Source organism: Crocuta crocuta, unplaced genomic scaffold (genome assembly GCF_008692635.1).
Source record: "Crocuta crocuta isolate KB4526 unplaced genomic scaffold, BGI_CrCroc_1.0 scaffold38, whole genome shotgun sequence".
NCBI lineage: Eukaryota > Metazoa > Chordata > Mammalia > Carnivora > Hyaenidae > Crocuta > Crocuta crocuta.
Window position 1 is genome coordinate 4,364,644 of NW_027532605.1, and position 72,089 is coordinate 4,436,732.

A 72,089-nucleotide genomic window follows, 5' to 3' on the forward strand; every position below is an offset into this window, starting at 1 on the left:
TCATGTCCTGTTTGTTTTGTTACTATGTGCATGTTTTATATTGATTAATATATATATTTAAAATTAAGTGACTTCTAACAACTGTTAAAAGCAAAGAAGGAAACTCATTTTTCATCCACTAAGTGTCATGGGATTAAGCACAGGTCATTAGAAATGGATTTTCCTTTCTCTTTCAGCAAGTGTTTAAAAATAGATACCATTTCATTGTCTTCTCTTGGCTGTAATGAATGGTGGGGTCCCAAGAACAAGCTCGTGAAGGTAAGTGCTGGAAATGAAAGATAGCTTGTACAGTTCATTTGAACAAAATCATGCTTTCATTTCCCCATTGTTTATCTGTGCTTAGCCAGCAGTATGTAGGAAACTGGAGCTAACATTTACTGAATGCTTATTTTGTATAAAGCACTTTGCATATGATAAGTCACTTAACACACTCAGCAAGCTTATGGTATTGACATTAATTTTCACATCTGATAGTTGAGGAAATTGAATATGAGACAAATAGGGAAGCTTGTTAATGCAACCCACAGGGTAGGTGAAGAGCTAGATTTCCAGCCTAGGTCTGTCTGACTCCTAAAGCTGTGCTCTTTCCTCCTCAAACCTTGGTTTTTCCAATTCGGACTTTTTTAGAAAAAGGCTAGATTTCAGTAAAATTCCATTGTAAGTTAGACTTCTTATTATAAGTCAATGTTTTCTTGGATGTAAATTTCTGTAAGTGGCCTATTTTTCTAGGTACCTAGGACATTTAGCTAATGTGGTAAATATTTCAACATCAAATTGATAATAAAAGTACACATCTATTATTTCCTAACATTTGGATCAAAAGAACTTGCAAAGTTTTATTTTCAAGCTCAACCAGTGGTATCCCATCTAGTCCCTATGCGGTCTATTGAAATATTCTTTAATGATAGTTTATCCTTGGACAACTCTTTTGGTCCATTTTATGACCAATTTTGCATACATGATTTCTTGTGTTGCTATTTTCTGCTGGAATGAGGCAATGGTCCTCCCATGAAGCTACTAAGTTATCAAAAAGAGATATGCTCTGGTACCAAGTTAGATGCACATAAATTTGGGGGAAATCATGGTAATAAGAACACAAAAATAAAGTAGCTCCTATTTTGTTTACATATTAGGTGCCCCATGCTGTGCACGCATCACCTCATGTAATCCTCTGCATGTCTGTGTGGCAGATACTGTGATCAATAGTCTACAAATGGAAACTATAACCCAGAGAGTTTTAAGAAACGTGTTCAAACTTGTCACAAACCAAGGAACTGATAGCATAGGGACTTGAACAGTAGGTTTAGGAGTACGCTTATCATATTTCTGAAGTTGCCTGATGTATAAGTACTTTTACACATTCTGTCATGCTATCCTTGGGAGACAAGATGGGCAGTTGAATAGTAAAATTAGATGCTGTGATTGATCTGAAGTGGATTTGGATTTGCCTCTACCAATGCCACTGGAGGGAAGTCCCAAGTGATATACATGCTCTATCTTGTTTCGTTCCGTGTTGTTCTTGAAGAACATCTAGAGATGTTCTTGCCATGCTGTTGCTGCCGCTGATTATCATTATTATGTTAGAATATACAAAACCAAAAAGAGGAGAGGGACAATAAGTGAGAATGAGAATCTTAAACAAGTTTTTAACAAGTTATAGCAAGATGAAATTAAATAAGGATAAAATTATAATCATGCTTTTGTCTGAAAAGTTATCCATTCAAATACAGAGGAGAAAAGATGCAGCTTTGTAAGAACTCATGCAAAAATTTGGTCATCTTATCAGTTTCAAGGCTTCATTAACCATCTTTACAATGATCGTTCTCAAATACTTGTCTCCAGTCTGGACCTCTACATGGCTCCAGTCCTGCATATCCAAAAGCTCTATCAATTCCTCTTTTTGGTGTTAACATGTGCAAAAGACTCCTCAGACACAGCATATCTAAGATTGAACTCTTAAGCCATCCCCTCCAAGCCAGGCCCTTTTCCAATATGCCAAAATCAGTGAGTATTACCACCACCTGTTATGTTGGGAAATCAGGCATCATTGTTGATACTTCTTTCTCCTTCATCCTCTCCTCCCCATCTTTAATTCCTCTCCAGACCCTGTCCATTTTAACTCCTTGAATCTCAGAATTTATCACTCCATCATTACCTTATTGTCCATGGAACTATCATTTCTTGCCTATAGTGTGCTGTGGTCCATCTGGTCTCAGTGTTTCTACTCTAGCCCTCTTCATCCCATTTAACATACCAGCATGAGTGATATTTGCATTACAAAAATGGGATCAGGTCATACACACATCTACCCCCAAGATTAAGTTCCTCTAATGCCTTTTTATTTCTCTCCAACACAGATAGAAATCATGCCCCTGTATGCATCCTCAATCTCATCTCAGCAATCTCCTGCTTGCTCTCTGTACTTCAGTCATACAGGTTGTCTTTTGGTTCCTTGATCACACTGTAGAGTCTCCTGCCATAAAGCCTTTGCATACTTTCTTCCTTCTGTCTGAAATATTCTTTCCTCCTCCTCATTGGTCAATGCCTACTCATCCTTCAGATCCCCCTTTTCAGGTGGCATTTAGAAAATTCTCCCTACTCTCTAGATTGAGATTCTTTTGTTACATGTTCTTATAGGAACATGTTCTGTCCCTGCCCTTTGGAGCTCTTCTCTCAGTTTATAATTCATTCATTGGTTTACACAACACATACTTATTGAGTGTTTATTATGTACCAGCCTCTGTTCTAAATGCTGGGGGTATAGTGATGAATAAAACAGTTCCCTCCTAAGGATCTTCCTTTGGTGGTGGAGGAGATATAAAATAATCAAGCCAACAATAAAATATAAAGTGTGTCCTTTGGTGAAAATGCTACAGAGAAATAAGCATCAGACAAAGAGGATTGGAAGGGCCTGTGTGTGCACAAATATATACTATTACAAGTAGGGAAAACCTGATGAGGTAACATTTAAACTAGATGAGAGAGTGAGCCTTGCATATGCCAGGTAGAGAGAGAAGTAAGGGCAGAGTCCTGCTATAAAAGTATGTTTGCCATGTCTAAAGAACAACAGGAAGGAAGGCCAGTATACTTGAAGCAGATTAATAGGAATGAAAATAGCAGGAGATGATGACGGAGAGAGGGGTCAGGTAAGGAAGGAGCTAAAAGGTTGATGTAAGAACTTTGACTTTCAGTCTGAGTAAGTGGGAAATAATTATGAAATTTAAGCAAAGGATGTGATCTGACATATGTTTTTAAAGAATTTCATGAGCTGCTGTGTGGGGAATAAACTGCGTGGGGATAGGGGTTGAGGGAAGGTGGAAGAAGGGATATCAGTTAGAAACTTGTCTGTACTGACTCAGGCAAGATATGATGGTGGCTTAGTCAGGTTAGGTAGTAACAGTAGAAGTAGGGGAAATGGTCAGATTTGGGATATTTTAGAAAGAAAGCCAACATAATATGTGGATAGATCGTGCATGCATTACAGAAGAAAGAAAAAAAATCCTAGATTACATAAAGGTTTGTGGTATAAGTAACTAGAAGGATGGAGTCATCATTTGCTGAGATGGGCAAGTCCGTGAGAGAAGCAGATCTGAGGGGAAAGATCCGGAGTCTGTCTGGGCATATTAACTTTAAGATGCCTATGACATATTCAAGTACAGTTAGAGAATAGGTAGTCAGATTTATGAATCAAGAGGTTGGGAAGGAAGTCTGGGTAAGGTGACTAACCATCATGGTTTGCCTGGGACTGAGGAGGTTCGTGGAACATGGAATTTCTGGTTCTAAAACCAAAAAATCCTGGGGCAAACTGGGGTGAGTCTTTTTTGGCATATAGATGATTCCACTTACATAAGGTATCTAAAAGAGTCAAATTTATAGAATCATAGATTGAAATGGTGGTTGCCAGAGGTGGGCAAAAGGAGAAATGAGGAGCTGCTAATCAACAGGTGAAAGGTTTCAGCAAAGCAAACGAATTAAGTTCTAGAGATCTGCTTTACAACATTGTACCTATAATCAACAATACTGTGTTTTGCACTTAACAATGGATCTCACTTTAGGTGTTCTTACCACAATAAAATAAATAAATAAATAAAAATTTAAAAAGAAATTCATACTAATTTCCCCTTAATGCCTTTCCAAGTTTACGCTTCAGCTAATTTTACCACCAGTACCCAGGAACTAAAGCCCCAAATCTGGTGTCCATTTTCCATTACTTCTACCTAGGCCTCATTCTACACATTTAATTAGTTTACTAATCTAAAATATTTCTCAGATATACCTCCTCTACTCCATTCCCATTGCCATTTCTTCAGTTTAGTTTCCTGACATCACACATGAACCAATATAGTAACTTTCTTAGTAGAAATTCTACTTGACTCTCCATCCCCTGTAAGCCTGTCTCCACACTGTTGACAATGACCTTTTCTAAAGTTGAAATCTAGTTATTCACTTCCTGGATTAATACTTTTCAAAAGGTATCTATTACCTTCAGAATAAAGTTAAAATCTCTTATTCCAAGGGTCCCTGGGTGGCTCAACTGGTTAAGCGTCCAACTTTGGCTCAGGTCATGATCTTGCGGTCCGTGAGTTCAAGCCCCGCATTGGGCTCTGTGCTGACAGCTCAGAGCCTTGAGCCTGCTTCAGATTCTGTGTCTCCCTCTCTCTCTCTGCCCCTCCCCCACCCCTACTTACACTCTGTCTCTCTCTCTTTCCAAAAGAAATAAACATTAAAAAAAACAACCTCTATGGCATATAAAATCCTTCATAATTTAGCCCCTCCTCCTTTCCTGGCTTCATCTCCCCAGTCCTACTCCATTCCATTACACCCTCATTGCATCAATAGCAAACCATTAGCAGATACCCAGATTTGCCAGGCTCTTTCATACCTCCCTGTGTTTGTCATGTTGTTATATCTACCGTTATTTTATTCTCTGTGGCAAAGTCCTGTTCCTCTACCTTGACCTAACTAAAAATGGCTCTTATTCATGAATGTTTTCTTGATCTGTCTATTGGTAAAATGAGACCTCTTAATCCATGCTTACTGTTTTCATAGCACTTGTTACAATGACTAGTTTTCATGTCTACTCCCCATTAGACTGAGCCTATCTGAGGGCAGGATCTATCTCTTATTATTTTTGTGCCTCATGTACCTAACAGAGCACGTGACCCATTGCAGGTATTCTGTGAATAGTTGCAACATGAGTGAAACTCATCTATATTTCCTAATTTCTTCTCATCAGAATTTCTTAAACAGAAAAAAGGAGGGACAATATAGACAGATTCATTTTTGTCCTCACCTAGCCTGTGATATGAGGGTTTAAAGGACTGTAGAATACAAAGATGAAGAGAGATGGTATGCAATATGCCTTTGGCAAATAAAAATATTTGTGAGGCTCAAGATTAAAAGGATGTGGAGAGCTTAGTTTGGCCTTTGTTTTTTGCCTGGCTGTTTCAACAGGAAGTATGTAAGTTACTAAATACCCAAGAGGAGAAGTTAGCAGATTACAAGGAAGGAAAGAAGAGGCACTGAAACATGGTTCAACATCCTCATGTGCACCCTGCTTCTGGCTTGTTCTGTCAGGGTCCCTGTTTTCCTCATTAGATAGCTGAAGTGTACTGAGTCATGTGAGATTATAGAACCCGTTCCTTGGCCACTTCACACAAACCTCTACACTTTCTTCCTTAAAGTCCGTGCAGTTAAAGAAAAGTGCTTACTCTTCCTGTTTTACTATTCACATTGGAATGAACTCAAAAATAATTTTCTGGTGACAGCTGTTAATAATTACAGAGAAAGCATTTTATGGCTGCGCAGCCAGAGCGTGTTTTATGTCTCAGACAATGACATGTTAGTTAACAGCTTCTTTCCCCACTTTACCCATTTTAATTTTCTTACCTTCAGTTGCATTTTTTTCTATGACAGTCACCACACCTAACCCACTGACCTATCACATGTTCATTTCTTGTTAGCTAAATGCTCCACCAAGTTCAATTCAGACTCTGATCTTTGGTCTCTGAGCTGTTGATTAGTCTGTCATTAGTTGTCTAGGACTTAGTAGGTCAGTCTGAAATTCAGAAGATAGACAGTTGTCTATAACGTTGTCTATTGTCCCCTCCAGTTTCTCTGGGGTGTCTTGAAAATAAGTTATCTGGGTATATGTCATGAAATATACTCAAATTGTGCCTATGGTGGTCTGTTCTATATTCTTGTTTGAAGGAATAAAGAAAACAAATATTTAGTTGTTTCCTTCATGTCAGGCAATATGTTAAGCATGTCCACATATACTAACTTACTGAAGCTTCATAAAAAAGGCATTATTATCAGATTGGACCAATACAGAACACAGTACAGATACAGAAACACAACTGAGGGTTAAGAACCTGGCCTTGCTGCTGTTAAAACCCATGCCTCTGACAACACATGTATCAAGCTGTAAGCTCATGGTGATTTTCCAGAAGGGAGGAAACGGCTTGAGATGCGACCACCTCACCTTACCCCTTGTCCTTTTCTTAATTCTCAGTCTTCAGTTTGTGGCCACCAGAGTATGGCATCTCTAATGACACTTTGGCATTTGATAAACTGTGTCTGCCCTTTTACTCTTTGGTTGCTTCAGCCTTTAACTCCTGGAAGAGAAGAATGTTCAATAGTGTCATAGTATCAAAACACAGAACCCAGATTCACTCTCGGCTCTGCTGCTTCTTCAAGGCATGAACTTTAATAAGTTCACAATCTCCCTGGGACTCAGTTTCCTTATATGTAGAATGAGTAGATTGAATTAGATGGTTTAAGGCTACTTCCTCCTCTGTTAATAAATTTATTTTCTGAAAATAATTTTTAACCCAAATTGAGAGTTCATGAAATTTTCATATTAGGATGTAGAAATTATTTAAGCTTTCATTAAGAAAATTAAAAATACAAACTTTCATTGAGGAAACAGAGGCTCCAGAAGTTTATGTAACTTATCCAAAGTCATGGAACTAACAGGTGATTGATCTTAGATTTGAACCAAGATAGTTACTGGAATATATGGTAAAACCTTAAGACATACACCAAGTTCCTCATGAGTGTGATGTGTCTTCTCCAAACTTAACTCTTCTGCTCCAATTTTGTATTCTAGTAGCTGAAGTGTCTATAGCTTCTCCACAGGCAGGTGTACACAGGGTTTCAATGTGTTCCAGCAATCTGGGCCTTTGTTTACATTCATAAGTTCCTTCTATGGTATCTCTGTACTTCCTTTTACCACCCAGATGGCTCCTACTGTTCCTTCACAGCTTAGTTCAAATTTTCCAGTTGGGGTAAATGGTCTTCCTCCTTTATCCCATAGCACATTGTGCATGTTTTCATCATCAAATGTACTGCATTTTCTTAAATGTATATGCTTTGTTCTGTCTTCTCCGTTAAATCATTAGCTGTTGGCAAGAATGTACCTTTTTCTATTCATATTTGTGTCCCAGGTTCTATCATGTTCTAAAGAAATATTATTTGAACCAAACTGAATGAAATGATGCCAAACATGGGGCTTTACCCTTGTATTTCTCAAGATATTTTCTGAATATGATTATATTCACATGATCATTTCACAGATAGAGAAATGCAGGCTAAAAATTCTGCCCATGATCCCTCTTCTGGGAAAAGTTATATATGCACATTTCCCTAATGCCTTACTTGCCTTTCACAGTTAAGTTCTCTTCAACCCACGATGCCACTCCAGCTGTTCTGGCTTACATCTCCATCGTGGCCATATTGCAAAATCTAACATAGGCTCCAGTCCTCCCCATACTTGCATTCCTTGAGTGATCGCTTTCTCCATTTAAAATTCCCTCTTTCCTTGGCTTCTCTAATATACAACATAATGTAGTACACACTCTAGTATTCTTTCCATGCCACGTGGCTAACCCTCTCATTCCCCGTTGGTAGTGCCTCCTCCTGTACTTAGCAGTTGGAGTTCCTCAAAATCAGTCTTGGATCCTTGTTTCTTTCTTGGATCTTGTTTCTTCTCCTATGATGTCTCATCTACTTCCACAATGTATAAAAAAGTACTACATATACACAAGCAACTAGGAGATTGGTTTCTCCAACACAGATTTCCCTTCTGAGCTACAAAATCATATATACACTTATTTGCTGTCCCCTCTTGGTCACCTCCCATGCATCTTGATTTAAACATATCCAAATCCAAGCTCATTTTCTTATCCTTCAAACATACTCTTTATCTAGTGTTCTCAGTCTCTCATCCTCCATCTTCCCAATTGTTTATGACAGAAATGGAGATGTACCCTTGACTATTGTATTTTTTGTAAGCATGTGTCAGTGCCACCTTGTAGGTGAATCTTAAATCTTTACATTTCTCAATCTTGAATCTGCCACTCTTCTGGCTCAACTGCCACTATCTCTTGGCTGAACTACAGCAATAGCCTCCCAACTGGGCCTGTCTCCCACCCACTCCTGCCATCATCTTGTTTTGTTCATTTCCTCCAATCTTTTCTATTTGTAAATCACTAGAGTGTTCTTTGCAAAATGAAATTTTAATCATGTTATATCCCTCCTTTACACTTTAGAATGTTCCCCATTTCTCTTACGGTAAAACAGAAAATTCTAACATGGCCTATAACATCCCTGCATGGTCAGCTCTCACTTTTCCATTTCTCCAAACTCTTCCCATTTGGACTCTAATCACAAGCATAACTATATCATTATTTGTTTGCTCCTTTTTCATTTTTCTTTTTAAAATATCTTTCCCCCTAAAATGTCCAAGCCTGTTCTATTGATCCCTGAATCATAGAAACCTAAGACAGTACCTGGTGCCCAAAAGATAGTCAATAAATATTTGTTGAATAAGTGAATGAATCAATTAATTAATAGTATTCTTTTGGTACCTAAAAATAGGTCGTCGGGCTACCTGGGTGGCTCAGTCGGTTAAACATCTGACTTTGGCTCAGGTCACAATCCTGCAGTTCGTGGGTTTGAGCCCCACATCCAGCTCTGTTCTGATAGCTCTGGAACGTGCTTGAGATTCTGTGTCTCCCTCTCTCTCTGCTCCTCCCACACTCGTTCGTGCTCACGCACACACACGTTCTCTCTCTCTCTCTCTCAAAAATAATAAATAAACATTAAAAAAATAGGTCATCCTTCAGGGCTCCCTTTCTGGACAATCTTCCCAAGTCAAGCATTCTTAAGAATTTTTATTTTAAGAATTAGATACAGACATATTATATTTCATATTTTTAACTTTTCTATCATTTATTTATTAGTGTATAACATTCAACTATATGCCAAACACAGGCTAATAGAAGTAAAAGTATAGTAAGTACAGTCAGCAGAAAAGGCTGGTAAGTACATAGGAAACTGTTCTTTAATGTTTTAGAACAAAATTTACCAGTTTGAGTATCAGTGTGCTTGGGATGTCTTTCCGAGATTTGAAAGATGATTGCTGTGCCTACTGCTTGGAAGGAGGTGAGCCTGCCCAAGTTTTTCTTTTTTTTAGATTTTTAAAAATCCTTATTTATTTATTTTATTGTTTTTTTTTTTTATATTTATTTTTGAGAGAGAGAGAGACAGAGCATGAGCAGGGGAGGGGCAGAGAGAGAGGAAGACACAGAATCTGAAGCAGGCTCCAGGTTCTGAGCTGTCAGAACAGAGCCTGACGTGGGACTCGAGCTCACAAACTGTGAGATCATGACCTGAGCTGAAGTCGAACGTTTAACCTACTGAATCACCCAGGTGCCCCAAATCTTTACTTATTTTTGAGAGAAACAGAGTGCGAGTGGGGGAGGGGCAGAGAGAGAGAGGGGGAGACAGAATCCGAAGCAGGCTCCAGGCTCTGAGCTGTCAACACAGAACCTGACTTGGGGCTCCAACTCACTGTCCACCTGAGCAGAAGTCAAGATGCTTAACAGACTGAGCCGCCCAGAAGCCCCACCCAATTTTTTCTGCTGTGTCATGATTTTGGACTACAATGATTTTTCAGTGGCTCTGCTGAATGTTAGTCCATTTTTATTGTGATGACTCTAAGAAACTAGTCAAATACTTTTAGGAAAGCATTGTTATTTTTGGTTATTGTCTTCAGCTTGGCTATCTTGGCTGTCTCCTACAGATATTTTGTTATACTGTAAGTCCCAGTTTAATATTGTAAGGAATTTGACCTATATTTTTGTGAAGCCAGTTATTTCCTCATGCCTGAAGCAGTATAAGTTGATAGAACTCAGCTCAAGAAAGAGTGAAAGATAACCAATATTAGTCATGACTAAGTTCCTTCTTGGTCATTACTTAGCTAACCTACCACGGAGCTTTCTTCATTAGGTAACCCTAAGCAGGAGACAGCACGAATGCCTCATATGACTGTGACTCAGCATTTTCAGTGACTCAGCATTTTCAGTGAGCAAGCACCACTGCACTATTGAAAGAAAGTGATTGGCCAGGGTTGTCATGATGGGTAGGAGAGTATCAGGACATATATATATATATGTATGTATGTATATTAGAGACAGCAGGCACAAGTGAGCAAGGGGCAGAGAGGGAGAAAGAAGAGAAAGAGAGAGGGAGAGAGAAGCAGGGCTCACCCAAAGCAGGACTTGAACTCATGAATTGTGAGATTAAGGCCTGAGCCAAAGTCAGAGGCTTAACTGACTGAGCCACTCAGGTACCCATCAGGGCATATATATTTAACTAAAAGTGAAATATGTCAAAATTTTTAGACATTTGGAACCACTTCGTTCTAAACTGTTTAGAACCAAATTCATAGAATTTGGTTGTTATTTGTACACTGTTGTTTGTTTCCATTCCAGAGATATATACCAGTACCCTGGTGCCAAATTATTACTGAGGAGCCAGCAAATGGCAGGCATGAATAAACATCTAGGGTCACATGTGCAGCTATAATTTTCTTTTAATTGCTAAATCTTTCACATGCAGGAAATCAGTACAGTTTGCTTCTGAATATATGAAAACTTATGATTTTAGCACAGCATTAATGTTTTATTACACTAAGAAGTTTGCTCTCCTGGGCTTCCATAAACATTGTGGGTTTTTGTAGGTTGAACAAAATATGTAGCATTAAAGTACTGCAAATTCCTAGACTAAAATCTAAGGCAAAGTTCAAATTGTTTACTCTTTTTGTCTTGGCAGACTGTGTGTGTTTCTACTTAACCACAATGTTGATCCTTTCCAGGTCTCTCCTTTAAATGCTGCTTTATTAAAATCTTTGTATAAATCTGAGTTGAACTGTTAGAAGGTTTTCTGGGAGGAAAATTAAGAGACTGGACTACGCTAACTTTTGAAAAACATTTTCCAGAATCACCAGTTAATATTACTTAATCAGGAAAAAGCCTTGATAACTAAAATATTGAGTTACTGAGATAGTCTACTTGACTATGTCTTCTAGATAAACTTCTAAGTATTGTAGTTCTCCGAGCTTAAGCCTGCATTATTGAAATCTTGGTAAAATAAACATTTGCCCTTTTCTGTATTGCGTGGGTAGTGGAGAGCTGACACAGTGGAATCTTTAATTCACGCCTGAACTCCTGAAATCAGCCCTAGCCAACAAACACTTCTGACCCAGGCTGTACGGTTGTGTGCATGTGTATAATGTAGACCTTGGGTGACACATGTCCCCAGATTGTGCTTTCTGCATAGCTCAGCCTGACATTAGAACTCCAGGTGCACTAAACCACATGCAATAAAAAGAAAAACCATGGTTCTGGTTGTTTTTTGTTTTGTTTTGTTTTTACATTTCCCGGTGTCTATTTTGGCAACATCTCCAGTGGGAAAAGCACTGCTTGCAAGGTCAGCCCAGGAGCCATTGCCACAAATCTTCTTCCCTTTCTTCCTTTTGGGGCATTCATGCCAAAAAGGCTCAGGATAAAATAGGTTTTCAGAATTTAGTGTGTTTTTTTCCCCTTGGTCAAGGAATGGGAATTTAGAAGAGAGAGACCGCTAAATGAGACCATAACTGTGGCAAGTGCTGAGTGTGCTCCTGGGCACCAGGAGGGGGTCTGAGGAGCAGAAGAAGAGAGGGTGGTTGAAATGAGAGAGGAGGCTGGGTGAGTTCCAGAGTTCTCCAAGGTTAAGAACTTTCTCCAAGGTTGAGGGAAAGGAGGAGAAATGGTACAGGGAAAAAACATTTAAAAAGAAAAGGAATTGCTGGAAAGTTACCTGATACACTGTGTCACCCTTAAGATAAAGATACAGTTGTCAGAAATGAAGCAGAAGGCTGTGGAGAGACAGCAAGGAACAGCTGAAGCTCAGAGGCGGAGTGTTGATGAAAGAGGGTTAACAGACAACCAGGAAGGATATCAGTGATCTTGCAGTGGTTCCCGGGGCACCAAGACTTGGTAATAATGAGCCAGAGGCAGGAGAGGACCCATATCCCATACTTAAGAAAAAGGTTATAAAATTACCAATACAGAGTGCATACAAAAGTAAATATTTAGAATGAAAAGGCAAATTACAACAAATAACAATAAGTTAATTATTTTTGTTACTTGCTCTTTGACAAAACATATGAACAAGAGAACTGATTGCCAAGGCTCCTGTTTAAGCTTGGAAAGAGCCTTTAAAAGAGAAAGGCATAAGGCTTCAAGCTTCATTAGTCTCATGGCCATAAGGACACAAATGCCACTGAAGTAAATACAACACAGCATTGCATTTCAAATAGTATCTCAGAGGAGATACGTGGAAGATGATGGATGCCTATGCAATACCAGCTTCAAAATGTTCAGAATGTACTCAGAACACCTCTGACTTCTTATAACTTATAATTTAAAAAATTGTAACGCTTATTTATTTTTGAGAGATAGGGCATGAGCAGGGGAGAGGAAGAAAGAGAGGGAGACACGGAATCCACAGCAGACTCCAGGCTCTGAGCTGTCAGCACAGAGCCTGACACAGAGGCTCTAATTGACAAACTATAAGATCATGACCTGAGCTGAAGTCGGACGCTTAACCAACTGAGCCACCCGAGTGCACCATAATTTTTTATAAAATTTAAATAAGACCATGGATATGAAGATGTTTTAAAAACTTGTAAATTTCTTCCCCAACTTAGGTATTTATTTTCTTACTTCCTGAAAATCCTATTATATCTCATTTATCAAATTTATCTAGGACATCAGTTAGCCTGTTTATTTTTACCTGCACAAGCTCCTTAGAATATTGTTTTATAATTACTCTACAGTAGTACCTCTCGGTTTTTCTAAAACATTGTTCTTTCAGCTTCTATGTTTTATATTTGAGAAAATAACACTGTTTTAGTCACCATTTAAAAATGATTTATGCTTTCATCTTTCCAGACTCAAGTTCTAATCTTTGCTATCATTTTATTTTGGTAAGTCCTTAATTCCTTTGATAATTTACAGTTCTCATCTTTGTGCTTTCTCAAGACTAATCCTTGTGTTTTTTAAAGTGCCTGGCCAGAAGCGAAACATATGTGGAACAGAAAAAAGTGTCACAGCTTTATAAATCATTCGTGTGTGTGTGTGTGTGTGTGTGTGTGTGCACTTTCCAATCCAATTCTCCTGCTGTATATGCATAGCATTGGATTGATTGCTGGAAATAATTGGCAGATTTGTTTCAGTTTGGTATCTCTTTTAGATTCCCTTAAGTAGCAGTCAGTGGGATCATAGGAGAAATTTGATCAGGATAATCCAGGATGCAGAGGAAGTTTCAAATAGTGGGCAAAGGTACTCCACGTAAAGGGAGAATTGATGAACAAAGCATATAGAAATTAAGAAAGGGGACTGTAGTCTGAAAGAAGCGTTTGAGAGACCACTGCATGGCAAGTATGGCCACGGAACAGGGAGCAGTGGTTAACTGACAAGATAAGAGGTTATGGTCCTAGAGGACTAGCAGGAAGTCGCGGCTGCTCTAGGTTGTTATAATGGAGGTGGAGCTGTACCTTGTAATTAGATCAAAGGTTTCTCATTTGATGAGTGGCCAGTGTGGGATGGAGTAGGAGGCCAGCACGATCAAATAGAAAGAACCTGTGTGGTAGAGATTAGAGAAGTAGTTCCCAGCCCTCTCAGTACAATCACCTCAAGACTTTTAATACATGCCTATGCCCTGGTGTCATAAGCCAATTGCATTAGAATGTGCAAGTGGACGTAGGCATTGGCACGTTTTGAAAAATTATCAGGTGACTCTGGCATGCATTCAGAATTAAGAACTATGGGTTGGGCACTGTTTCTAAACTGGAGAAGGTTTCATAATCCTGCTGATACAGGTAGCCTTACTCCTTACCAATTAAATTAGAACTTTTGGGAGTGAGATCTAGGCATCATCAGTTTTTATTATTTTTTATTTTCTTAAAATATTTTTTATTTATTTCTAGGAGAGAGAGAGAGAAAGAGAGAGAGAGAGAGAGACAGCGTGAGCAGGGGAGGGTCAGAGAGAGAGGGAGATACAGACTCTGAAATAGGCTCCAGGCTCTGAGCTGGCAGTCAGCACAGAGCCTGACGTGGGGCTGGAACCCACGAACCGGGAGATCATAACCTAAGCGAAAGTCAGACGCTTAACCGACTAAGCCACCCATGCGCCCCTAGGCATCATCAGTTTTTAAAATGCCTTAGGTGGTTCCAATGCACAACCAAATTTAAGAACTGTTGGGCTAGAGGGATTGGATCCTGTGATCTACTGTGGATTCACTGTGGATACAGTGAAATTATGTTGTGTGATAGCCTTTGTGTATTAAAATTATACTTGCTGCCTTTAAGGCACAGAAAAGAATCTAAATACTGCTGTTTGTCTTTGTTCTGATTCTTCAGTGCACCCTTCTAATTTAATGGAATTAGAATAACAAAAATTTGAAAATTAGCAGAGACCTTAGAGAAGTAACCCAGATCCTTTTTTTTCTACATGAGGAGTAAGAGGCCAAGGAAGGGTAATAAAATTGTTCAAGATCACTTGTGTAGTTAATAACAGGGTGGGATCCTCTGACTCAAATATTTTTCAATCTTCTTCCACAATGCTGGCTACATTACAGCACTTAGTTCTGAGATGCCAAGTGCTAGAAGGAATATGATTTAATTTATACAATCTAGAAAGTAGATGAAAAAGGTTAATGTGAACCTGTCCACAAAACTTTGGAACACTAGAAGGAAAAGCTACCCTGGAAGCATAAAAAAATTATTTTAAAACAAGTAAATTAAATTAGGTTTAAAAAAACGTAACCCCCAACATGGCTTTTCTAAAGTTACTGATCATGAGAATCCTTCAAGCTATAGACACAGTTATTGGATAGCCACTCTGTTTATTTAGGAAAGCTAGAATTTGGAGGTACTTTAGACTTGGAACCCAAGTACTTGGGTTCCCTAAAGTTATATGCTAAACTATAAAAATAAAAAGTTTCACAATCAGTACCTAGACCCTCCATCACGTAGCCTTCATGTGTTTCCATATCCTCTGAGTTAGTCCAATTCCTGAACTAATCCTAACCTTGGAAAAATCAGAACAGAAGCAAATCTCTTTGGGGGATAAAGTTAACTGCATCGGATTATATTCTGTTTGTTAAACGTGCACCTTCCTTGTGAGTTTGTGGACTTAAGTTCTAGTTTACAAGCCTTGCAAAAAATACAGTGGGCACCCCCCCCCGCCCCCCACTTCCCTCAGGTGATATCCTTTGGTTGGTGCTCTATCACCAGCTTTCCTGGCCGATATCTTTGTCACTGGCTATGGTGAAAACACTGGAGCATGCTGGTCAAGCCTAAAAGTGACTTGAAGAAAGGAAAGTGAATGCATTACATCACAGAACTGGGATTCAGAAAAGTCTCCATGGACTGAAACGAATGGCCAAAGTCTAAGCAGATACAATTCAGTGGGGAGAGAAGAACACAAGTCTCTATACTTGGACACATTACACGGTACAGAAGGGAATAGTGCTCTTTCCTTTAAAGCACTTGAAGGGCTATTATTGAAGGGTTTCTAAGCCTAAGGCCCATAGACTATCATACACCTTAGACATTCTGCAATGCCCCAGAAATTGGCAGCCATAGTTTCTGGGAATGGGGTCTGTAATGTTGATTAAATGCTCAAAATAAGAAAAAAACAGATTAGACCTAAAAGTTTTAATTGGAAAAAATAAAAAGGAAGCTACAAACAGATTTTATCTCCACGTGGGAAAGAAATTTCTCTGTTAAAGCTGTCCAAAGACAGAATGAGCTACCATGGGAAGTTTCAAATTTCCAGAACATTTGGCAAGAATATCATAGAGAGGATTTAAGCAACAGAAGGTTAGTTGGAATGTGTTGTTATGTTTCTTTAACACAAAACTGTGTACATGAAGAGAATGCCTGATTACAACTAACACGAAGGCTGGCGGAGTCAGGAAGCCTCAGGAGCATTGATGCCCTGGACCACAAAGGCTATGGCAGGAACTGTGGGTAATGGGGCTGCCTTCTCTAGGCAGATGCTGGGTCACAGATTGTTCCAGCAAAAGGCATCCTGATGTTTTTGTTTCCCTCTGAGGGAGGACTTACTCTACAATGGGTTCATTTATGGTGTCTGATAGACAAAATACAAACTGTTACTATGGGGAAGTAGATTGAGAAATAAAGTGTGAAGGTATAGTGGTTCTGAGCATGGACTGTAAAATTAGGCTGACTGAATTACCCTTCTCCCTGTTTACTAGCTGTGTATGACTTTGCAGAAGTTATATAGGCGCTCTGTGCTTCCTTTCCTCGTATGTACAGTAAAAACAACAGTAGTAGCTACAACCTACATGTAGGTCGGAGAATCAAATAAACATAAAAGTCATATAAAGAAATAAAAATGGTGATCAAGGGGCACCTGGGTTGCCCAGTTGGTTAAACATCTGACTCTTGATTTCTGCTCAGGTCATGATCTCACAGTTTATGAGTTCAATCTCCACGGCTGCGAGCTAAGCATGCAGCCTGCTAGAGATTCTCTCTCTCTCTCTCTCTCTCTCTCTCTCTTTCTCTTTCTCTCTGTCTCTCAAAATAAATGAATAAACACTTAAAAATGGCAATCAAAATTGTCAGCTCTACTGTTGTTTTTTTTCTAGTTACTAGTTGAAGATAGCTGAATTTATTTATTTACTGTGTGATGTAAGGAAAACTCCTTACCTCTCTGGCTTCATGTTTCCCACCTATAAAATAGTGACTACCTTTATATTAGACAAAGACAATATCTCATTTAATATTGCCCTTAAGAACTAAAAGAGTAAAAGTACCCTGGAAGGTCTGACTAAGGTAGCAGAGTACAACAATAATTTTAAAAACGTATGTTTGTCTTAGAATATTAATTCTTAATTTGGAGGCAATGCTTTAGATTAGGTTTTGAAATCACCAGCAAGATAGACTGATCTAGCTTTATTTGAGCCTTGACCATGTAGGAGTCTACTGCCTCTAGAACTCAACGCAGAACTTTTAATTTAGAATATCTGAGAGAGGATTTTTTTTTTTTTTATCTGTAGATTTCAAGTGCTTCATAGCAATTCCTGATTTGGCTCCCAGCCAGAGCTGGGATTCCCAGACCTAGCCAGGAGCTCTGTCTCCCCAGCAGTCAGAACCCTGGACGCTTCCTAACATGACTGACTTTTTACTGCTGGAATGTTTTTGCAACAGGGAGTGCCTATTGCAAAATTGGCTAGGGAGATTCATCATGCTTTTTAGTCTATTTATAAAGTGGTTTGTGTGTGTTTGTTTTAAAGTGAGCCCCTGTATGTATTTATGTGTAAGGCTGTATAACCTTTCATTAATAACTGATGAAGCTTAATGTAAAGGGTGATAGGTTTTTGCTTTTAAATTTAGCTGTAAATGCTAAATGAGTAGAGGAGTAAACACACATCAGTATAGCCTCTTTGTTTTAGACTCTACTACTTCGCGGTTTGTGGTAATTGACTGGACTTACGTGTACACTTGCTAAGTCAGTCATCTTCTTTATAACATAACTTAATAGCATATTTGAACTTTTAAAGATTTAGAAGAATAGCTCTGAAGCAGCTACTGAAATGCTCATTATAAATTACTCTTATCTATTCATCACATCTTTTCTGAGAGGAATTAGAGACTTGAGAAATTGACAAGACCAACCTTCAACTGAGTTCTTGGCATTCTTTGAAAAAATGATTTTATCAAGTTTTTACCTTCAGCCTAAGCTTCTGGTTTTGTTTTTTTTCCCCCCTTTCTTTCTTCACCTGCCTATTCTCCTTGGCTGCTCTTTCAGTTTATTACTCATGCGAAGTATATGACAGCTAGTTTACACTGTTGCAGATATCAGATTTTCCTCAAGCAGTTTAACTTCTTTTGGGGTGTATTAGAATCTGCTTTCTATGTACTGGGTTAAAGGTAAAAGAATCAAGAAGGAAATAGTCCCTCATATGCCTTTCCTTCATTACAAGGAAACCCTTCTGTGACAGCCCTCCCAGATCACACCAGTCTGGAGCTATACAAGAAAGAACCTCTTAGTCCTGAACCCATCCCCTTCTCTCTGAACCCACAAGCTCACTGAACCTCTGCTCCCTCTGGTATATCTTCCATTTCTTCTCAATAGGGCTCCACCGTTTGAAATTTTGCTGCATGAACTTTTTGTTTCTCGAAGCTAACAAACTATTTGGAGACCATTTCTCATCTTGTGGTCAAGAACAGAGGCTCTGTGACTTCAGTCAAATCCTTAGATACAAATTTTTTAATGTTGAAACAGTTTGAATTTAGGACCAAAGTCCAGTCTTCAGATAACTATAAAGTCAGGGAGAATGAGCCCTCCCCTTCTCTTGCATACCTGAATATCTAGCCATATTGGCTCTCTAGTGTTCCCTGATCACATCCCCATGCCTTTGCCTGCCCTGGAAGGCCTCTCCCTCCCTCACAGATGTGAGGGATCTGGCGCCACATGTGAGGGGTCTTCAAGGCCTTTTTCTTTAGGATGCAGCTCAGCTTTACTCCCCCTAGAAAACAGTCCTGTTTGCTGTCCTCACTGCACTGTGGTAGATCCTCCCCTCACCATCACCTACTTGTATTCTCATATAGTCATCTTGCTTCATGCAGATGAGATCCCCGCCCCCCCCACATAAGCTCCTGGAGAGCAGAGAGCATTTCTGGATTATAGCATCTAACACAGTGCATGGCTAGAGATACCATGTCTTCAATATAAATTTGTAGCATGAATACATTTGTGGCATGACTGAGAGCATTATAAGCATCAGACCATTCTATAAAAAATAAACAGATCCCAGAAATTATAAAGGTAGAGAGGTCATTGTCGGTTAATTACACTGAAATAAAAGGGAAAGTTAAGATTAAAGTAAGGACAACATACAATTTTATATAACGTTTCTGTATGTCAATAAATAACTTAGATTACCTAGTCAGAATTAATACAAAATATAAAGAGTGAAAAATATTTTTTAAGCAAATAGACAAAATATCTCATATTAGGCTTTAAAAATATGATCTGGTAGAGATTTGTCTTCTTTCTCACTCCAGCTATGTGACAAGAATTGTCATGGCTTCTGAAAACAAAAAGTTTCCTTCTGAAACACTACCCCTAATGTGAAACAAAAGAAAGCATTATATTTTTTCTTTTTTAAATTGTAATTAATTAATTAAATTTATTTATTGTTTAATTTGCATCCAAGTTAGTTAGCATACAGTGCAACGATGATTTCAGGAGTAGATTCCTTAATGCCCCTTACCCAGGTAGCCCATCCCCCCTCCCTCAGCCCCTCCAGCAACCCTCTGTTTGTTCTCTGTATTTAAGAGTCTGTTATGATTTGTCCCCCTCCCTGTTTTTATATTATTTTTGCTTCCCTTTCCTTATGTTTTGTATCTTAAAGTCCTCATATGAGTGAAGTCATATATTTGTCTTTCTCTGACTAATTTTACTTCGTATAATACCCTCTAGTTCCATCCACATATTTGCAAATGGCAAGATTTAATTCTTTTTGATTGCTGAATAATACTCCATTGTATATATACATACCACATCTTCTTTATCCATTCATCCATCATTGGACATTTGGGCTCTTTCCATACTTTGGCGATTGTTGATAGCGATGCTATAAACATTGGGGCTCATGTGTCCCTTAGAAATAGCACACCTGTATCTCTTGGGTAAATACCTAGTAGTGCAATTGCTGGGTCATAGGGTAGTTCTATTTTTAATTTTTTCAGGAACCTTCATGCTGTTTTCCAGAGTGGCTGCACCAGTTTGCATTCCCACCAGCAGTGCAAAAGAGATCCTCCTTCTCCGCATCCTCACCAACATCTGTTGTTCCGTGAGTTGTTAATTTTAGGCCTTAGGACAGGTGTGAGGTAGTATCTTATTGTGGTTTTGATTTGTATTTCTCTGATGATGAGTGATGTTGAGCATTTTTGTCATGTGTCTGTTGGCCATCTGGATGTCTGCTTTGGAGAAGTGTCTGTTTCATGTCTTCTGCCCATTTCTTCACTGGATTTGTTTTTTGGGTGTTGAGTTTGATAAGTTCTTTACAGATTTTGGATAGTAACCATTTATCTGATATGTCATTTGCAAATATCTTCTCCCATTCTGCCAATTGCCGTTTAGTTTTGCTGATTGTTCCCTTCGTCATGCAGAAGCTTTTGATTTTGATGAGGTCCCAATAGTTCCTTTTTGCTTTTGTGATAGTGCAGAATCCCTGCTTGGGATTCTCTCTCTCCCTCTTTCTCTGTCCCCACCCCCACCCCATCTCACTTTCTCTCTCTTTCTTAAAAATAAATAAATAAATCTTTTTAAAAAGTTAAATGTGTATGAGTAGGGGGAGCATACTTGAAAACCTAACTTTTCATTTCATTCACAAATGTAAGCTTATGTAAAAATGATTTTTAGTCCATATATAGAGATAGATAGGAGTGCTAGAGTATGGAATTTTAATTCCAAAGAACATTTTCAAAAATTATATGTTCCAAGTAGTCACTCCATCAAATCACAAAGTGCTTCCTTGTCGTCAGCATTCCGGTCACAGGATTCCTTGCCCTGCAGTCCTCAGGAGAGCATGCAGACTTGAGCCTGGCTTCATACCCTGGCGCTGACGTCAAACAAAGTGGAATAAAAAGAAAATATTCTCCACTCATGTGTGTTTGGATTTGAAGATGACACATAACATCTTTTTCAGCTGTGACTTTTATAAATGGTGTAACATGGGTAGGGTTTGAGGAAAGACAGGGAAGGAGAAATAAAGGAAAACTGAAGGATGTACATCCTCTGGGACGAAGAAGCAGTAGATGAAGTGCAGAGAGGGTAATGACACAGGGAAGGCCTTACTTTGCCTCACAACTTAAGGACTGCACTGGGTTTTGAAACTACTGCTATATGTTGAGGTTAGCTGATATTGCCGCCTCTCAATGTGGCCAATTTGCACTTCTCATCTTCAACATTCTCTTAAGACTGATTTGAAGAGTCATGGTGGGCAGGGAACTTGCTGGCCCTGAGTTCTGTTAGGAAAACTGTGGAATTTATGGTGAGTCCCACCCTCCCTCTGGGCACTTAATGCTTTCAGGTGACTCTTGCTTTTAGTTTCCTTTCTTTTTCCCCACCGGGATGGCCCCAAATATTGTCAGATTTTCTGCGACACTTTATCCGATACATCTTTTCTTTATAAGTGTGTGACTGTATCTCTTAAGTTATGGATAAAATTGATCTAATTTATTTCCTTTCCCTATCCTTCAGCATCGGTAACTTCACCCACCACTCCCTTCTCTCATCCTATCTCCCTAAGGAAATCCATCCCTTCCCCCTTGAGGACTTTGTTCAGCTACTGGAGGCCTCACATTCTACACTTTATCTCTTCCCTCAAGCCAAAAGAGACTAAAAGAATCTTCCCTTGGCTCTGCCTCCAACCCAAACCTGTGCTTTATCTCTCTTTATCCTTTTGACACAAAATTCGTGTAAGATCTATATTGTCTATATTTGCTCTCCTTAACTTCCAGGTTTCTTCTTTGCAAATTGACTTCTATCTCCACAACTCCTTAGCAAATGCATTGGTTAGGATTACTAGCAACTTGGTAGTTGAGAAATCCAGAACCTGGTTGTTGTTGTTGTTGTTGTTGTTTTTTCAGTTTTCATCTTCCTCGACTTCTTTACAACAACTACACTATTGACCATGTTTTTTCTTAGTTTTCTTACTGATTTTACTGTTCTTTTCTTGGTTTCTCTCATTCTTTCTACTTCTTCATAGTACGTGTTTTTAATCACCCAGGATTCACCCGGGATTTACTTGTCATTCTTTCTTCTCCACGTTCTCTCCTTGAGTTAGTCATTCCATGCATTCCCATGGTGTCAACAGTTATCAGTGCTCCATCAGCTACCAAAATCAAATCTATTTCTCCCACATCAACCCCTCTTTTGTGCTCCATTTATGTATCACCGACAGCAGCTTTGTCATATATATGACTCCGGGGAATTTACAGAAGTTTCTGTACTTTCAGTTTTTTTCATGTGTAAAATGTTTCTGTAAGATTACAAAACATAGCATTTCTTATCATGTTTTGGGAATGATAGAGGCCAATGGAATTTTTTTTATTACTAATAAATGTTTTTTTGAACAGTAAAGGTGAAAAGCAACTTGCGTGGATATGCTGGGGGTGGTTGTGGAGGACGCTAATAGAGGTCAAGCAGGGGAAGCACCACATTTTGTTTCAGGATGAACGAATGCTGTGGAATAAATACACAGTGTGACTATGCCCGTGACAAACATGAAGATATCTCAAAGATGAGAAAGCAGAACTAGTCCTAAAGTAAGCAGTTTAAAATGCTGAGTTTTGTTCTATTTAAATATCAGGAACAGAAGACATTATCTTGTATTTTCTGTTGGTGAATTAGGGTTTTCCTTAAACACATTTAGAAGTATTAACCAAGTAACAGATTGTATATTATCTATCATCTAAATAGTGTAAATCAAACTGTTTTGAAGAAATACTTTTCTCAGTAATTTGTTACACTGAACAAGTATTGTAAAAACGTACTTATTCGTCAGTTTAACAACTCTTTTCTGCTAATCGCTCTGTGTCAGGCATAGTGGTTATTTTAAGATTATTTTATGATACAAATGCTTGCCTCAAGAAACTTAAAAAGGAAGTTATAAAACTAGATAATACACATGACAGACACGTGCAACAGGTAAGAAGAATCATTTTGCTCAAAGCAATCAGCAGAATAACCCATGACTGGGGCTTGTTTCCTGTGGTCAAGTGGGCTCCAGCAACTCAGGAATGTTGATGACTTACCTGCCCCATCTCTCTCTGGGTCAATGTCCTAACATAATCAATGGCTCATCTCAAGATAAAGTCTACCCTATTTTCTTCCTCCTCACCATTAACACTTCTTCTTTCTATGCCTTGTTCCCATGGACTGATCTTGCGACTTCACCAAACCATATCCACTCCCTGCACCCACTTTTATTATACTGCTGTTGAGTTAGGCACATTCTAAAATCTTATAACTCTTTGGACAGTTTTAAGATCTGTAGTTTGAATGTTCTGATCTCAGGTCTCAGGACAGTCTTTGACAAGCTGAAGATGTTGAAGACAATTAAAGTATTTGCTTGAGTCGTTGCCTTGATTAATAACAAAACCATGTGAAAGGTAATCTGGGATTTTGAAGTTAGAGGTTAAAAAGGATTATTATTTCTTTCATTCTTAAAATGTTTAAGAATGAAACGATATATCTTCAAATGTTTGATTAACTGACTCATTAATTAGATATGATAAACTCAAGATCAAACTAAGAGAAAACAATTAGTATTTTACTTTTTAACAGGTTTTGAACCTTCTGGAGTAGTTGAAACTCGTTTGATTTAGAAATCTTATAAAAAATGAATCAATGCTCCTTCAATTTGGGCAAGACTTACTGCTGGTATTTGTTCCCATGAACAAACATCCTCTTGTGAAGGAAAGGCCAATGTTTCCTTCCTTTCCAAGAGAACTGATTACAGTGACTGTTTCTATTTTAGTAAGATATATAAACACATTTGAATGACAGCAAAAAGCAAAACATAGCACGGGTGGTGATTCAGCAAAAATGAGGATGGCCCTGGTCAGCGAAAACAGTTGAGACTTTTCTCATTAGTGCCATTTCCACTAACTCTCAAAAACATCGCTTTTACAGTTGACCTAAGAAAAAAATTAGATCGTTTATGAAAATCCCCTCAATTTCAAGCTGATGGTAGAATCATAACAAATATGACTCATAAGGAGGACATTTCCTGGGAATGAGATAATAATTCAGCATTTGGTCAGATATTGCCTTTCAGATAACATTCTCTGCCAAGTTTGAGGTTTCTGTGTTTTGGACTCTAAACTGTCAAAGTCAACGTTTTCATACAAAAGAATAAAGAATGGAATGACTTTTCAAATATATTTCATTTGAAGCCTGCATGCTTAGTCTGTGACTATGGCAATGTATTTGCTGTCTGAGAATTGTTTTTAATTTCAGAAAATTAATTTAATAAAAACTAAGGCAACTTCATTTTACTTCTCACTCTCAAAACAGGTAAAATCCACCTGTAACACTGATACAGGGAGACAGGGTCAGGCAATGCTGGCAGAATAGGCTTTCCGTGTTCACAAGAGTAAATATGCCCATAGTGTAACCAATCTAAGAAGTGAGACACTTTGCCAGGAGGATTTATTGGAAAGTTATAGCCTGATTGTTCATTCATTCAACAAATATGCATTGACCATTTACATGTTGACACAGCTTCTGCCCTCACAAAGCTTTCAGGGTTTGTGAAAGTTGCAGAGATCATCAAGTAAACAGGTGTAACCAGGATAACATTTTGAAAATGCTAAACAGATGTAACTTTAATTCCCATTAAATCATGATACTCTGAAGTTCCCTACCATGTATGCATACAGGTGGACCATACAATCCAAACTTGGGCTAAGGAGGTATTGTTATAAGGATGAATAAGGGCTAGGGGCTAAATAACATTAGGCAAAAGCACAAATAAGTGTGAAATCCTGGATCTCAGTGAGAGCATTTGAGGAACTAAAAGAAGTTTAGCATGGCTGGAGAGAGGAAAGAAATGGCAAAAGAAAAGGGTGGTGAGCAGGAGCTAGATCATACAATGCCTAATAAACCCTATTACTATATATTTGGTGTATTTGAAGAATTGAAAAAAGGCTATTGTGGCTGGACCATCTAAGTGGAATATTTAAAATCATCAGTATAAGTGGTATGCAATTTGAACATTCGAATTTAATGAATTCAACGAGTTTCAGGAGGTGTGAAATAGCCAAGGATGTTCGTCCCTATGATCCAATTTGAAGGAATGCCTTGTGTGAGCAGGAAAAATGAAAAAGAATTTGGGTGTTTGGTCAAGTTGCCTGTATATTTGAATCGGATACAGGGAAGTGATGGATTCTGCACAGCATTACTTGGGTGGACAGTCTCAAATATTCTGAGGGCTCATTTGTGATACAAGTAGGCTTATGTTCTGGCTCAGGAAAGATCAGGAGAAAGTCTGTGAAGCATCTCTGAGTACTCTCCTCCCTTCCCTTCCCAGGGACAGCTTCCCTAGAGGAATAGGAATTAGCATTCATAAAAGGTTTTGAATATGGCCCCTGAAAGAGCTATAAAGCCCCAAAATGAGGTTGATGGGAGAGTGAGACAGGCTTACACAAAGTAGTTACTATTTAACTATAGGAGTCAGAGGCATCCAGAGAGCTAGTCTATAATATATGTCTAAAAATGAGTGTTTATTTTTAGGAAGCTGAATCACTTATGGTTCCAAAAGTCAAGCAGAAATCCAGGAATAAGATGAAGAGGAGCAAAAAGCTCATGAGTGAAGGAATCTAGGTCTGGATTTTTTGTACTGAGCAGAGTAATGATGCTTAGGCTCTCCTTTGTTGGGCAGCAGCTATATTTGTACGAATAAGTCAACCTCATTTAAGACACAGGGTCATGCTAGACCTGTATAGAAATGTAGGTCACTGCTGACAAGATGGTCACCATTGATTGGAACCATCACCTGCAAGAGCACTCAGTAAGGAAAGTTAATGGTAAATCAGTAAACTTACAAAGATCCACTACCTCAGATTGTTGACCTGGAATTGTTGACTTTGGAATTGTTGAACTACTGTCAAAAGAAACCAAGGGAAACCACAGTGGAGAATCCCAAGATGGAAATGTCTCTTGGAAAGGTCATTAGAGGATCACACTGGGAGGCCACATAGCTCTGTGGCCTCCATCCTAGTTTCTCTGAAATTCCAATAGAAGATATATTTTTTATATAAAAGAAGGGAATAGAGATGGGGAATTGGGAAAAAGAAAACTCTTGATAGGGGCTTACACCAGCTAGTATAGAATTATAACCTATCCTTGGATTCCTGGTAGAAGGTAAGGGAAAGAATGACTATATAAAGCCAAGAAATGTGTGATGAATGCCCTTTGTCACTGGTTTTTGGTTTGCAAACTGGCAGGTCAGAATTAAGATTTCTTCCATGGTGACCTGCTGAACTTTTGTATCCTCATCAGTTTTTTATTAATACGTCACTTTTTAGTGAACCTAGCTTTTACTTGAGCAGAAAGTACATATGTTTAGGAGTCATTTCTTTTATTTAGGGCCCAAAACTATTTGGGAGAATCTCTGGTAGGATGTTTTTTTCCTAAGGTCTACTATATGAGCTATACTTGGTGATTTGAGTTTAGACCCAAAGAACCAATTTCTTTTTTTTTCTTAATTTTATTTATTTATTTTGAAAGAGAGAGAGAGAGGTTGAGAGAGAAGAAGCAGAGAAGGGGCAGAGAGAGAGAATCCCAAACAGGCTCTACACTGTCAGCATAGAGTCTAATGTGGGGCTTGATCCTATGAACGGTGAGATCATGACCTGAGCCAAAATCAAGAGTCATACACCCAACCGACTGAGCCACTCAGGTGCCCCCCAATTTCTTTTAAACCAAAGACATCTATGTTGTTAAAGCAACATCTATGTTGTTGTTAAAATAGGGAACTAAACATCCCTGAGTCTTAAGCTTTAAGTAAATGGAAACACAAACACATTAAGTAATCTTTCATGTGTCCTTTTTTCCTTTTGCTAGGTCTATTTCCTTCAAGTATATTTTTTTTTCCTTTGGAAAAAGAATCAAAATAAACAGTAGTTAAAATAATATTTTAAAAATGAATTTATTATTAAATTGTTAAAATTAAATGAATTTAAGTTGGTTAAAATCTTCAGTAAAATTTTTTTAAATACAGTTTTTAAGACAAATTATATTGAAATAGAATAGAGGGAAGGAGAAAACATCTATATCTAGTTTCAAAGTAGTAAATGAGCAGAAAACTTACGTCTGAGTTTTTTGGTAGTAAAGGCAAAATTAAATCATGGTGGGTTGTATATATTTTATTATCTAGTGTAAGAAATTATATACCTTTGTATCTAAAAGAACATTTTCTTGTTCTCTACACTCTAAGAGCAATTTATCACAAAAATAATTACACATGAGGTAGTTGATGATATGGTAGGCAACACATTTAATTCATAGTTTAAGAAATGCAGAAGCAGTCTTCATATGGCTATTTCTTACAATAATCCTTTCTAAAACAGAAGGCAAAAAGTTAAGTCAAACTGGTGAAAGTATGTCTATGCTAGGGTAAATGAGTAATGGGATTTTTATGTGAATGATTGCTGCAGTGGTAAACTGTTGAGAAGCTGGGGTGATGAGTTCCTCTCTCATGATTCAAATGTCCCAGATGAACCTGTGAGAAGAGGAGCAGAGGAGAGAATTCAAAACAAAGCGTGCTTCTGAAATCTTAGGATTCTGACTTCTAAATTGACAGAAGTTCCCCATGGAGTTACTACTTACGTAGGAAACAAAGTCAAAGTTCTGTTAAGCAAGTTAAAGAGCCTTTTGCAAAGTCCTGCCCAGGTGGAAGTTCTTGCTTACATTTTCATAGAAGTGGATTGCCATGAAAATAAGGTTTGGGGGAAATTAATGGTGTAGTTTTCACATAGTAAATTGGCTACTGGCATGTTATTTGAAAAGAATATAAACTGTTCATTGGCTAACTGAATAAAAAACTGCTTTAACTATCACTTTCCAGCTCATGTGTTCAATGTTCTATTGAGACAGCTGTCTTAACCTCAGTGTGGCAACATATTGGCTTATTAATGATCATTATTTTCATCACCATTTTGCATAGAGGAGTCTTTCTCACAAAGAAAAGAAACCCACGGTGGTAAAGACTATGGCAAGAAAACTTGCTTTGTATTCTTTTTCGCTTGAAATTTTTTACTGAGATAGTTACAGGAGTCACATGCAGAGAGATCCTGTTTTTACATTTCCCAGCTTCTCTCAGTGGTAACATTTTGCAAACTATACTATATCAGCACAACCAGGATATGGACATGAATACAATCCACTAATCTTATTCAGATGTCTCCAGTTTTACTTGTGCTCGTGTGTGTTTCATTCTATACGATTTTACCACATATAGGTTCCTGCATCACCTTAGTCAAGATACTGAACAATTCCATCCCACAAGGATCCTTCCTGTTGCCATTTTATAACCATATTCTTGTCTCAACCCCTTGCATCTCTCACTGCCACCCAAGCCTCTGACAACTACCAATCTGCCCTTTATTCTTAAAATTCGTCATTTCAAAATGATGCATATTATGTAACCTTCGGGGTTGGCGGGGTTTTTTGTTTGTTTGTTTTGTTTTGTTTTCCCACTCAGCTTAATTCTCTAAAGATCATTCCAAGCTGTTGGAAAATCAAATTTGTTTCTTTTTATTGTTAAGTAGGACCCATGGTAAGGATATACTAGATTGTTTAACCTTTGATCTGTTGAAGGACATCTGGACCGTTTCAAGTTTTTGGCTATTACAATAAAGCTGCTATGAAAGTCCAGTACAGCTTTTGGTGTGGACAGAGGTTTTAATTTCTCTGGGATAAATGCCCAAGAGTGCATCTGCTGGGTTGAATAGCAATTGCATGTTTAGTTGTATAAGAAACCATCAAGCTGTTTTTTAGAGTGGCTGTATCTTCTTACTTCCTACCAGCAATGTATGTGTGATCTCGTCTTTGCACATCTTCTCCAGCATTTGCTATTGTTACCCTTTTTGTTTCAGCCATTCTGCTGGGTATATAGTGATATTTCATTGTCATTTTGAATTGCATTTAAATTGCTAATGACGTTTGATATCTTTTCATGTGCTTATTTACCATCCATATACCTTCTTTAGTGAATTGTCTGTTCATGCCTTCTGTTCTCCACTCCCCCCTTTTTTTAGAGAGAGAGAAAGAGAGAGTGCCAGTCAGGGAGAGGTGTAGAGGGGAGAGAGAGAATCAAGCAGGCTTCGTGCTCAGCACAGAGCCTGACGCGGGACTCAATTCCATCACTCCAGCGTCATGGCCTGAGCCAAAATCAAGAGTCAGTCATTCAACAGACTAAGTCACCCAGGTGCCCCCACCCTGTTTTGTATTTTAAAATATACAACTTTCTAACTTCGGTTGTGGATTTTTAAAAATTGATACAGACATTGATATCATGCACAGACCTTCCTTGACCTACAATAGGGTTACATTCTGATAAACCTATCCTAATTTGAAAATATCATATCAAAATGCACTTAATATACCTACCTACTGAACATCATAGCCTCGTCTAGCCCACATTAAATGTGCTTGGAACACTTACATTAGCCTACAGGTCGGCCAAGTCATCTCACATAAAGCTTACTTGATAATACAGTGTTGAATATCCATGTAATGTATTGGATACTGACAGAATGACTGTCCAGGTACAGAAAGCTTGTAAACGCATGGACTGTTGCCGTCATGACTGAGAGGCTGACCCGGAGCTATGACTTACAGCGCTTCCCAGCATCATGAAAGAGTATTGTACCACACATCACGAGCTGGGAAACTATCCAATTCAAAATTTGAAGCATCATTTCTATTGAATACTATCACTTTTGCACCATTGTAAATAAGTAAAGTCAGCTTGTACCACTGTAAGTCGGGAAATGTCTGTAGACATTTTTTTCATTGTTTCATTCCAAGAATCAGGGAAATGGCTTCCAGAACCCTCTTAAAATTTTTATAAATCCATAAAATATTTGTGACCGTTAGGGAATCTGATTGTTTCAGTTAACTAGCTAATAAATTAGGTCAGGTAATGGAAAATAAACTTACAATTTTAAAAATTACAGCTGAGTTGTAGGAATCCTACACTCCCCTTTAACAGCTAGTTTCAGCTAGAAGGAAACTTCCAAGAAGAGATATCAGGGTCTATAAGATGTTGAACCTTTGTTGAGGAACTGGGCTCAGCAAGGCCTGCAAGACAGGCACAACGGCCAAACCTTGACATGTGGTTTATTATCAGTGAGTCAGTAGAGAACTGACAGGGTGGCAAGAGGGGCTGCAATCTCATGTTGGTCAGCCACCGCACAGGCTAACATAGACACCAGTGACAGGGTGCTTGCTGGAAGTCTCTACAGTGAGAGGGGAATGAGTAGTAATGACTGGGATAGAGAAAGCATTGGTACCTGCCTAGGGCCCAGTATAGAAGGGAAAGTTTCCAAGCCAGTGAAGACAGAGATGGGTGAGATGGACCTACAAGAGATGTTAAGAGCAAACAAAATACAGCATTGCATGGTTGTTTGGGGAAAGAGGGAAAGAAGTCTTTGAATGAGAAGGAAGCCCCAGGCCTAAGGGGAGAAATAGTACGTCTTGTTTTTCCTTTCCTTCCAGGCCCACAGCACTGAGAGTAGATTTTAGAAACTATAAAACCTATGGTGTGGGCCTTGTTGGTAATGGATAGTGAGTGACTGAATAACCTGCTTATTTATTTATTATTTAAGTTTTGGAGTCTACATGTATTAGTCCAATTTCCATTCTCTTCAAACACTCTCTAAGACTATAGTCTGGATAGAACAATACCGCCTCCAAATTACAGAAAGAAATTCTAGACCAAGACTAAAGGATTAACACTTACAATTTGAACAATGAATAAAATAACCCCAATATTTCCCTTTCCATTCCCTGTTACCATGATCTTTTACTCGTAATTTCCACAACCAAAAAAATTATTTTAAAGTTTTATTTATTTAAGTAATCTCTATACCCCATATGGGGCTTGAACTCACAACCCCAAGATCAAGAGTCACATGTTCTTCCAGCTGAGCCAGCTGGACACCCTTCGCAACCAAATTTCCTAAACAAGTTATCCCCGTTTCTTTATTCCCTCTCACTCTTTGACCTGGCTTTTGTCCCCTTCTCTCCTCCAATATAGTTCTTGCTGATGACCTCTATGCCATTAAATCCATCAGCATTTTTTCAGTTTCGTCTCCCTTGACCACAAGGCAGAATTCTTTTTCTGTGACTCCCAATGCACTCTGATTTTCTTACCCCTCCTTTTAGACTTACCCCTCTCTAATGAGATCATAAAGGCTGGAGCCCCTCAAGACTTATTCCTAAACCCTTTCTCTCAGTCTACACTCATAGACATGTGATATCACCTATACCTCTTTTGAAGCTATCAGAGTCTCTCCACTGAATCAAACTTACCGTCATTAATTCTTGTCCCCTGTCCCCCTATTCACTCTCTACGGTGTTATTTAAAAAAAAATCTTGTCACTTCTCTGCTCTTAGATAAAGACTGGCTCCTGTGTGCTTCTCCTCAGGCTCTGTCAACACATCCTCCTTTCAGTTCTTTCTGTCTCAGGGTCTTTGCTAAGGCAGTTTCCTCTGCCTGAAATACTTCTGCCTCCCCTCCACTCCAACTTCACCTAGTTATTGACTAGATGTTCTACCCAAATGTTACTTCCTCAGAAAAGCTTCCTAACAGCACCGAAATAGATCAAGTCTATCTCTCACGTGCTCCAGAGACCCCCGAACTCTCCTTTTAAAGGCTTTTCACTGTTTTTATGTATTTGAGTGATTATTTGAGTAATTTGTGCCTCTCTTACTAGACTCTAAGCTCCAGAAAAGGAGGTACCTTGACTATTAGTCCTCTCTGTATCTCCAGAACCCAGTATAGGGAATGAATGAAGAGATCAACTAGTCATAATTGTTCAAGAGCCTGAAAAGTATCTCCTTGGCCCCTGGGTCTCCAGGGAGCAGGTCTTCCACAGTCAGAGGGCATGAGGATCTTGAAATAGGTGCACTGGCCCCAGATGTAAGTATGGATTGGAGGTGTCTCATGCTTGATATTACCAAGTTCAATTTCTGGTGATCTTTCCTGACTATTTGAATAATTCCTAAAAGACTTGCTCATCCAGAAAAATTGTCTCCGTTTTTATTTTTAAAATGTCCTAAATAACATTTTTAGAAGATTTTATAATTATAAAGAATATATATTTTCCTATGTCATTTGAATCCCCAAACACCCTCTGGAAGAATGAATTATTCTTAACTGACAGATGTGGAAAATGAGGCTTAGACGGATTAATGATTAACCCAAATTCTCTTAGCTAATAAGGGACTAAGCAGGGACTTCATTCCAGATTTTGCAATGCCAAGTTCTGTCTTTTCCCACTGCTAGATAATTGCGCATGGCTTCTTTTTACTTGGACAAGTCTGAATTTGACTTTTAGGGTTAATAACAATAACCCAAGAATGATGTAGCTTGCATCGCAACTACATATATAGTACATACAACATATATTATGGCACTTACACATCTATTTCTCCTAATCTGTATTAGTTTTTCTTTTACTATAAGGGGGACATTTGACTTATGTAGTTGTCTTTGTCAAATGGCCATGTTCTCCTTCCTTCCTCCCTTCCTTTTTTCTCCCCTCCTTCTCCCTCCCTCCTGGCTTTCTCTCTTTCTCTTTTTCTTTCTCTCTCTTTCTTTCTTTCCTTCTTTCTTTCAATGACAGTACTTGGAAAGTTGTTCATTGGGTTTACAAAGTAATAGGATAAACCCTCAAATCAATGGAAAGATGATTTGTTATTCATCTGTTTGAATCTACTTTTTCATGATATTATCAAGCCATATTTATACCATTTCAGATAAAATCCAAAATATAAAACAATTATTAGATAGAGAAGTTTTTTATAACACCTGGTTAGGCATCCTAAAGTGGGGCAAAACCTTATATTTTTCCAGCAAAAATAGGAAGTGCACATAATAATAACTTAGTTTTGCAATTACAGCCAGGTCCTTTATTGCTGGTCATTTAGTTGCACAAAACTTTGGATGTCTATTTCTGAATTCAAGATTTGTTAGTCCTGAATAGCAGCTTAGTTGCTACTGAAAAACAGAAAAGTAATCGCAGTGTAGAAATTCTGACTCTTTAACTTGGGCTAATTTAGATTTTTATCAAATGTCTTCCCCTAAGGCAAGCTTCATGGTGGCAGTTAAAGTCTAATTCTTGCCTCCACAAATATTTATTTGAAGATCACCATAAATTTAGGTCATGGTTCTAGGGTCACTATGTTAATGGGATTAACACAGTCACTGTAGGGTCTCAGTAAAAAAAAAAAGAAAAAGAAAAAAAAAGGAAAGGCAGGCACTTGTGCAGACACCATAGATTGTAAGAGTCACCAGGAATTTGAAAACAACCTCCTTCCTCTTTCACGAAAGAAAAGAAAACCAGCGGGAGGCTATGGCCCTGAGGACTCCTAAATACCAGGCCACATCAACTCTCTCTGAAAGCAGAGGGGTTAATAAAAACAAACTAACAAACAAATGCCTCCCTGTTCATGGAGGAGAAACACATTAAATTAAAGCACATTAAATCCAAGCACATTAATATAAAAACATTTTGATTCCAGAAAAATTAACTGGGAAAAAGTACATCTTAGGATAGAGGAAGTCTGATAGCTAATTCTGTGTGGCCAATTATTTTCTCATTTACATTCCTCAGCCTGGGTCATTGGAGAAAGGCACTTTCAAAGTATTTCAGTTCAGGGAACTTTAGGACTGTGAGCTTCAAAACTGCTTGCAAAACAGCCCATAATAGTGCAACTAAACGTATTTTAAAAATGGAGATTTTACATGGTAGGTAAATACTGGCAACTAGATATTTCTTTTTTTTTAATGTTTATTTATTTTGAGAGAAAGAGATTGAGAGAGCAGGGGAGGGGCAGAGAGAGAGAGAGAGAGAGAGAGAATCCAAACAGGCTCCACCCCATCGGCTCAGAGCCAGGTGTGGGGCTCAATCCCATGAACCGTGAGATCATGACCTGAGCTGAAATCGAGTCGGAGGCTTAACTGACTGAGCCACCCAAGCACCCCTACATATTTCTTTTTTTAAAAAAAAAATCATCAAACATTTTATTTTTTAATTGAGGTTCTTTCTGCATGAATAGAAAGAATACGAAGCAAACATTTTTGTATTTTTATATGAATTTCTGAAAATTTGAAACATTTACTTCAAGAAACTAAAATAAGCAATACGTTTCTCTCCATATTAAGTAATGTGATTTCAGGGGCACCTGGGTGGCTCAGTCGGTTAAGCATCCGACTCAACTCAGGTCATGACCTCATGCTTTGTGGGTTTGAGAGCCCCGCATCGGGCTCTGTGCTGACAGCTAGCTCAGAGCATGGAGCCTGCTTCACATTCTGTATCTCCCCCTCTCTCTGACCCTCCCCTGCTCACACTGCCTCTCTCTCTCTCAGAAATAAATAAAACATTAAAAAAAAATAAAGCAACGTGATTTCAGACAGATGACTTGAAAATAGACTCATGAAATGTTGAAGAGAGATTAATTCACTTACACTGAAATGGCATCTATAAAATCTATAACATCTTTAATCATAGGAAAATGTACCGTAACAGATTATACGGGCTTTATTTGCAAGGCCCAAGAAAGTTATTTCCTAATTACATCCTGAGTATAGTGGAATGTGTTACTGAAAAGAGAACCTGGTGAACTCACGCTGAGGACTGACCCCTTCAGCTGTCAGTGGAGCATCTAGTGCAGATTATATGACAGGTGTTGCCTCATAAAGAAGTTTAAATGTTTTGAAATAACTGTGATGAAAGTTCTTCTCTAGTCTAAAAATAGGATGAAGTGTTGTATTACTAAGAAAACTCAATAGTCTAAAATTTAGGAAGTTTTTGTGAATATCTCCTGTTGATAAAAAAATTATAAGAAAGTAAGTGTGATAAGTTTAATTCAGAATCATTCTAGAAAAAGTTTCAGTCTTTTTTTCTGTAAATTTCTTCTCAATTACTTCTTGCCTAAAATCACCTTGCTCCATAGTCAGTGATTTAGAGAAATCATTCCTTTTTACGGGACCTCTAAAAATATATTCTCTTGTATGTACAGGATAGTTTGTAAACAGAATTTACATTAGAGGGAGTCCTTCTTTGTTAAAGCCCCCATCTATAATCTGTAGTGTATGTACACTGAATGATGAAGATAACAAGTTAGATTTCTTTTTGCTACTGATAAAGTATTAAAAACTCAAACTTGTTCAAACAAATGGCTTGTTGCTTTTGTAATTTGCCTCCTAATGGAAAAAATGGTCAAATATTAAACACATAGCTTCAACTGGGTCAAGGATAGTTGAACTTTTTTTTTAACCAACTCTACAATTGGTCAGCTTCTCATTGTTGGATCCATTTTTAGATACGCAGAAATAGATTCTTACTTTGAGGGAAACCACATGGTTGAATTGGAAGTTTCCAGTTACATCTCCAGAGAAGATACCAGTGTGTGACTTTACATGAAATACTGTCACATGTAAACATAATTGATTCTGTTTGATGGCAATCTGAGTTCCTCCCTGGAAGAAAGAGGCACAGACATGTACAGTAATATTTAAGAAGTATATAGTACTTTTTATCTCAGAATAAGGCTGGAGGATTTCAGCTTGAGGCTTCTGTGAGGAGACTCTTTCAATGAAAACAAAATGGCCTTCAGAAACCTTAATTAATCCCTTTTGTGCCTTTTACGTTTTTCCAACAAAGAACTCAAACTTGGTACTTCTACAGATGCATATATGTTAGCTATAGGAGTGACACAATGTGTCCTGATTTCAACTAAGAAAAATGTCCTTAAATACTATAATGTTAATACTCTTTCCTTTCCTCATAGAATTTACCATCCATTACAACACCTCACTCTCAACAGGGTTGATACATTTTCTCAGAACATTTTCTGTATTACATGACCACAGTTAATGACGCATTAGTCAATTCACATTATCTGTACAAATGTTTTATGAGAATTGTGGATATTCTAGCAGGTAAGTAATCAGAAAGGCGGCCCTTTGGCTTCCCTCAAATATCAAAGGCAGACCTTGCCTCTTGGACTGAGAAACTTTTTAGTGAGTCAGAAGAACAGGTAATTATATTTAATCTTACGTAAACCAGCCACGAGGAAACATTTGCTACTTATTCCATAATCCATTCTACCTACTTCCCTATCCCTCTCCATATTCTATCTATACAGCAAACTCATCTGAGAAAACACTGCCAGCAGTATCTGCCTTCTGTTCACATGAGAAACATTTGTCTTTGTGCAGTGAATATATCCATTTATAAGATGACAGACTAATACTCTGAAAAAAACTGTGTGTTAATGAGCCATTGTCCACACAATAAATACTGTTGTCTTTTCCTTACAAATAGGATGTGATTGCTTCATTGACACGGAACCAGGAATTTATTTCCCATTAGTGATGATGGATTTTCACAGATTCACCCACACTTGCCTCATTGCTGGTGATCTTATAAAGCCATTTGAGAGGCAGCTGACAAGAAGCTAGGAATGTAAGTCAGACTGGAGTCTTTAATCTTGTCCAGATATTTTCTTACTTATGAGGTGATATAAACTGGTAAAACAGCAGCCACATCATTATTGCTTTTAGGAATCATAATCATTTACAGTGAACCAGAACAACCAGAACTTAGATCAGTAGGAACTGATCACTCTCCCCACTAAGAGCTCCTAGCTTACCTTTGCTATCCTCTCCATCTTCAATTTCTCCCCACACTCTTTTACTTCCACCTTGAGAATGCTAGGTTTCTTCTTTCTGTTGCCCTAATGCTACCTAGATACCTGTTCAGCATATCCTTTGAATAAAAGGATACTGTGGGAGTGGCTGTGCTTTGTAGCAGCCTCACTTTGTTTCAGCCTCTTGCATGACTAAACCAGACACTGCCTGAGCTAACTGCTCCCACTTCAATTTAGCCATATTTTCATTCTTTCATTCGCTTGAGATCTGCAACACACTATTTTTTTTTTTTTTTCAGAATAATGCATGTCTACTGAACATAAAACAAGAGGACTCTTAGTACCAGGGGTATTTCAAATATGGTGAGTGAACCTTGAGACCAATGTCCAACAATCCTTTTTGACTATATAGCAGTGGCCATGATTCCTATCGAAGTTGAGAGAACTTCTGTTGCTGGTGTCCCACATTAGGACCATCTCAGCATTTTCCAAGTCATGCCTATTCAATGAAATGGGGGTATAATTGAAAAAGGACCACGAGCATCATGGTTCAGGTAAGTTACAGATTCAAAAGTTTTGGTGGTCTGGCATGGAAGCCCAACCATCATTTTCTAATCTGACAAGAACACATTTTCCCATTGAAACAGTCAGTTTAACACTCAACCTAATGCTTTTAAGTTATAAACAAACAGGAACACATGCACAACAAACAGAGGAGGTCAGAATAAGCCCAATACATGAACAGACAGAATTTATACTGTGTACAAGTATACATTTATTTTAGGGATTAGGAGTGAGGATATGCATCTATGGGTTAAGAGAGTTGACCATGATATAGTGATTCCAGACATACTTTTGAGGAGAATCATAAGAGGTGTCTTTTGAGAGAAGGTGATTGAGCAATAATTCAGAAAAGCTGAACAAACTAATTCAGGGAGGATCACTTTCCAATGCCACAGTGTCCAAAGGCTTGGGTTCATCCTGAAAAAAACAGTCATTTTATTTCCCTTAAGTGCCCAGCCAAAATGCCATGGGTATTCCAGTTCTGTAACCTGAACTTTCCCTGAAAAGATATTCTAATGATACAGCTAAGAAGATTTGGTTATTGCTTCTTGCTTTTCTAGAGAAAAGCTACTTCAGGAAGTAAAGTCACAATAGAGAAACGATTCACCCATAGTCTTTTATTGGTGCAAAAACTATTCTAGTGAATTTTATTCCCAATCCTGGCTACAGAACCAAGAAGTTAGGGTTGGACCACAGTGCCCTCTAGCCTGCATGCCTGTATAACCAGAGGTGGGGCTTTCCAGGGTTCTGTGGGAAACCATTGGGCTTTGTTAGCAGGAGATTTTCTTCATACAATGCATTTTCTTATCATTTGTTTATGTAACTTATAGACTTCAAAAGTGTTGCTCCCTCTTCAAGTGTTAAAGGACACTGTTACTCATTTTAGGGAAATGAATAACACCACACCCAAGGCCTCCTTTACTCCACTTATCTAACATTCCTCAGAGTTTAAATTTTTAAAATCTGACTTTCAAGTATTTTGTTCCCACTAAGGAAAGAAGTTTATAGCAAAACATCCTCATATATATATATATATATATGAAGAAGTCACTGAGTATTTTAGACTCATATATTTGGAAAAGTAAATGGACATGTATATAATATAAGGTGGAACCCTACTGCATTTCTCTAAACCATGGTTTGAGCTACAAAAAAGGCTGTTTTGTATGGTTTACCTTAATATTAAAAAAGGCTAATTAAGAAACCAGGGAGAGAACTGGGATCTGGGAGACATATGAGAGGCAGAATTATTTTTTTTTACATATATTCTTTGAAATCCAAGGATCTTTTCACACCATATTCAAAAAATAAAAACACTTTAAGAGGAGAAAAAAGAAAGCTATGTGGTCATAAATTTTCCTCACCTGACTCACTTTCACCTCTTCCCACATTCCTCCCCATACCCTGATTCCCTTCTTTGCCAGAGTTGCTTATTAAACAGATTATCTATTATTTTCAGAGTTCTGGCAAATCATTTTTAGAAATATGTTTTAAGGAAATTTATCATTTGATTACATCACTATATGTGTGTAAGGATTTTTATTGTTTTAGGATAGTGGAAAATTTTAAGAACATAGGTGGGAGATTGTATAAATAAAATATGATGCATTCATTTATTAGAATACTTATGTGGGTACTGTTTTTAAATTTACTTTTAGTAGGCGTTGTAACTTTTTTGGGAGGGGATAGCTGGATTTGACGTACTGGGTAAAAGGCACTGTTATAAATGGGCCTTCAGTAATGTAATGGGTGAGGTATGTGTGCAGGGAGGAAGCAGTTTATTGCTGTATGATCAGGTCTCAGTCTCTTAGCGAGCCTATGCTTCTGGACTGTAAAAGGCACAAGTGTCTCTTCGTTTTTCTTTCTCCCCCTTTAGGTGGGACAAGAGGGCTAGAATGGACTGGTGTTGAATATTTCCCTTCCCCCACATGGAAGACCAAGTGCTGAACTAGATTGGATATTTCCCTTCCCGAGGTGAATTAGGCTCTAATAACACTCCATCCAGCAGGCGAGGCTCTGGTTAAGTAGTTTCTCCTGAGGGCAGGCCTTATTAAGAACAGACTGCTCTGGTTTCTTTCAAAATGGATCCCTTTTCCTTCCCAGCCAGAAGCTGGCGGGGATTTTTCTCCTTGCTGCTGGAACTTGCTCAAGCTCCTGGAGGTAAATTTTACAAAATGTAGAGGTCCACTAGGATTGAATCCCCCAGAGTTCTTAACTCTCCTAATTGGATACCCTAAGCCTCCAGCAAGTCATCAAGTGCAGTTCAAGTTTTCTGACCCTGGAACCCAGATGATTTTCTGACTCTGGTTCCTGAGGTGGTTTCCACAAAGTGAGTTTCTGCTCTGGTAAGTCATGACTCCCTGTGTTTGCCTATCAGTCTTTCCAATCCTGGAGACATAGATTTGTCCATTGACCTCTCCTCCCTTATGAATCCAGGAAGAGGTTTTTTTTTTTTTAGTGTGTTTAGCTTTTCACTTATTGTTGTTTTACTTGTTGCTAAGCTCTTTATTTTTTTATTTTTTAATTTTTTTACAAATAATTTATTGTCAATTTTGCTAAGCTCTTTAAATGCAGAACAATAAACGGCTTGAAATGAGTTTTTCCTAATGAACATTAAAAGATGTTGTAAGGAGACACTGAGGTTCTTCCTAATGAACATTAAAAGATGTTATAAGAGAAATAGAAGAAGTCTGTAGGGCAAAAGGAGAGCAGAGGAAGGAAACCAGGGGAGGAGTAGGAAAGGAAAGTAAAATACCAGGAGCCATGAAAACGGTGGTGCAAAGTGTAAGGTCAGTGTGTCTGAGGAATGACTGCTGGGAGGTGCCAACACTCATTGGATCAGAGACCTTGCCAGCCGGAAGACTGCCTAGAGTCCCCATGAAGGAGAACTTCACATTGCCTGCACTCAGGACCTGTGCCCGTCCATCGTCTAATCTGCACTCTGGGAGAACTGTCCTGCCTCTGTACCACGTTCTCACCAGCTGGTTATCCAGCCTGACACCGCTCAGTCCTGCCACCAAGCTTTGCTTTCTCCTTTTGCTCGGCTGCCCAATGTAGGTATCTCTTTGCAATGCCGTAGGGCATTGATTAGCCCAAGGGGACCTGTTAGTGTGGTAGTGGTGGTATGGGAGGGATGGGGCTGACTAATTATGTTTGGGGACCCTAAGCTTGAGCAATAGAGAGTAGACCCCACTGTTCTGTCTGAATACATAAAAAAGATCTGAAAGGAAATACACCGAAGTAGTACAGAATATTTTGACCTCTCTGTTGGGCAATTTTCCCCAATATTGTTATACGAGATTGTTTTGACTTTGTTTCTAAATATCAGCACTTTAATGGCCATCTATAACCTTGACTGTGTTTTAAAAAAAAAGAGAGACAACAGGCCCAAAAGGAAGTCACGTGTACTCAGGCCCACGTCAGCAAACCAAGACTTAATATCTAATTTAATTGCAATCTCAGCCTCTCCAGGGAATATGATCTTTACCCTTTAAGGTGGAACTACCTGATCAGTGCTAGTTAGGTAATCTGCAAGACAGACCCCTGCCTTTCACCAGAAGGAAGGCAATCTTGCCTGAAACAATTTACTTTTTATTAGAAACTTTCTTTTTAGCCCTCTGCCTATAGAAGTCTTTCATTTTGTTCAGCTCCTCAGAGCTCTTTTCTACTTACTAGGTGGGATGCTTCCCCACTCATGAATTGGTGAATAAGGCCACTTAGATTTTCAAATTTACTCAGTTGAATTTTGATTTTTAACAATTGATATTCAGAGTTAAAATATACCAACTTTCCATGTTTATTTCTATTTTGCTAAAATGATTTTCTTTGGGGAAATCATTTTCTTTTGTGTGTAAATTCTTTAATGAACATTTTAATGAAGGCACATAGTATTTGGCCTTTATTAGGGTGCATTATTACTGCCAAATCCAATTTTCCCAGGTCACATTTGCAAATCTAATTTTTTCAAGGAGCTGGAACTCTATGATTTCTAATCAAATTTTTATTGTGTATAGTTTTAGCAATTTATTTCTCCCAAAGAATGCCAACATTTTTCTGAGTTAACAGTGCAGTTATACTTCAGCTGTTTTCCTAACTATTATAATAAAGAAGGGTCCATGCCACTTGGAGACACAGAAGAAGGCAGGTGCTCAAAAGCAGGGAGATTCGATGGTGGGCAGTTGAAAGAATATTCTCTAAAAGCTTCTATTTTCCCACGTGATGTATGAGGCAAGGTAAGCAGCTAAAAGTGAAAGAGGAGAAAGACATGAGTAAGTTTTGGGAGAGAGGAGAATGTGTGATGTAGTCATTTGGAAAGAGGAGAAGCTGTCTTATTAAGCAAATATAGTAGGATTGCTGGTTAGTGTTAAGTGCTCTTTTGAGATCTGTGGTCATGGATTTTAAGTGAGACCAGATGTGCATGTTTCTCTCACTATCTGCAGCTGCTTGAATTCAGAAACATGGCAGACAGTTGAGTTTCACCTGAGTTGGAGTTTGGCAAGGCGTTGGTGGCTAAGGGAGAAAGCATTGCTCCATAACTATTTTATCTCTGCCACATCACCAAACTTTTACTCACTGATTACTTCCTTTGGTATAAAATATGTTTCAGTATCTACCATCCTTACACAACAACAGTCAATACAAAACAAAATACTAACCACACCTTTCTTTCACTGCACTCTTCTTAAAAGAGCTATTTCCATTTCCTCACTTTATATTTTCTCTTAGCCCGTTCCACTGCAGCCTCTCTCCATGAATCCAGGGACACTGACACTGTCATTGTGCTGCATTAATTGTCAATATTTCGTTCTTACTTGAAACTGCCTTCTTCTCTTGGATACCTTGATATCACACATCCCTCTTTTCCATCCTCACCCCCATTTCATGGACTGCTGCTTTGGGGTCTCTTCTGTGAAAGCATTAAATGTTAGAGATCATGTTGCTGGGAATAACTCTTTCTTGTCTATTATTTTCCCCTAGGGAATCTTCTTTACTAACAAGTATTTAAGTATTCTTTATATGCCAGTGACTTCCATAAACAGATTTTCCAATTTTGAAAAATCCTTGCATTCCTATATCCACCAATGATTATAATGTAGTGTTATTTTTTGGTGCACTGATAGTGCAATTTGCTAATGCTTTATATTTACCAGGGAGGTTAACCTATAACATTTTTTTTTTGCATTTGAATTCAACTCAGTTTTTCAAAATAAGCTGTATTTTAAAAGCTATTCTATATTCCAACTAAAACTATTTTAGTAGAACTTTCCTTTCTAGAAACACTAACAAAGGAAGCCAGGCATTTTGTAAAGTGTAGTCCTGAACAAGCCACAGTAAAAAGTAAACGTTTACTTAACTTTCACTTCCTCAAAACAGAGGCCACTTTCTGTTCCTCAGATTTGGAAACAAGGTCAAAAATAGCCCCTAAGCAACTTCGAGCAAGGGGGTTGCTAAAACAAAACTCAGTCCGTTGAATATGGACACTTCATAAAAGAATTTGGGGGAAACTAACCAAAGGGTCCCAGTTCAAGCTGTAATAACTAAGATAAAGGTGAAGTGGTTCCTCCCAAGCAGCAATGCTGTCGGAGCCTGGTCCAGACGGTTGCTCCCGTCTGCTGTCCTCCCCAAGCAAAGTCTGATACTTCTGCTCCAGGGGAGGCCTTTTGTTTTAGAGGTTTGGTGTCCAGGGAGCTGTTTGTGTGAATTATGTGAGGGCAGACTCCATGTGAGTATGTTAAGGGTTGGAGTCAAAAGTATTTTTCTCATGTGGCTGGGCAGAACCCAGGTGTCCATTGGGCCATTTCCGGCTTGTCCTCCCTCGCTACACATCTGTAGGCCTAGGACCAGGGACCTCTGCTATGTTGTCATAATCACACCTAATGCCTGTCCTCATTTATGATTCATGTTCCGTGCCTGACAACAGTCCCTGCATTTCACAAATAATACGTACACATAAACTAATCCAGTGTTACCAGGCATATGGTCACAAAATACTAATAATCTTCTGCAGACCAAGCAGGTGTTTTTAACCATAACTGGTCATGCATCAAATTCACAGCCAGAATCAAAAACATCTGCACAATACAAATAAAATACCCTCCCCCCCCACACACATACTTCTTACAGGACTGTGCTTGTGAGTGCCGCACTGAAGGCATACTTTGCTAAACTGCTTCAGGTATTTTTGTTTGGAAAATCTATCCCAGTAGGGCACAGCTGTTTATTGGATGAGGAGAAAAGAAAGAGATGCTTTTGACAACCCGAAGGTTTTAAGGTTTTTTCAAGTTGTAAAAAAATGGCCCACAGGAAGCATTTAAGTTTGTCCGGATGGAAAGCCGGAGCTGAAATGTAGCATGTCTTGTGGCCAAATCTGGTACCCAGATATGCATGGCTTGTCGGCCTTGTCCCACATCATTGCATACTGCGATCGATCGTGTATGAATTTCACAAAAGATTGATATTCTGCTAGACTGGTACAGACGATTCGCTCACACCCTCCCGAATTTGATCTTTCTAATCTTTTAAGAGATGCTCACATGCTATTCCAACGTGTAGGAGGGTACAAGGGGCTGGTACTTCTTCAGAAGGAATCTGGAGAACTAGGCAGTGTGCGCGCTGAGGAGGAAGGCTGACTCTCCTAAGTGCAAGCTTCACTCTGATTAAGGACCACTTCGGAAGGTTTCTACCTCTGATAATGACTGAATTCATGTTTTATGATCTGAAAAATTTGCTCTGGAGTTGGAAGGCTGGCAGGGGGGCACAGCAGGCTGCAGCACAGTGGGCTGGGGCGGCCTGGCCACGGGGCTTGGGAGCCAGGGTGCCGCCTGGTGGGCTCAGCAGGGGCCCCTGGTCCTGGTCCGTGGCTGCATCATGGGGCTTCCCTGAAGCTTAGCAGCAGGGCCTGGACTGGACCCCGCTGCAATTGTGGCCCAAGTGCCTGCTGCTCTATGGAGCCGGCGACCAGGCCTCTCTGGTGGCACCGCCAGCACCCCACACAGAGAGATTTTAGTAAAAACGTGCACATTTATCACTGCAAAGTACTGTGATCAACAACCGATTGTAAAGTATTAGGTAAATATCAAACACCCATTAAAAAAGAGAATAACTGAAATCCAGTGTCTGAGATTTAAGGAAAAAGACATGATAATTGTTTTATATTATTTTTCCTCTTAGTTTATAATTTTAGAAGATTTAAAAAATGCCAGACCCGTAATCTCAAGTTTTTCAAGTGTGAAGAACACTTTTGTAAAATAATAATAATAATAATAATAAAATTTTAAAAGCTTATTTATTTTTAAGAGAGATGGAGAGAGAAGGAAAGAGAGGAAATGTGTGTGCACCCACGCATGAGTGGGGGAAGGGCAAAGAGAGAGGGAGACAGAATCTGATCATGATGTGAGCCCAAATCTGCTGCTTAACCTGCTGAGCCACCCAGGTGCCCCATGAAGAACCCTTGTTAACATAAAATGTTTTATAGGTCTTTATATGATCATAATGAGTTTTTTAAATTAAGTTTTTAATATTAATTCCAGTCTAGTTAACATAGTGTCATTAGTTTCAGGTGTACAATATAGTGATTTAACATTTCTATACATTCTATAGTGCTCATCATGATAGGTGTACTTTAAATCCCCATGAAGTATTTAACTTATGCTCCCACCCACCTCCCCATCAGTTTGTTCTATACAGTTAAGCATCTGTTTCTTGGTTTCTCTCTTTTCTTTTCCTTTGCTCTGTTTTGTACCTTAAATTCCACATGTGAGCGGAATCATATGGTATTTGTCTTTTTCTGGCTGACTCCTTTCACTTAGCATTATGCTCTAGCTGCATCCATGTTGTTACAAATGGCAAGATTTCATTCTTTCTTCCAGAGCAAAAAAGTCAGTTTTATGGCTGAATAGTAGTCCATTATATATGTAACATATATATCTTCTTTTTTAATGTTTATTTGTATATATTATACACATATAATCTATATCTTCATTTTAAATGTTTATTTATTTTTTAGAGAGAGAACACAAGCTGGGGGAGAGGGCAAAGAAAGAGAGAATACCAAGCAGGCTATGTGCTGTCAGTGTAGAGTCCATTGTGGGGCTTGAACCCACAAATCATGAGATCATGACCTGAGCTGAAATCAAGGGTAGGATGCTTAATTGACTGAACCACATAGGCGCCCCTAAATATTGCATCTACTTTATCCATTCTTCAGTTGATGGACACTTAGGCTGCTTCTATAGATTGGCTATTGTAAACAATGCTGTATTAAACACAGGTTTGCATGTATCCTTTTGAATTAGCATCTTTTAATTTTTGGGGGTAAATACCCCATAGTGTGATTACTAGATCATATGGTAGTTCTATTTTTAATTTTTGAGGAACCTCCATACTGTTTTCCACAGTGGCTGCACCCGTTTGTATTCCCACTGACAGTGCAAGAGTATTCTTTGCTACATCCTTGCCAACATGCTGTTTCGTGTGTGTGTGTGTATGTGTGTGTTTAGCCATTCTGACAGGTATGAAGTGATATCTCCTTATAGTTTTGATTTGTGTTTCCCTGATTATCATTAATGCTGAGCATATTTTCATGTGTCTGTTGGCCATCTGGGTGTCTTCTTTGAAGAATGTCTGTTCATGTCTTCTGCCCATTCTTAAATTAGATTATTTGTGTGTGTGTGTGTGTGTTGTGTAAGTTCTGTATATATTTTGGATACTAACCCTTTTCTAGATATGTCATTTGCAAATACCTTCTTCCACTCAGAAAGCTGCCTTTTAGTTTTGTTGATTCGTTTCTTTGCTCTACAGCAGCTTTTTATTTTGATGTAGTCCCTATAGTTTATTTTTGCTTTCATTTCCTTTGCCTCAGGAGACCGATGAAGAAAAAATGTTGCAATGGCTGATGCCAGAGAAATTATTCCGTGTACTCTTCCAGGGTTTTTATGGTTTCATGTCTCACATGTGGTCCTTAATCCATTTTGAGTTTATTTTTGTGTGTGGTGTAAGAAAATCATCCACTTTCACTCTCTTGCATGTAGCTATCCATTTTTCCCTACACCATTTGTTGAAGTCTTTTTCCCATTGTATATTCTTGCCTCCTTTCAGAAAGATTAATTGACCAGATAATTGTGGGTTTATTTGTGGGTTTTCTATTCTGCTCTATTAATCTATGTGTCTATTTTTATGGCAGTACCATACTACAACATTTGTAATGTAACTTAAAGTCCAGAATAGTAATACCTCCAGTTTTCCAGCAATTCCAAGATTGCTTTTGCTATTTGGGGTCTTTTGTGGTTCCGTACAAAACTTTCAGGTTGTTTGTTCTAGCTCTACGAAAAAATGGTGTTGGTACTTTGGTAGGGATTGCATTAAATCTGTAGATTGCTTTGGGTAGTATAAACATTTTAACCATATATTTTTCTTCCAATCCATGAGCATGGGATGTCTTTCCATTTCTTTGTGAAGTCTTGTATTTCTTTTATAAATGTTTTATAGTTTTCAGAGTACAGGTCTTTCCTCTTTGACTAAGTTTATCCCTAGATATCTGACCTTGGTGCAATTGTAAATGGAATTGTTTTCTTAATTCTTCTTTTTGTTCTTCATTATTAGTGTACAGATTTCCGTACATAGATTTAGTATCCTGTGAGTTTACTGAATTCATTATCAGTTCTGGTAGTTTTATGGTGGAATCTTTAGCGTTTTCTATATATGGTAATATGTCATCTGCAAATAGTGAAAGTTCTATTTCTTCCTTACCAGTTTGGATGCCTTCTATTTCTTTTTGTTGTCTGATTGCTGTGGCTAGGTCTTCCAGTACTATGTTGAATAAAAGTGGTGAGAGTAGACATTCTTATCTTTTTCCTGACCTTATGGGAAAAACTCTGTTTTTCACCATTGAGTACGATGTTAGTGGTGTGTGGTTTTTTTTGTGTGTGTGTAAGGCCTTTAATATGTTGAGGTATGTTCCCTCTAAAACTGGTTTAAGAGTTTTTATCATGAGTGTATGTTCTTTGTCAAATGCTTTTTCTGCATCTATTGAAATTATCATATGGTTTTTATGCTTTCTCTTATAGATGTGACCTATCATACTGTTTTTGCAAATATCAAACCACCCTTTCATTCCAAGAATAAATCCTATTTGATTATGGTGAATGATTTTTTTAACGTGTTGTTAGATTTGGTTTGCTAGTATTTCACTGAGGTTTTTGTGCTTATGTTCATCATAGATGTTGGCCTGAAGTTCTCTTTTTTGTGTGGTGTTTTGGTGTCAGGGTAATGGTGGCTTCACAGAATGAATTTGGAAGTATTTCCTTTTCTATTTTTCAGAAATTTTGGAGAATAATAGGGGTTAATTCTACTTAAAATGTTTGGTAGAATTCCCCTGTGAAGCCATCTGGTCTGCAACTTTTAGTTTGTTGGTAGTTGTTGATTACTGATTCAATTTCTTTACTGGTTTTTGATCTGTTTAACTTTCCATTCTTTCCTGTTTAAATTTTGGTAGGTTATATGTTTCTAGGGACTTCTCCATTTCTTCTAGGTTGTCCAATTTGTTGGCATGTAATTTTTCATTATATACTTAGAATTGTTTGTATTTGTGTGGTGTTGGTTGTTATTTCTCCTCTTCATGATTTATTTGGGTTCTCTCTCTCTTCCCCTCTTGATGAGATTTTGTTGATCTTTTCAAAGAACAAGCTACTGGTTTTATTGATATTGATCTCTTCTATTGTTTCCTTATCTTCTATATCATTTCTTTCTGCTCTGATTTTTATTATTTCCTTCCTTCTGTTGGCTTTGGATTTTGTTTTATTTTCTAGCCACTTTAGGTGTAAGATTAGGTTGAAGGTAAGGTTAGGTTTAGTTGTAAGGTTAGGTTTATTTGAGATTTTTCTTGCTTCTTGAGGTAGGCCTGTATTGCTACAAACTTCCCTCTAAGAAGTGCTTCTGCTGCATCTCAAAGACTGAATCATTGTGTTTTCATTTTCATTTGTTTCCATTAATTTTTTACTTATTTTTAAACTTCTGGGGCGCCTGGGTGGCTTAGTTGGTTAAGCGTCTGGCTTTCGCTTAGGTCATGATTTCGCGGTTCGTGGGTTCCAGCTCCGCGTTGGGCTCTGTGCTGACTGCCAGCTCAGAGCCTGGAGCCTGTTTCAGAGTCTGTCACTCCCTCTCTCTCTGCCCCTCCCCTGCTCACGCTGTCTCTCTCTCTCCTAGAAATAAATAAAACATTAAAAAAAAATGAAACTTCTTAGTTGACCCGTTCATTGTGTTGTAGCATGTATTTATCCTCCATGTATGTGTGCTCTTTCCAGATTTTTTTCTTATAGTTCTAGTTTCATAGTGCTGTGGTTGGAAAAGATATATGATATGACTTCGACTCTTGAATTTTTGAGGTTTGTTTTGTGGCCTAATATGTGATCTGTTCTGAGAACATTCCACGTGCACTTGAAAATGTATTCTGTTTTAGGATGGAATGTTCTGAATATATCTGTTAAATCTATCTGATTTAGTGTGTCATTCAAAGCCACTGTTTCCTTGTTGAAATGTTTGGATTATCTATCTATGTAAGTGGAAGCTGTTAATATCCCCTATTATTGTATGACTATTGATTAGTTCCTTTATGTTGGTTATTAACTGTTTTATGTATTTGGGTGCTCCATGTTGGGTGCATAAATATTTACAATTGTTATAGTCTCTTGTTGGATTGTCTTTTTTATTATTACATAGTGTCCTGTGTCACCTATTACAATCATTGTTTAAAAGTCTATTTTGTGCAATATAAGTGGGCTAGCTTTACCCTAGCTTTCTTTGACATCCATTCACATGATATAAATTTCTCCATCCCCTTACTTTCTTTTCTTTATTTTTTAAATTAAAAAAAAATAATGTTTATTATTTTTGAATGAGAGAGAGGACAGACAGAGAATAAGCAGGGGAAGATCAGAGAGAGAGGGAGACACAGAACTGGAAGCAGGTTCCAAGCTCTGAGCTATCAGGACAGAGCCCCATGCAGGGCTCAAACTCAGACCACGAGATCATGACCTGAGCTGAAGTTGGCTGCTTAGCTGACTGAGCCACCCAGGCACCCGATACAGCCCCTTACTTTCAAGCTACAGGTGACTTTAGGTCTGAAATGAGTCTCTTGTAGGCAGCATATAGATAGGTCTTAATTTTTATCTACCTTGTCACCCTTTGTCTTTTGATTGGAGCATTTAGTCCATTTACATTCAAAGTAATTTTTGATAGATTTTGTTACTTGTTTTGTGGTTGTCTTAAAAATTTGTTTTATTTTTTGAGAGACAGAGTGTGAGTGGGGGAGGGGCAGAGAGAGGGAGACACAGAATCTAAAGCAAGCTTCAGGGTCTCAGCTGTCAGCACGGAGCCTGATACTGGGCTCGAACTCATGGGCCATGAGATCATGACCTGAGCTGAAGTCAGACGCTTAACCAACTAAGCCTCTGAGGCACCCCTGTTTGTAGTGGTTTTTGTAGTTTTTCTCTGATCCCTTCTTGCTGTCTTTCATGGTTTATTGCTTTCCTAAATGATATACTTGGATTTCTTTCTCTTTATTCTTTGGATATTTATTACTGGTTTTTTATTTGTGGTTCCTATTAGGTTTGTATAGAACATCTTATCTTCTGCATATAGCAGTCTATATTAAATGGATGTTTGCTTAACTTTAAACCCATTCTTTACTCTTCTCCCCATCACATTTTAGGTATGTGGTATAATATCTTACATCCTTTTATTTTATGAATTCCTTGACTCATTTTTACAGAAATACTTACTTTTACTACTTTTGTGTTTTCTTACTTTTCATTACTTACTCATGGCCTTTCCACTCAAGGAGCCCTCTTTACTATTTCTTGTAGGCCTGGTTTAGTGGTCATGAATGCCTTTAACTTTTGTTTGTGTGAGAAACTCTAGCTCTCCTTCTATTCTGAATGATTGCTTTGCTTGACAGACTACTCTTGGCTGCAGATTTTTTTCCTTTCAGTACTTTGATTGGATTCTGCCACTCTTGGCCTGCAAAGTTTCTGCTGAAAAACCTACTGATTTGTTTATGGAGTGTCCCCATAAGTATGTAAGTGTCTTCTCCTGCTGCTTTAAATTTTTTTTTTCTTTATCCCTGCTTTTTGCCATTTTAATTACTATGTGTCTTGGTGTGGACCTCCTTGGGTTGATTTGGCAGGGGAGGGAGGATCTCTGTGCTTCCTGCATTTGGATATCTTGTTCTTTCCCTAAATTAGGGAAGTTTTTAGCTACTGTTTCTTCAGAAATATTTTCTGCCACTTCTTCTCTCTCTTCTTCTTCTAGGATCCCTATAATGTGAATGTTATTGTGCTTAATGGAGTCACTGAATTCCGTAAGACTATTCTCAATTTGCATAATTTTTCTCCCTCATTTTTTTCAGGTGGTTACTTGCCATTACTCTGTCTTTTAGGTCATTTATTTGAATTCATTTCCCTGCTTCATCTAGCCTGCTGTTTAAACCATCAAGTGTATTTTTAACTTCATTTATGTTTTTCATCTCTGACTGGTTCTTTTTTATCTTTGTTAAGGGTTTCACTGATGTACTCCACTCTTTTCTCAAGTCCAGTGAGTATCTTTATCATCATTACTTTAAATTCTCTATCAGGCATATTACTTATATCTGTTTGCTTAGGTCTGTTGCTGTGGTTTGGTCCTGTCCTTTTTTGGGGAAAATAGTTCTCTGTCTCATTTTGTCTCTCTGTGTCTGTTTCTGTGTTTTAGGAAAGTCCACTGCCTTTCTTGCTCTTGAAGAGAATGGCCTTATGAAGAAGAGGTCCTGTAGGCCCTGCAGTGCTGTGTCCCCTATATCTCAGGGCCTGGTGCCTCAGGGAGTGTCTCCTACGTGTGTTGTGTGGACTCTGCTCTTGAGTCCTGGCCTCTTTTTCCTTCAGTCCAGTTGTCTGGACAGGTTCTCTTTGCCTGTTGTGGCCAATGTTTGATCCCCAGCAAGGATGGGGCATGTTTTAACAAGATGGGTGCTGGATCTGCTTGTGAAATAAGACCTGCCTCCACTAGAACTGAGGTCACATAAAATGCACAAGTCTGAGAGGCTCCTGGTGGCTCAGTCAGTTGAGTGACTTTGGCTCAGGTCATGATCTCACGGTCCTTGAGTTCAAGTCCCATGTCAGGCTCTGTGCTGACAGCTCAGAGCCTGCTTCAGATTCTGTGTCTTCCTCTCTCTGCCCCTCCCCTGTTTGTGTGTGCATTCTCTCTTTCTCTCTCAAAAATAAACATTAAAAAAATTAAAAAGCACAAGTCTGAGATGAGGTGTTGGGGAGTTTGCACTGGTCTTCTGGGGGAGGAGAGCTTAGCAATGGGACTGAGGCCAGTGTGACTGGGAAGGGTAGATCCTCCCAAGCATGAAGGTCAGGTAGCAAGCTTGTTGCACTGCTGTTCCCCTCAGGTGGCCCTATGGAATGGTGCCCGCCAACAACTTCTGTTCTTGGGGGGGTGGGGGGGGGGATGTTGCTGTGATTTCTGAATCTCTAGGCCACAGTCCGAGATGAGTAAATCATTCTCCCTCCTGTCTGCCCCAGGCATTTGCAAACCTGCTGATTCTATGCTGTGTCTGCAAAGGCTGTTTGTTATGCTCTTTCTTTATAGATGGGGTCTCTGCATCCTAATGCCCTCAGGCTCTCCCAGAGCCACCTGCTGATTTTTATAATTCCAGGCTTTAATTTCTGCTGGTTGTAAAAACTCACAAAGTATAGCCATCTCACTTTCAAATTCATATGAAGGGGATGGGGATTCATTTAACCTATGCAGGCTCGCTGTAATGAGTACTTTTAATGAAAAAATACATCAGAAAAAGGTACACTGATGAATTAATGTATTGAAGTAAACCTGTATTTTCTTAGTCATGGGCTGTGTGTGATGCTGTGGTGAGAACATGGGCTCTAGAGCCAGACTGCCTATGTTCTAATCCTGTCCCTTCACTTCTAGTGTGTAACAAAGGTAACCTCTACATATATCAGTTTTCTAATATTTACAATGGTGAATAATTGTACTTATTTCATACAGTTGGTGGTTTATTGGTATTTGACATCCAAAGCCCTTAGAATACCTGGCACATAGTATATTTACTTGAAAAATAACACCCATATATATATTGGACTCATTTTTTAGTTAACATGTAATAAATGTCCAGTGGGCTGTATAGCTTGTATAGTCCTGGAGGGCATGTCTGCATCATTCGTCTGCATCTTCAGCAGTAAGCATGGTGCCTGGCAAGTGGTAGATGCCTGAGTGAATGAAATCAGACATGATTAGAACCCAAGTATAATTTTGCCATCTGTAAGCAGCTGCCTAGTTTATTTGACCTCTCAGCTATAAATGAGGAGAACTTCATAGGTGTGTTGGGGGGATAAAGTATTCATGTAAATACTTTAGAGTCTGTCACATACGGCATCAGAGGTGTTTGCTATTAGTTCAAATGCCGACAGCCTATGGAATTGAGAGTTTGAGATGTTAAACTGTGTCAGCCTAGTCTAGTGTCTGTCAAAGCTATTGCTAGAAAGCCCTGCTCAGTAAAGCAATCTGTAGCATATCCATTTCTTCACTTCCTCCTCTTCCTGCTAACTAAACAAAAAAAAAACCTCAAAAACAAAACAAAAAAAAAACAATGGTTTGTAAGTCTTCTTTTGATTGCTCTAGCGTGGAAGGCACTGTTGTATGGCTACTCAGTAGTTATTCCTTTCTCTCTTTCTCTCAGAGCCTCAGTTTATTTGGAATGAGGGGATAGGTTAGAGTTTTGTTCCAATCCTTCATTCCCTTTCTGCAATAGAATTAGACATCTAAACATTTTTGTATGTGACTTTGTAGTACTTTCCACTGGAACAGGCAGAGGATATATATCCTTGCCCAGTTTGTGTTGGAATTGGCCAGAAAATTTGTTTGGCAAATGGAATGTTACTGTACATGACATTAGCAGAGACTCTAAATGTGTTTGTGTGATTTTTATCTGGCTTCTTGTACACCTACCATTTGCCACGAGACTATTCTAGGGTCGTCAGTGGCGCCAGAATAAGAATATGCATGGAGCACACATGAAATCACACACAGTCTGTATCCAAGTCCAGTTGATCCCAGCCAAAGCCAGCAGACTTACAGATGACCTGCATGTCCATAAGTGAGGAACAGATGCTGTTTTTATAAACCACTAAGATTTGGGGAGTTGATTATTATGGAATATCACAGTGAAAGCTGGCTAATATAGGCACTAGTCTGCCTAGTTCCAGAAGATTAATCATAATTAATCTAAGATAATCCTGTTGCCCTTTTCTATACAAGAGAATTTCCAGATTCGCATGAAGCTAAATATGGCCAACTGATCCAGTCTTGGCCAGTAAAATATATAACAATATCTACTGGGGACTTCTGGGAAAGCTTTTGCCAGGGGCATTATAGGGTCTGAAAGTGGTTTTTCCCTTTTCTTCCTTGCTTGAAGTGTCAGTGGGCATTTTGAGACCATAATTTGAGATCACAAAGATGGAAAAACTAACAGCTACACATGATGGAGCAAACAAATAGAAAGTCTAGACTCCTGATGACATGGCTTAGAGGTTGACGACCATCAACAACTACCTATCTCTACACCTCTTATTTAATCAGATTTTTTGCTTCTTGCTTTCCAAGTCATTCTTCACCTACTATAGCTGAAATAATTTCAATTTCATCATCTAAGTAACTATTTCTCTGAGGTAAGTGATGAATAAGAAAAGGGAGCTGATCACAGTCTCCTTATTTGTTAGGTTATTAGAGCCTGATGTGTGTGTGTAGTTTTGTTTGTTTGCTTGTTTTTCCTGTGTTGCCTCTTTGTAAAAACGTTAGGTTATTAGAGCCTGATGTGTGTGTGTAGTTTTGCTTGTTTGCTTGTTTTTCCTGTGTTGCCTCTTTGTAAAAACGTTTATAATAGTGAACAATTAGCGTATGGGTACTTTTAACCAAAAATGTGGTGGAGACTGATTTGGATACAGTATCCTGGCCAACACTGGAGATCACTATGTCAACTTGTTATTTCTTAAAAGGAAGCTGTGTCAACCATAGAGTCACAGTAAGAACATCTCTTAAAGGGTTGCTGGCAGGANGTGCAATACTACCATCTTCAACTTGCACTGGGTATATCCTCCCTGTAAATTTGGAGTATGTGTGAATTGCTACCAAATGAAAAGCAAAAATTGCCAATAGAGTGCCACCCACAAGGCTTTTCCTTGGCTGGGATGAGTGAAGAGTCAGGTATATGAACCAAGGAACTTGATGCCTACATAGAACAGTCTTGGAAAAGTTCATTATAATGTTGGAGACTCTTCATATTATAAGAGCAAAATGTGGGATAAAGTCAAATTGTCCTTGTTAAAGCAGTAAACTGAAGCTCTTCTCAAATCCATCCTCAGAAGAAGACATTAAACAGACACCTTTAGTGAGAGGAAAACCTCTTAGTGCTGTGCTTCTGTAGAATCCCTCAGTCTTGGAAGCAGCAGCTGTGGGCAAGGGTGCAGCCTCCAAGCCAGCCAGCAGCATAAAGTCGACCTGTCCAACCCTCACTTTTCCTTTAAATTCACCAGCAAACCTAACCAGAGGGAATGTCAAAACAGAAAACAAAGATAAAATGGACAAAACAGCATACAAAAAAATCCTTGATATCTTGCTTCTTTGGTAGAAAATAAGACTTCTCTGATTCATGTAAAATCTTCAGGAATGATAATAAGCATGGCATTCTGATAACCCCTCACTACCGGCTGTGTGGTCATTGCTTACTGTGCTTGCAGGATCTCAACAATAAGAGGGACTGGAATGTTTTTGGGGAGTGCTGGAAACAAGAGTAACCAGCGATGGTATCGGGATACATCATAAATTGAATACTGAATTTTGAAAACCTTACTCCTTCATCAAAGGGTTTGGCAACCAGGAAGCTGATCTAGTTAATGGTAGGACTATCTTAGTCTATTTGGGCTGCTATAATAAAATACCATAGTCGGATAGCTTAAAAAGCAAACATTTTTTCCTCATAGTTCTGGAGACTGAAAAGTCCAAGATCAAGGTATTGAAAGATTTTGTCTGCTGAGCGTCCCTTCTTGGTTCATAGACAACTGTCTTCTTACTGTGTCCTCACAGGACAGAGGCAAGGGAATTTTCTGGGTTCCTTTTTATAAGGGCACTGATGTATTCATAAGGACAGAACCTAATCACCTCCCACTGACCCACCTCAAAGTATCATCACATGGAGGAGGTTAGATTCAACAAATAAATTTTGGGGGAGACACATTCAATCAATAGCAAGGACCAATGAAATTATCAATGAAGTGTCAAAAAGAGACTTTTGAAATGGATTTGAAGGTGTTCCGGATCTCTTGAAAAATGAAAAGGAATTAGTGATGTTGAAACCTAAGGACTGGCTATCAGGAAGAAATTTTAGAGATATAATGCCTGACAGGTTTGATGATCTGGTGGCCAACATTCCATTGCTTGAGTACACAAGGTGACATGGAGAACTGCACTTTGTCTCTAGGCTACCAAACTACTTTGGCCAAACTGAGGTCCCAAGACGTATGGTGCCATAGACTAATTATTCTGGAAGATCAAAAATGTGGAATAACATCTTTGCTGAGACATATCAGGTGTAGCTGATGTCATGGTCTATGTGGGAATTTCAAAAGGACAGTATGACTGAGAAGTCCTTAAAACTGTCCAAGATGGAAATTTTCATGAACTCCTAAAAAAGCAATTTATTGACAGAAAAGAAGCCAAGGACATTCTGGTACATATATACTACTAAAGACACAGAGAAGATATAAGCATTTCTTTAAAAGTTATCAGAAAAGCAAGTTCAGGAAAACCCAGCAACCATGATCTTACTAATCAGATCTGGTGTTTAGACCTATCACTAAGAAAGCATCTTCATGTAGAGTATGAAGTTGAAGTCTGGGCAATTGTAAATTTCTCAGAGATGTGGTAATTATTCCAAAAGGAATTCCATATGAGGTTCATAAGTTATTTGGCTGTATCAAGTGGCTGATGATTTTGTTTCTCAGAGAATGTTAAACAATGTTTCCGACTTACTCAGGAATTCCATTATTGGTCACAGAATCATACCAATCATGAAGATAAATTATAGGTGAAGAATGTTATCTACCATGCAGCAAAAGATGCAGTATCTATACTAAAAGCCAGCAAATTCAGTTTCAACAAACCCTAAATGTCCCAGAGATACTGTAACCTGGCACAATGGAAATGTATTATTGGTAGCTATTAAAACTTTTCAGGCAGGATTCATGGGGATTTTAAGAAACAAGAGACTTCATTTTTAAAACCTGTGCCTGACTTTTAAGGGTACTCTTTTAAATAACACTTTTTACTTAAATGAAGCTTTGCTGATTTTAAGTGTTAAATGTTTTGCACTAGTCATTTAAAAAAATGTTTACAAAGTACCTTTGCTAAAATAAAAATATAACATGTAAGGCAAAAACTAATGTATTTGCAAAGAGAAATAGATGAATTCATTATCATGATTGAAGACTTCAATACCCCTCTGTCAGAATGGACAGATTCAGCAGGCAAAATTTAGTAAGGACATAGTTGAATTCAACAACATTATCAATCAACTGGATATAATTAACATCTACAGACCACTTTATCCAAAACCACAAAATACATATTCTTCTAAGGCTCACATGGAACGTTCACCATGGTAGACCACATTCTGGACAAAAACACACCTTAACAAAATTAAAAGAATAGAAATCAAACAGTATCTTCTCTTAGACCACAATGGAGTCAGCTAGAAACCAAGAACAGAAAAATAATAGGAAAATCCTCAAACATGTGGAAATTAAAAAGCATACTTTTAAATAACACCTTGATCAAGAAGATATCTCAGGAGAAATTTAAAAATACTTTCAACTACATGAAAATGAAAGTGCAACTTATCAAATACATGGATGCAGTAAAAACAGCACTTAGAGGGATTTACAGCATTAACATAAATATTAGAAAAGAAATTTATATAATCAATATTCTAAATTTCCAACTTAAACTAGAAAAAGAAGAGCAAATGAAATCCAAAGTAAAAAGAAGAAAAGAAATAATTAGAGCAGAAGTCAACAAATGGAACACAGGGAATCAATAGAGGATATTAATGAAACCAAAAGCAGTTTCTTGGAAATAATAAATGAAATTAATAAGCTGCTAGTCAGGCTAATAAAAAAGGACACAAATTACTAATATCAAAAATGAAAGAGAAGACACCATTATAGATTCCATAGACATTAAAAGGATAATCAAGGAATAGTATGAACAACTCTGTGCCTGCAAATTTGATAACTTAGATTAAATGGATCAATTCCTTGAAAGACACCATCTGCTAAAACTCGCACTAAAAAGAAATAAATGAAACAAATGGGCCTATATTTATTACAGAAATGAAATCAATAGTTACAAAACAGAAAGCACCAAGTACATTTGTGTATTCTACCAAACACTTAAGGAAGAAATTATACCAACTCTCTATATTTTTTTTCAGAGGAGAGGAGCAGAGGGGATACTTCTTCACTCCTTCTATGAGGCCAGCATTACCTAACACCAAAACAAATACATTGCAAGAAAATAAAAGTACAGATGAATATGTCTTACGAATGTAGAGGTAAAAATCTTCAACACGATATTAGCAAATCAAATCCAGTGATGTATAAAAAGAATTGTATACTATCACCAAATAGGATTTATCTCAGGTATGCAAAATTGTTTTAACATTTGAAAATCAACTGATGTAATTCATCACATCAACAAGCTAAAAAAAGAACAATCTAATGATTGTATTAATACAGAAAGAGCATTTGACAAAATCTAACACCAATTCATGGTATAAAGTCAGTAAATTAGGAATAGGGAAACCTTTCTCAACTTAAGAATAATAAAAAAAAAAACAAGCCCAAAACTAAAAACAAAACAAAACCTACAGCTAACCTCATACTTAATGGTGAGAAACTTGAAACTTTCCCACTAAGCTCAGGTACAAGGCAAGGATAAGGATGTTCCCTTAAACCATTCCTTTTCAACACTGGAAGTGCTAGCAAATGCAACAAGACAAGAAAAGGAAATAAAGGTGTAAAGATGGGGAAGGGAGAAATAAAACTGTCATTGTTCACAGATGACATAACTGTCTATGTAGAAGATCTGAAAGAATCAACAAAAAACTCTTGGAACTAATAAGCAGTTATAGAAAGGTTGCAGGATCCATGGTTAATACACAGAAGTCAATTGTTTTCCTATATACCAGCAGAGGACAGGTCAAATTTGAAATTAAATTTCAAATTTACATAATACCATTATATTACTATCCAAAAAATTAAATACTTAGATAAAAATGTAACAAAATACGCACAAGATTTATATGAAGAAAACTATAAGCTATGATGTGCATTCTTCTCATTCTGATCGGTAGATTCAATGCAATCCCAATCAAAATCACAGCTAGTTATTTTGTGATTATCAACATCCTTATTCTAAAGTGTATATGGAGGGGCGCCTGGGTGGCTTAGTTGGTTAAGCGTCCGACTTTCGCTTAGGTCATGATCTCGCGGTTTGTGGGTTCGAGCCCCGCGTCGGGCTCTGTGCTGACTGCCAGCTCAGAGCCTGGAGCCTGTTTCTGAGTCTGTGTCTCCCTCTCTCTCTGACCCTCCCCTGCTCATGCTCTCTCTCTCTCTCTCCTAGAAATAAATAAAAAAATATTTTAAAAAAAAAGTGTATATGGAGAGGCAATGATCCAGAATAGCCCACACAATATAGAAGGAAAACAAAATTGGAGGGTTGACACTACCTAACTTCAAGACCTAATATAAAGTTACATTAAGACTGTGTGGTATTGGCTAAATATAGACATATAGACCAGTGGAACAGAATAGAAAGTCAACAAATAGATAATGGTAACTGATTCTTGACATAAGAAATGGTCTTTTCAACAAATGGTGCTGAACAATTGGATCCTTCACAAAATTAACTCAAAATGGATCACAGTCTTAAGTGTGAAATGCCAAACTATAAAACTCCTAGAAGATCACATAGATGAAACCTAGATAACCTTGGGTATAGCAATGACTACTTAGATTAACACCAAAAGCACAATCCATAAAAAAAAAATTGGTAAAGTATATTTTTTGTTGCTTATTTAGTTTTGAGAGAGAGACAGGGAGACAGAGTGTGAATGGGAGAGGAGCATAGAGAAAGGGAGACACAGAATCTGAAGGAGGCTTCAGGCTCTGAGCTGTCAACACAGGGCCCGACACGGGGCTCGAACTCACAAACTGTTAAGATCATGACCTGAGCCGAAGTCGTATACTTAACCAACTGAGCCACCCAGTTGGTCGGCTAATTTGATTTTGTTAAAATTAAAAACTCATGCTCTGGGAAAAATGATGTCAAGAGAATGAGAAAGCCATAGATTGGGAGCAAAATATTTGCAAAAGACACATCTTCTAAAGGACTATTATCCAAAATATAAAAGAACTCTTAAAAGTCAACCATAAGAAAACAACCTGATTAAAAAATGAGCCAAAGACCTAAACAGACACCGCATCCAAGAAGATATTCAGATGAGAGATAAACATATGAAAAGATATGTCACATAATAAGTCATCCGGGAAATTCAAATTAAAACAATGAGAGATGACTGCATTCCTATTAGATGGCCAAAACCTGGAATACTGGTAGCCCCAAATATTAGTGAGGATGAGGAATGACAGGAACTCTTATTCATTGCTAGTGGGAATGCAAAATGGTACACTTTGGAAGTCGGTTTGGTGGTTTCTTACAGCACTAAACATACTTATACCATATGATCCAGCAATCGTACTCCTTGGCATTTACCTAAAGGAGTTGAAAACATGTCTACCCAAAAACCTGAACACAGATGTTTATAACAAATTTATTCATAATTGCCTAACCTGGAAGCAACCAAGATCTCTTTAGTAGGTGAATAGACAGATTATTCCCAGACAATGGCATAGTATTCAGCACTAAAAAGAAATGAACTATCAAGCCATGAAAAGGCATGGAGATACCTTAGATACATATTACTAAGAAAAGGAGACAATCAGAAAAGTCTACATATTGTATGATTCCAACTGAATGACATTCTGGAAAAGGAAAAACTATGGAGACCGTAAAAAGATGAATGGTTGTTGGGTGCTGTGGGGGTAAGGATGGGAAGGATTAAAAAATGTCATCTTAGATTGTCACATACTCAATTAGCCCACCTGCTGCTACCATTTTCCAGTATCCAGTTTTTGCCATATGGCAACAAGTGGGGTGTCAGTGCATCCTTACATAACTTATTCAACTGGTCTGGGCTAAGAATCTTCAACATCTTCATATCATAAGTTGAGTGAAAGATACAGCAACTATTACTGTATTGAGTGAAAGATACAACAATTATTACAAGTAATAATTGCCATTATATTGGCAGCACTGGGTGCTTACACAAACTTACACAGAACTTATTTAATGGAAAGGATTCTGGTTTTGTAATAAAAAAAAATCTGAATTAGAATTTGAGTTGTAGCATTTATTCATCATGTGACTTAGAATAAGTTACTTAACTTCTTCTGGCCTATACTAACTATCCTTCTGACTACTGTATAGTTAGTTACAGAAACCAAGGAAGTATTCAGTGGGCATTGAATTGTATTAGGTAAACTGCAGAGGGGTCTGGATAGATAAGTCTCTATTAATAGTACATGTCCTTAGAACAGATGCGTGCCGTGGCAAAGTGAGGCAGCAAATTGGATGTGGTTGTTCTGGGGCAGGACATCTGGTTAGGATCTTCTCTATTTCACATGAAGCTTGCCTCTATGTGATGATAATGGGCCTGCTCTAAAACTATAATCTGCAGTTTCAGATCCCACTGGTCTGTAACAAACTGACCATATGCACTGTTGCAACTTAAGGCCAGGGACTGCATCTTACCTTTTCACAAAGTATAAACCCCAAAACTTGTTAAGTGAAATGGATTTTTGGGCATCTGAAGTTTCCAGGCACTTTTGGTATGATTAGAACATTGTGGGCCTTTTCAGATAAAGATTCCCCAAATTTTCATTGTGCTCCAGTAGAAATCCCTACGGTACTTGCACTCTTCACATACCATAAGAATTAGATCTGTATTTGGTTAATCGCTCTTATCTGAAATAATAAAATTTCTTTCATATCCCTGAGAGCACCAAATAGTTACACAACAGACCAGGTCCCTGAGTTAGGCCATAGCGTGCAGGTAAACCAATGGCAGTGCTATCTTTATATGAAGATAAGGTATGAAGCCCAGACTTTGGCAACATCTCTAGGTCATAAAACCTAAGACACATGGGGCTATATGGCCCTTGGAGATATTTTATTCACTCAGACTCCTTATATTTCTAAGAATACTATTTCAGGAGGGCAAGAGAAAGGTCCATTCTACACTTTTCATCATCACTCACCTATGGAGTGTCCAGATATTTGTGTAAGACATTTGACCTTGCTCTCTTTTTGATACCCTTGGAGGAGGGTCGGGCAAGTATACTTATTATTCATTGGAAGGTAATTGACATGAACTCTGTCTCTGATCCAGAATACCTTATGTGAGTATTCAGGATGAAATAATAAAGATATTTAAATGGATTTGGCATAATTATAAAATAATACTGAATTTCTAGTGCAGGGGAATGATGGACAAAATGTGGCCTGAACTGTATATGTCTTCACCAGCCCCACACCTAGATGAGGAAAAAATTTTGAGTATGGGGCAGGGCATAGGCAGAGCATGCAGTGAGGGAGAGTTGTAAGGACAGGAGATTTCAGCACAGCTGGGACCTGGGGAGGGCCAGAGATCTCCACTCCCAGAAGGCACATGGTAACAAAGGGGACACAAGAGTGAGGGGGTCACAAAACTTGAAGATGAGGGTTATTTGATAACTTATCTGCTGCCCTTATAGGAGCTATACCCCTGGGTAGGGGTAGAGGACTTCCAGAGGCCTGAGGGAAATTTGGGTGTGTGTCCCTTCGGGTCTAGAGAGGCTCCTCCCTCAGCAGCAACAGGTCCTCCAGAGAACTATCTTGTCAGGAAGAGCCAGGAAGATGCCCAGGATTTGCAGACCAGCTAAGGCTATGACAAGTTTGAGAAGAGGTAAGAAGGAGACCAAAGGGCCTCCAGAGGGTGGAGATGAGGTGGAGGTAGCGATCAGTTGACCACAGCACAGCTAGCTAGGGAGGCAGAGGCCCCTGTGCCGACCTAGCCTGGTTGGAGGGAGGAGCCTCCAGACGGATGCTATGTTAGCTGGCTGTGGGGACTGCAGTGGATAAGGGAGCAGGTCCATTTGGCTCTAGGAGCCTCAGATGTATCTCAAACCTCCATTCTGTGACTTACTAGCGCTGTGATCCTGAGCAAGTCACCTAGCCTTTCTGGGTCTCAGTTCTCCCTGCAAAAGAGAGATAAAAAGACTGCATTTTAATGCATAACTATATCCTAAGGTGAAGATTGAATGGCACATGGTGAGCCCTAAATAAATGGTAGGTATTATTCTCATTGTTTAGTCATTATTATACCTGTAGAGCTCTTAAGAAGGTTGGAATTATTTCTGCAATGAGTTGTTTCATGTCTGACTGTCTCTCCACCCCCTTTCCCCAAACATACACACACATCTAGACTTAAGCACCCAGAGAGCAGGACCAGGGCCAGTGTCACTGTGGCATGGGCAGAGGTGATTGTCAAATCATGCTTCTTTCTTAATTGTTTAAGAATTTCTGCACACCGTAGAAGGCTTCCCTAGTCTATTAATATATTCAACAATGAATTATTGCTATCTTTGGTTTACTCAAGTGGAAATTGTCCTTAAAGAGAGGGCAAGATTGGTCCAGGGTCACATAGCTGGTGAGTCATGGACTCCAGCCAAGGGCCTCTGTCTCCAGAGTCAATTCTCCCAAACATTACATTACATGGCGATACAAATAGATTTAAAGTAACTATTTTACTCATTACAGTAATTCAATTGATAACAGATATAATGCTTCATGCATGAATCATACTAATTTTGATTGCTCAAAATCAAAAATCTTTCTATCATTAGTAAACACCTTTTAAAATTATTATTACCATCTTAATTGCAAAAGATACTATATAGTACTCTTGCAGTCAAGGACTATCAGAGCTGGAAGACATCTCAGAGATGACAGTCTCCTTTTGCTTTACTGATGAGGAAATGGATGCCATGGAAGTTTAAGTGATTTTTCCAAGCAATTCAGCACAGCCACCATGACTGAGTCAGGAGTTGAGCTATACTTTCTTTGCCCTCCAAGAGCATCCTGGGAGTAGATTGCATAACATCCTGAATCGGAAATATGGACACATAGTAACTGGCATACAGATTGCTCCTGCTGGAGATCTTCCAAAAGATATAGAGATATTCAGGGTGACTTAATCTCCCATCAAAAGAGGATTTTGAAAGTGTTTGGAGACAAAGGCAAAATATGGAATAGCAATTATCCTTGGTTCAAGATCCTCCCAATTATCGGACATCCCAATTAAAGATGTATTTTCTGGGTAGTTTGGTCTCTATAGCCAGTCATACATCTCTCTGCTCCTTTATTTAAGGGACCTGAACATATTGATATATTTTATAGTGTTCAATGTTTTCTTCAGGCTGTCTTACAAGTCACTAGGATATTTTCTACCAAGGTTATGAATTGGGAGGATGAGAGGAGTGTTATATATTGGATACACTGGAGGGTAGAGTGAAATGGATTTAGGTGTATTCAGTTGGCAGGATTTCCAAAAATCTCCCCAATTATAGGGGAGACAGTATAGAAAGACAGAACAGTTTATGTCACATAGTGAGAACCATTTGAGCAGGAGTGCTTAGTACCCTGAATGCAGGAGACACAGGAATGGTAAAGATCTTAGAACTCAACTTGGAGGACAAAAACTGGTTCAAATGCAATAGAATAGAAAAGCAAGGTAAACACAAAGGAGGACAAAGGAGCAGAGAGTAAGAGGATAAGCAAGGAGGGGTGTTATCAAAGTTGAAGCTAGATAAACTGCTTAAGAGGAAATGGTAGCTGGCAAAGTTAAGGGTAGTTAATAGTTTAGGAGGAAAGAAGGGAGTCATCAGGAGGCAAATCAGGTGAGGAATCTGAGCAGTTCTGATGACAAACTAAAGATAGCTAGACAGGTTGCAAAGCATTTGGTCCTGCACCAATAGAGACAGCAGAAGTAGAATTTTTATATAATTTTTTGAAATTTAAAAAAAAATTATTTTGAAAACTTCCAACCGATAGAATAGTTACAAGAGAGCATTAAATATCCATGTATCATTTACTTAGATTTACCAGTGGTTAACATTTTGCTAGATTTGCTCCTATCATCTCTATGCATCTTTATTTTTTATTATTTTTAATTTAAAAAAATTTTAATGTTTGTTTATTTTGAGAGAGAAGGATAGAGAGAGAGCAGGGGAGGGGCAGAAAGAGAGGGAGACAGAATTCCAGGTAGGCTCTGCACTGTCATCATGGAGCCTGATGCAGGGCTCGAACTCACAAACTGTGAGATCATGACCTGAACCAAAATCAAGAGTCAGGCACTTAGCCAACTGAGCCATCTATGCATCTTTATTTAATGAAACATTTATATTACCTATGAATTTTAAATGGTTTATATCACACTTTACACCTGAATATTTCATCATATATTTTCCAAGAATAAGGGCATGCATACATTCACTTATCACCTTCAGGAAGCTTAACATTGATATAATCCTATATCTAAAATTTGTATGTAGGCAGATTTCCACAGGTGTCCCCAAAATGTCCTTTATGGCTTTTTCCCCTCCTCCAGTCCAGTATCCAACCAAGGATCACCAAGCAATCAATTGTTATATCTATTGTCTCCTTTAATCTGTAATAATTTCCTAACTTTATTTTCATTCAAGTCTGCCATTTTTGAGTCCACATCAGTTGTTTTGCAAAATGTCCCTCAATTTGGATTTGTCTGTTTTCTTATGGTTGAATTTAGATTAAATATTTTTTGCAGCAGTACCACAAAAAAGGTACTATGGACAATAAACTATATAGTAAGTCACAATGCACCAAAGTCCTATAAACCTGCTGCTGATTCCACTTTTCATTTTGAATATGTGTTTTGTGAAGAGCAAAAGGGTTATGCTAAAAGCTGATCTAGACCTACATGACATAAATTGGATTTATGTCAAAATTCTACTTCACTCTGTGCCACATGTAGCTCAGGAGTCAAAGGGCTGGTTTCTATTACTGATAATCAAATCTTTTCATTTTAGGGCTTATACTTTGTATTTTTTGTGTCTTAAAGGAACCAGTTTATAAAACAGATACAATATATTTGTATTGTATCACACAATATTTCTATTGTATCAGATAAATATCAAGAATTAACCTCAAGATAGATTTGAGTCTTGCTGTGATTAATCTTCAAGTGAAAGTGAAATCCTTTCACTGTTCAAGGTAATACATTTTAGCTAGAGTGGCTAAATCTGCCAACTGGTTTGCTTAACATTTACATAAAAATTTGTATTTTTGTAAAGAGCTTTAACATACATGATTGTATTTAATGCTCATAATGGTCTTACAAGTTTGGGAGATGATTGGAGCCCCAGGAGACTCGGATAGTCCTAATTTCCAGTGAGACTCCCATATTTACTTGTTGAGACTGGTTTGAACTATCTTCCCCTCTGCCTGCCTGAGAAAGGTTGTTGTTTCAGAATTAGTTACTGGAAAGATCAGATTACCAGAGAAATAAAGTTAACTGAGATCTTTGGATCCACAATTTTTGTAGAAAAAGAGCCAGTTCTTTTTTTAAAAATTTTTTAGTGTTTATTTATTTTTGAGACAGAGAGAGACAGAGTGTGAGTGGGTGAGGGGCAGAGAGAAAGGGAGACACAGAATCCAAAGCAGGCTCCAGGCTCTGAGCTGTCAGCACAGAACCCCACGTGGGGCTCAAAATCATGAAGCGTGAGATCATGATCCGAGCCAAAGTCAGACACCCAACTAACTGAGCCACCCAGGCACCCCCAAAATGGGCCAGTTCTAAAACAAAAATCTCACCTTAATTTGCTGTTTCAATTACATGTTACCTAATAAGTGAAGACATTCATTTGGTCATTCAGTTTTCAACTTTCATTTGGAGCTCACTTTGCTAGATCGAGGTTGACAAGTCAAATATGATACCTATTAGGATACATGAATATTTGCATGTCCTTGTATTCAGGTCTGTGTCCAAAAAGATTTAATATTGTTTACAGAAATACGTGTGGTTTAAGCAAAAACAAGATAATAAGAGAAAAAGCAAATAAATGCAGTTGGCGATGAAAGAAAAAGAATGTCAACAAGATTCATATGCAACACTATGGAAGCTATGGGATTTTTTTTTGTTTTTGTTTTTTTTTTAAATGTGTTATTTATTTCTGAGAGAGAGACAGTGTGAGCAGGGGAGGGTCAGAGAGAGAGACACACACAGAATCTGAAGCAGGCTCCAGGCTCTGAGCTTTCTATCAACATAGAGCCTGACACGGGGCTCGAACCCATGAACCATGAGATCATGACCTGAGCCAAAGTCGGACACTTAACCGACTGAGCCACACAGGCATCCCTGTGGAATTTTGTTTTAAAGGTTGAAGATACTTGGGTGTAAGCATGTTCCTATGCCAACGGGAAAAGAGAAGGTGAAAATGAGAAGAGTAAGGGGGGATGATTGCTGAAGTGAGGTCCCAAGTGGGCTGGAAAGAATGGGATCAAAACCAAGAGGGCAGGAGTGAGAATTATTCCCTTATCAATGCAAATGATGTGCTGGTACACAAGAATGAAGCAGCAATGGTTTTTGTCACTGTGGAACAGAAAGTAAGCCAACCCCCAACTCTTGGTGCTGAGGAATGTGGAGAGTGGACAGCAGCCTCAAATAGTTGGCACAGCCCTGTATTGGAAGATTGGAAAACCCAATCTGTATTCAACTTTCTTTAGCTACCCCACTGGTTAAAATTCACGGACTGTGTTGCCTATATTGCAGAATATATAACTTCTCATTGATTTCTGGGAGTACTTGGAGCCTGGGAAATAGATTTGACTAGATAGGGCAAAAGCTGTAAGCCTACCTTATCATGTTTACCCTGTGGTCTCCATTCAACAAACATAAGTGCTTTTTTTATGGTCATACAGCCTGCTTCCTCATTCCATTTTTTCTTTTGTTCAGTTTCTGGGGGAAATCACTAATGAGGAATTCTAATTCTATTTATCCAAAAGATACAGGAGTGAGGATTCATAGGGCCGTATGTACCTCAATTTTTATAGAAGTGCTTTCAACAATAGCCAAATTATGGAAAGAGCCCAAATGTTCATCAACTGATGAATGGATAAAGATGTGGCTGATATATACAATGGAATACTGCTTGGCAATGAGAAAGAATGAAATCCTGCCATTTGCAGTAATGTGGATGGAACTGGAGGGTATTATTCTAAGTGAAATAAGTCAGTCAGAGAAAGACAGATATATATTTTCACTCATATGTGGAACTTGAAAAAAACAGAAGACCATGGAGGAAGGGAAGGGGAAAAAATAGTTTCAAGCAGAGAGGAAGGCAAACCCATAAGAGACTCTTAAATACAGAGAACAAACTAAGAGTTGATGGCGGGGAGGGGGGAGAGGGGAAATGGGTGAAGAGCATTGAGGAGCGCACTTGTTGGGAGGAGCACTGGGTGTTGCATGTAAGTGGTGAATCATGGGAGTCTACCCCCAAAGTCAAGAGCACACTGTGTATTAGCTAACTTGACAATAAACTATATTAAAAAAATAAAAATTATCTCTCTCTCTCTCTCTAAAAAACAAAAGTTCTAATCTGTTCCCTTGTGTAAGATCTGTAGAGATTCAGGTAGAGAGCGTCTCAAGCCTAAGTAGGTGAAGGATCTTTCTTATTCAGAAATGAAATAATCTTTTAAGCTGCTTGTTTGCTCTTGTCTCCAGCACCAAGGGAGGCTGTAATTAAGGCAGCAAAGCCACACATATATATATGTTTTTTTAGTAGGGCTAATACAACTCTGGGTATGTTGAAGAACAGTTTGGGAGGGGGGAAGCCTTAGAGGATTATCTAATGAAACATAGCCCTCTTATTTTACAGGTAAAAAATTAAGTCCTCAAATAAACTTAATACAAGAAAGATGCAGAGCTGGAACTAGTAGTCTTCTGACTCCTAGACCAATGATGTTTCTGGCATGAGATACTGCTCACCAAATAAAGCTTGGCTAGCGGACTCATATTTCAGAAATGCAAACAGGCATTTCTGAGGGAACAAGAAGTTTAAATTTACCTTCCTATGTGAGCTAGAATATAATATCAATATTTACATTTAAAGTGATTGTTTTCAGAGCACTTATATTCGTCCTTCCGTTAAAGTAGGCAACCACTGTGTAACAAGGATTATCAAAACTCTACACAACAATGGGAGGAACTGGTGCACTTTCATGTCTGATTATTTCATTTTGTGAACTAAATGCTCTGATCTCTCAAGAAGTTTTCAAGCCAGAGGTATGTTATGCCTGAAGATGCAAAACTAAGATAGCTATCTCTCTACATATTTATATAGATACCACAAATTTCGTACTTTTAAGATCAGATTCTTGGCATTTTGGGGGCAAGGGGTGGGAGTGGGTACTGTAATATACCACTCTGGCATCTTGGTTTTGTGGTCACAGGGTATCAGAGCTAGAAGAGATAATTTAATTCTGCAATTTATATCAAGGAAATGTGATTCAGAGAATAATTGGTTTGCTCATGGTTTAATAAAAGCAAAAGTTCAATCACTGATTGCATCTCTCTGGTTAATTCTATTCTATTCACATTATTCCCTCTGTGGTATACTACTATCAAATCCCAGTTACTTCCATTTTTATTTCTCTTTAATCTCAATGATAAATAATCTACCTGGGATCCTAAATTCTTTCTGGGTCTTATCTTTTACTCTTTCATTTAGGATTATATGATGTTACAGTATCTTGACTTTGGTGTTATATAAGACAATTTTGCCATTTTCATGGCTACCAAGAAATGCAGCTAACAGAAGAAAGCACAATTTTCAGAAGTTGTAGTTCAGATAAAGCAGCCTCATAGAAAAATCAGTGTCATTTATAATGACTTAATTTTGTTTTTTAATATTTTTTATTATTTCTTTTTTATTTTTGAGAGTCAGAGATAGTGTGAGCAGGGGAGGGTCAGAGAGAGAGAGAGAGAGAGAGAGAGAGAGAGAGAGGGAGATACAGGATCCGAAGACAGGCTCCAGGCTCTGAGCTAGCTGTCAGCGCAGAGCCTGATGCGGGGCTTGAACCCACAGACTATGAGATCATGACCTGAGCTGAAGTCGGATGCCTAACTGACTGAGCCACCCAGGTGCCCCTATAAGACTTAATTTTAACCAAATGGTTATGTTTAAAATAATAGGTTTCTTTCTGTTAAAGGCTTCATTATAGTCAGAGTACAAAGATTTGGAATTATTTAAAACATATTATTACAACATTATATTTTAGTTTCTTTACTGGTTGCTAATCTATGATAAGGAAAACAACAACAAAGAGGGACATTGTTCCAGCACAGTAACAATGAGCTTATTGTTACTGGGGATCCTGGGTGGCTCAGTTGGTTAAGCATCTGACTTGGGCTTGGGCCATGATCTCATGGTTTGTGGGTTTGAGTCCTACATCGGGCTCTGTGCTGACAGCACAGAACCTGTAGCCTGCTCACGCTGTTTCTCTCCCAAAAGTAAACGTTAAAAAAAAACAAAAAACAATGATCTTATTCTAATTAATATGTAGTTAACTTAGACTTTTCATTAAAAATTTACATATAATAAAGTTCATAATGCCACATAACTAAATTTTATATACTTATGTTTGGAACATAATAGTACTAGTCAGATAACCAAAACCATTTGTATAGGGAGGGAGAGCTTCATTTTACAGATGAGGAAGCTAAAGGTCAGATTAAAGGACTTCAGCCAGGTCACAGAGGGAGTTGGATTTTTTGATCTGAGTTCTCTATTGTTTGTTTCATATCACAATTCCTCCAAAGTGACAGGTGCCTTTGTAAAGCTAACTAGCTGTCTTAAGTGTCTGGGAGACAATATGCTATACTAGAAAGAGCACAGGATTTCAAATTTGGTGGGGAAGGGTTTGTGTCTTTGCCTCACTTCTTGAGAGGCCAGTGATTGAGATACAACTTACTTGTCTCTGGAGTCAGTTTCCTCATTTGTCAAACTGGGGTGTCTACCTGACATATGCAGTTTGGAGAAAGTGTGATGTGTGTGAAATGTGTGGCATGTAGTAAGTGGTTAACATGTGGCTATCCCCCAGTGGGGCTGAGATTGTATACTTCCTGAAGTACAGCTTGCTCTTGTGAAAGCACCAAGTAATGCATTCATGATGGACAGATAAATTAGATAAATGAGAGAGGAGAGAATATGAATCATCTTTATCAGTTCACTTATTATGATGGCACTAGTTTTCTGTGGGCAAAAAGCTAAAACAAAACAAAACAAAAAACTGAGGGCCAGACTACAGATCTGCTGGATAGGTTCAGATTTTAATGACTAGAGTGGCTATTTTCCTTTTATTCGTAGAAATGCCTTTGGAAAAGAAACTATTTTTTTTTTAATATTAGAGGATTAATTAGAAGAGCTCTTCACAACAGAGTTGTCATGTTTTAGTGTTAGACTGATCAACTTTTTAGAAAAAGTAATGGAATCCACATTTACAAAGTAACTATTCAGATTGTATAATCATCACCATTTTAAAAATACATGTTCCAAGTTTGATTTGAAACTCTGGAATCTTTTATATATAACTGCAAAAAATAAATATTTCTTCAACTTGGAAGTACCATGTCAGTGTCTGCATATAGCAAAATAGTAAATTTGTAACTATGTCAATATGCCCCATTCCCTAGGCTGGAGAAGAAGCTGGGATACTGGAATCCTGGTCATCTTTACCCCATCTTGCTTTGGTCAGTTTCCTTGAGGAAAGACAAGCAAAGTCAAGGTTATTGTCCCTCCATTTGTAAAGCAGGGTGTTATGAGAGAGGGGCATTTTGTCTACAAGAGGCAGTCCATAAGAATAGAAAGCTCTGACATTTTCTGAGTAAAATTCAAGCATAATGGTGTCCCTGCAGACAATGGAGATTTTGGTGGTAAGCAGTTAAAAGAGGGCTTGTAAGTAGCACCATGAGTGCAAGAAACTAAACCACAAACCATATAGTTTAAAAGAAAGAATCATGAAGAGACAGCTAAAAAGAATCCTCCTGGGATCAGAATCAATGTCAAAAACTGGCCTCAAAATTTACCCTGCAGAAGGACCTAAATTCAATGGGCTATATTATGGAAGAAAGAACACTCCCCATAATGTAAATAATATAAAATTGTGCAACTAGATTTGTGAGTCTTGTAATTCTTCAAAAAGTTAAATACTTACCAATTAACCTAGCAATTCCACTCTTGGGTATTTATCCAGGAGAAATGAAAATAATAAAAAGGAATGATGTACTGATCCATGCTACAGCATGAATGCTAAGTGGAAGAAACCAGCCAAAAAAGACCACATACATGATAGGATTCCATTTATACGAAATGTCCAAATACACAAGTCTATAAAGACAGAAGTAT

General features: G+C 38.2%; 1 pseudogene; it reads left to right on the forward strand.

The window, feature by feature from the left end:
- Positions 1–40,146: 40,146 nt before the first annotated feature.
- LOC144244915 (lysine-specific demethylase 3A-like) lies at positions 40,147–56,599 on the forward strand (annotated as a pseudogene).
- The last annotated feature ends 15,490 nt before the right edge of the window (positions 56,600–72,089 follow it).